This window comes from Mytilus californianus, unplaced genomic scaffold, assembly GCF_021869535.1.
Source record: "Mytilus californianus isolate M0D057914Y unplaced genomic scaffold, xbMytCali1.0.p SCAF_6, whole genome shotgun sequence".
NCBI lineage: Eukaryota > Metazoa > Mollusca > Bivalvia > Mytilida > Mytilidae > Mytilus > Mytilus californianus.
This window is the reverse complement of record NW_026262712.1, coordinates 70,669,559-70,741,647: the sequence shown is the minus strand read 5'-3', so window position 1 is coordinate 70,741,647 and position 72,089 is coordinate 70,669,559. Positions and strand designations below refer to the sequence as shown.

General features: G+C 32.2%; 4 protein-coding genes across 5 annotated transcripts; 2 read left to right on the top strand and 2 right to left on the bottom strand.

The window, feature by feature from the left end:
* Positions 1 to 12,494: 12,494 nt before the first annotated feature.
* Positions 12,495 to 14,004, top strand: LOC127705897 (serpin B6-like). The gene has a single exon (XM_052210260.1). The coding sequence runs from the start codon at positions 12,687 to 12,689 to the stop codon at positions 13,818 to 13,820; it is 1,134 nt and encodes a 377-aa protein (XP_052066220.1). The 5' UTR covers positions 12,495 to 12,686; the 3' UTR covers positions 13,821 to 14,004.
* An 8,646-nt stretch (positions 14,005 to 22,650) lies between these two features.
* On the top strand, positions 22,651 to 50,133 carry LOC127705898 (inactive hydroxysteroid dehydrogenase-like protein 1). Of its 2 annotated transcripts, none has more exons than XM_052210261.1 (9): positions 22,651 to 22,875; positions 30,401 to 30,523; positions 31,658 to 31,768; positions 32,752 to 32,810; positions 34,419 to 34,463; positions 37,004 to 37,038; positions 39,940 to 40,021; positions 42,667 to 42,894; positions 45,165 to 50,133. In XM_052210261.1, the coding sequence occupies exons 1-9, from the start codon at positions 22,665 to 22,667 to the stop codon at positions 45,315 to 45,317; spliced, it is 1,047 nt and encodes a 348-aa protein (XP_052066221.1). In that variant the 5' UTR covers positions 22,651 to 22,664; the 3' UTR covers positions 45,318 to 50,133. The 2 variants fall into 2 exon arrangements, with proteins under 2 accessions (XP_052066221.1, XP_052066222.1); XM_052210262.1 differs by lacking the exon at positions 39,940 to 40,021 and adding an exon at positions 38,773 to 38,854.
* Positions 50,134 to 50,612: 479 nt separating this feature from the next.
* On the bottom strand, positions 50,613 to 53,944 carry LOC127705892 (toll-like receptor 4). Its single transcript, XM_052210255.1, has one exon. It carries the CDS (start codon positions 53,942 to 53,944, stop codon positions 51,407 to 51,409), a length of 2,538 nt encoding a protein of 845 aa, XP_052066215.1. The 3' UTR covers positions 50,613 to 51,406.
* Positions 53,945 to 58,522: 4,578 nt separating this feature from the next.
* On the bottom strand, positions 58,523 to 61,037 carry LOC127705905 (uncharacterized). The gene is made up of 3 exons (XM_052210269.1): positions 60,881 to 61,037; positions 59,726 to 60,095; positions 58,523 to 58,937 (listed from the first exon to the last, which is right to left on the bottom strand). Exons 1-2 carry the CDS (start codon positions 61,034 to 61,036, stop codon positions 59,772 to 59,774), a joined length of 480 nt encoding a protein of 159 aa, XP_052066229.1. The 5' UTR covers position 61,037; the 3' UTR covers positions 58,523 to 58,937; positions 59,726 to 59,771.
* Positions 61,038 to 72,089: the final 11,052 nt, after the last annotated feature.

Sequence of the window (72,089 nt, the reverse complement as noted above, 5' to 3'; positions counted from 1 at the left end):
GCGCAGCGTTCAGGTCGCAGTCTGGTTCTCCAGGCGTGGGTTCGAATCCCACTTCTGACAAATTGTATATTTTTATTGGCACCTATACATGTTATAGACATCTCAGGAACAGTTTAACCATTGAAAAAGATGTTTGACACAATACCGCCAATTCTTAGATGCGCAAACCCTGTTTTTAATGAAAAGAACCTCTTTAAATCTCGTTTCTGAACGAGGATATTCTCTTAATTGACATGCAAGAAGTGTTTTATCGAAGCAATTACTTATAATTCTATCTATAAAAGCTTGATCTGATCCAGGACTCTAACTAGGCTTGAATTGAAGCATTTATTTGGGTGCTGAGATATAAAGGGACAAATTAGTGTCAATTTTGATGTCTTGTCAGGATGGCCGAGTGGTCTAAGGCGCTGCGTTTAGGTCGCAGTCTGGTTCTCCCACATTTATATAGAGATTGTCCAGAATTTAAATGTTTTAAATGCTGTCAACAGGGACATATAAGTAAAAACTGTTCAGAGAATAAATGTAGGAGTTGCCTACGCCGGACAAAAAATGATTGTGATTGTCTCACATGAAAGCGGTATTTTGGAGAAGGATTCGGTGAAATACCCGCAGGAAAAAGAAAAACACCCTGGGGTAGTGTTTCTGACAATAAAAGAAAATATCAAGAAATTAACACCAGTTTTGAAGAAAACAATGCAGAATTAAAAGAAAGTGAACATGAAAATGATCTGGTTAGTGTAGATACGTCAGATATTAATTCCTCAGTCATTTGTTCGGAACAGGGAACCAGTGATCATGTGATAAAGTCAAAGGTCATAAAAGTTGTGGCAGATATACACACAAGTAGTAACATGTGTGATATGTGGAATCTAATGGTGAGGATGGTAATAGGGAAGACGCTGATGATTATAGAGGTAATGGTAATGGAGACGTTGATGATGGTAATGGAGAAATTGGTGATGGTAATGAAGGTGATGGTATTGGTAATGGAGATGAAGATAATGAGGATGAATTTACCGACGCTGATGAATCAATGGAGGATGATGTTACAGAAACCGTTGATAACGCGTCCGACAATGGTGAAAAGACAAAGATCGCGACAGACAATGATGAAAAGTCAAAGATCGCGACCGACAATGGTGAAAAGACAAAGATCGCGACTGAGATGACAGATAAAGACAGTGAGCAGATTTCAGATGGACATGTTTTTTAACTGTTAGCAATATTAGTAAATGTAATTTATTGTTAAGTACAAATGAACTAACAAATGAAAATGTTTCATGTGAAACTACTGTTAATGATGAAAAAATGAGTATCATTCCCTTTCTGGAACAAACATGCAGCCAGGGTGGAGATGATGGTGTTTGTGGTGAATTAGACGAAATTACTATGGACACTGACCCATTGACTGAAGAAAGTCAGTGGGCTAGTGTAGATGAAAAATGCAAAAATGTGTTTTAAAAAAAGAAAGACGAAAAACATTGAAAGTTAAGGTTAATGTAAAGGCAGATGTTAATGTTGGCTCATCAGAAAAAAAATAAAAACAAATAAAAATGGATTGTAAATATTATATAATACTCAATATATTTTATATAGTGATGGCTATGTTTAATGTTATAAGTCTTAATTGTAACGGACTTTGTGATTATAATAAAAAGGAATTGTATTTTTTCATTGTGATTTTATGATATTATATGTTTACAAGAAACATTCTGGAATGGTTTGTTTGTAGAAAGAATTAAAAGAGATAAAACTATTTGGGATGGAGATGTTTTTTTTTAGTAATAGTGGTAATAACAGACAAGGTGTTGCTATTCTTGTTAGTAAGAAATTAAAAAATATTTTTTTAGAAGTGGAAAATGATAATGGAAGATTTATTCATATAAAAGGGACAATTAATGATAAATTAATTGACATTTATAATATATATGCACCAAATAATGTAAATGAAAGATATGAGTTTTTCTTAAAGTGTAAAAATAAAATTAGTAAATGAAAATATGTATTAGTTGCTGGAGATTTTAATACTACTTTATCCAGTTTAGACAAGAGTGGGAAAACCCTACATTGTAATGATAAGGCTGTAAAATCCTTATGTAATTTTATGCAAGAAAAAGATTTATATGATATATGGAGAAATAGAAATATTAATACAAAAGTTTTTTCTAGAAAACAGGTTGTAAAAGGGTTTTTAACCCAAAGCAGAATAGACTATTTTCTTGTTTCAATAGATTTAAAATCAAGTATTAAGAATATTCATTATAAAGATACTAGTTTTAGTGATCATAATATTGTCAGCATGAAAGTAGATTTTTGTAATGTAGAAAGAGGTCCAGGTGTGTGGAATTTTTAATAATTCATTTTTACAAGATGAATTATTTACTGATAAAATAAAGAGACTATTTGCAGAGGAAATTGGGTCAGATCTTTATATGTCAAATCCTTTAATTTGGTGGGATAATTTAAAATTTACGATTAAAAGATTATGCCAAATCTATGGCAAAGAAAAGCAAAAAGATTTAAACAGGGAATATTATAAATTGCAGAATAAAATTCAAGAATTAACAGTAAAATCTGCAAATGGTATTCAGATAAATAGTGAACAATTTTTAGAATTGAAAACACAATTAGAAGATATTGAAACATACAAATGTAAAGGTGCAATTTTGAGATACAAGTCAGTGGGCTCTAGAAAGTGATAGAAATACTGCATATTTTTTTGAAATTAGAAAAGTATTAACAGAATAAGAATGTGATAAGTGAAATAAAAGATTGTGATGGGAAAATTGTCACAGAAAAAAATGATCTACTAGATGTTATACATGATTATTATAAACATTTGTTTTCTTGTGTTAGTATTGATATGCATTCAGTTGATGAATTATTGAATAATGTTAATGTCAAAATTGATGATGAGGATGTAGAAATGTGTGATGATGAAATTAATATTGAGGAAATTGAAAAATCCTTAAAAGGTATGAAAAAAGGGAAAACACCTGGACCAGATGGTATAACTGCAGAATTTTTTTTTTTTTTTTTAATGAATTAAAACACGTATTACTCTATATTTATCAAAGTATTGTGGAAAATGAGGAATTATCTAGAGCTATGAGATATGGGAATATAAATATAATATTAAAAAACAAAGGTGATAAATCAGATTTGAAAAACTTTAGGTCAATTAGCTTGTTGAATGTTGATTACAAAATACTTGCAAGAGTTATGGCAAATAGATTTAATTATGTACTTCCAAAAGTTATTTCACCAAATCAAAGCTGTTGTATCTTAGGAAAAGATATCTCTGATACAGTTGCTAGTGTGAGGGATATTATGGATTTAGTAGAAATGGATGATATAGAATGTTATTTATTAAAATTAGATCAAAGAAAAAGTATTTGACAGAGCTGGACACGAGTATCTGTTTGCAGTTTTAGACAAATTTGGATTTGGTAATAAATTCAAAAACTGGATAAAAATATTTTACACAAACATTTTTAGTTCAGTTAAATGTAATGGATTTTTGACTTCATACTTTAGATTGAATCAAAGCGCGAAAGCGCTGTAAAGGCAGTTAATTTCAGGTTGTGTGTAATTTTAGTCCAGTTATATCATTATCTTGCATAGTACAGTGTACTTATGAGAGGTGGCTTCCAGTATTTAAGATTTAGAGTTCTCTAATGATATTGAACAAGTTTCATGAATGTCATATTCTGAGCATTATATGAAGGTGATTGTTCTAACTTGTTTATGAACTAGTGCATTATGTCCAGTTTGTACCCTGTTTATAGTCAAATACGGTTTAATATAGTTGGGCATTTTCTTTTTAGGAATAAATACCAGGTATCAACTGTATTTTATTCAACTTTGCAAATGTGGTTTGTTACTAGTAATCATGGATGATAGTCGTTTAATTGGCAATCATACCATATCTCCTTATTTGTATAATGATCTATATTCAATGACCTCAGGTACAAAAAAAATGTATGTAACTAAACTATGATGGGAAACCTTTGACTTCTTTCTTTTATATAAACTTTTGATTTGGAAGCATAAAACTATGTAGAATACTCCTGTTGAACTTATCGTGCATAGATGAATGCTGGTGTTAAATCTCAGTACATTTTGACGGTTAAGGGCAATTTGTATGACTGTTACTTTGATATAATTAACTTGCACATAGTATATGTGTGTATCTGTGAAATTACATATTGGATATACCAAGCATATATTTTGGCATGGTTGATGATAATAGATATTGTGGCATAATTATAAAACGCACTTTATATGGATAATATGATATATTAATTTTATTTGTAAACTATGGTAACATACAGTCAATCTCAAGATATCTGTTTTAATCTGAAATGCAATGTAAATTTAACAATGGGGTACACATTGTCTTCCTTTACTTCAGAAAATAAATTTCAACCTTGGTGATAATCACCGTATATATATATATATTTTCTGTACCTCACCATGGTAAGCACTTTTCATGTAATACCTTTCCTTATAAATATAAATGGACTATTCTTTATTATTGATTATATCAGCATATTCAATGACTTCCATCCTATGAAAAGTAGTTCATAATGATTGCTTAGTCACTGTATTGTGTGTATTGCAAGAACATCAAGTCAGGAGCCTCTGTCCTTTGTTAGTCTTGTATGTTTTTAATTTTAGTTCATTTATATGTTTTGGAGTTTAGTGTCACGTCAATTTCCACTGAACTAGTACATATTTTAATTAGGGGCCAGCTGAGGACCACCTCCGGGTGCGGGATTTTCTCGCTGCGTTGAAGACCCATTGATGGCCTTCGGCTGTTGTCTGCTCTTTGGTCTAGTTGTTGTCTCTTTGACATATTCCCCATTTCCATTCTCAATTTTATCAAGTAACATAATGTTAAATGTACATTGCAACATGTCAACTCTTTCGATGACAATACTTTTTCTAGAAACTATAACAGTTCCTCCAAACAAAATTATTTCCAAGTAGAAAGTAATTTATGAACGAAATAAGCGCAGCTGGATACGCTCGCAGAGGTCCAACTCTATACAGTTAGGGCAAAAATGGACACAATATTCAAGCTTGATACCGGTCTGAATTTGGATTGTAATTAAATATTTGACATATTAAAATTTCTTAAAAAATATTTAGATCCTGAATGTCAGTCAATTTGGAAAGGTGCGTTTGATTACTTCATCACTAAAATCGATAATATGGATTTAAAACAAGATATTGTTTATACGCATCTGAATTCAAAACTTACCGCTTTATTATCAAGAAATGATAAACGCGTATTATAAAATAAAATCCAATTTGAAATTCGATTTTCAAGTACAACATGTATATAATAATCCACTTTTTTGTAATCCAAACATAACATACAACGGTAAAATGCTACTGTTTGAAAAATTCATTCAAACAGGCTTGATACGGATAAGAGACGTTTGCTATGAATTTATGCCGGGTTTCTTCACATCGAATTCAATAGTCGAAATAATTAAACAAAAATTTCCTGATGAAAAAACGGCTTTCGAAAAAATCATTCGATGTATTCCTGACGAGTGAAAAGAACTATTAAAATCCGAAAATCCTCTTAATGTTGAGATTACTCCGATTGTTAAAATTTGTTTAGATAACGACAAAGGCTGTGTTTGGATATACGCCAGAGGTGGCCTATGGTTATCCATAGGTACCTTTCGTTTGATATTCTATATATCAAAATATCAAACCATTGGTACCCAAAGATACCTATGGGTAACCATAGGCTGCCTTAGGCGTATATCCAAACACAGCCAAAGAAATTCACCTTAGAAGTGCTGTGACGAATTTATTTTACAGCCTTCTGTCAAAATTTTTTGAAACGCCCTCTGCTGAAAAGCATTGGGCGGAGCGATATCCGTCTCTCAATTTCAAAAGTCTTTATTCAGTTGTCAATCAAAGTGGTTTACCCCCTGATTGTCATTGCTTAAACTATAGGATTGTCCATCGAGCAATTTTGCACTCGAAAAACTGGTCAGAATAGGTTAGACAGATACTGGCACATGCAAAACGTGCGGCCAGGGTACAGAAAATCTTAGTCACCTGTTTGTACTTTGTCAAAAGCTCAAACAATTCATGATTACCTGAAGGACATATTACTAGTACTCAACATTTTTATTAATTACCCACCTGACATGGTTAATTCTAATGATTATGAACAGTTCTTTTTTACTTAGGTTTTTGAAACGTACACTAGTTATTAATACTTATTTTCTTATTTTTTTCCTCAGTGTAGCCCGACTATGCATATTCAAAACACGGAATTTAAAAGTTTTTCATGACAAAGATATTGATGCACTTCGTTTATTCAAGTACACAATTAAAAAATACATTGAATACGCATACACGTATTATAAAATGACACAACAAAGACAATTATTCTATAAATATTTTTTACACAATAACACTTTATTAGATATTCAAAATGACTACATAGTTTTTTGTCTAGACAGTTACTTTCATTTGATTGGTTGATAGAACAAAGGATCGCATTCCAATGTAAAATTATCGATCGCATTTAGGTGTGTTCGATTTTTGTAAAAATAAAAAAGAGTTGTCTCGCTTTCAATATATATCTTATATTGAATTTGTCCTGTTACAATTCATATATAGATATAAGAAGATGTGGTATGAGTGCCAATGAGACAACTCTCCATCCAAGTCAAAATTTATAAAAGTAAACCATTATAGGTCACAGTACGGTCTTCAACACGGAGCCTTGGCTCAAACCGAAAAGTAAGCTATAAAGGGCATATACACTTTTTGAAAAATGAATCATTATAAAATAAATTGGGACAAATATGTTATAATTTCCTTTTAAAGTTTTTAACGTGTATCATCTAGATGTATTTTATTTTTTTAATAATGTAGGAGGATAACTACTAACAACTCTGTAAATAGAAAAATTCTCACCAAAGAGGAATGTCTCATGGTGACAGTATGTAAATATGTAATAAACATTTTATTAATGATAAAAATAAGGCGCTGCGTTCAGGTCGCAGTCTGGTTCTCCAGGCGTGGGTTCGAATCCCACTTCTGACAAATTGAAGAAGCTACGATGATATGAATTGTAAACCAACTAATGTCGTCTACGGATCAGAGTCTAACCTTTGCGGATTGGTATATATCGGTGAAACGAAAGGAAGGCTAAATAAACAACAATTCAAGCGACATTATTTACCAGCATTTTAACCAGCATGATCATTCAGTCCTTACTATGCAAGCTCGCATCATCGAAAAAATATACCACAGGACTAACAATCCTCATCTTGCAACACCTCTCGGTAGACAAAAAGGAAACAACTGGATTCGCCAATTGGGAACTGTGACACCATATGGTTGCAATGACAAAATTGATGGTATAGGTATTCTATCTAGTCCTTCCTGTAGCTCGATGAATATGATGAACATTTTTAACTCTACTCCTCGACGTAGACGCAGTCATGGTCATCGTCATTATACATCACATACTCTCCATGATCTGCCAGTTATACAAAAGCCGTTAGATATTCATCACATTCGCACGAAGTTTTATTCATTACCCCTTTCAACACTTCATTCTATGTACAACTTATGTTTGGAAACCACTGTTACAAACCCCTATTCAAACCAATACAAACTTACAGCTTTCATCTCGGATATTGCAAGTCACAGACTTCAAACCAGCTCGCATTGGAAAAGATGAAAAGGAAAAAAAAGATCCTTTCTAAAACTTTCCTTTGCCAACAAAAGTCTCGATGCCATCAACTTGGGCAATATACTTCATCATAAATCAGTTTACTCAAAAACACCTCCCCATTTAAAAGATCAGTCTGTACCCATCATTTCCAGATATCTATACCAAACCAATTGCAACTAAAATTTTCAATTACAAACACGTGTTGCAGGATCTCAATATTGATGACTTCTAGTCTAAACCTCCTGATTGCACATGTGCTAGTTCCCCATTCATATATTAGGCAGGTCACGTTATTACTGGTGACCTAAATACTGATGGATTCAGTCGAGGATTATGCGAGGCAATGGATTAAACGCGAGAAAGAAGACGCGTACGTAGATACTCTTTCCAAATAGATTAAGGCTGAAAGGTCGTTGATACAAACCAGAATTAAAAAAACTGAATGGGTCTATGAATATCCATGCTAAACCAATCTTTAAAGACCCAAAAATGTTGCAAAACACCTGTTCTACCTCCATGACAAATATGTTGTCCCCGCAGATAAATCCCCAAACAACTTTGGATTTTGTGTGTAAATCACATTACGTAAACTGCTTGATAAATGAATGAGACATTGACAATTCACTTGAAAACTCAACATGTACCCGAACGACACTTACCAATGAGGAAATCCTGGATAATCATAGGTCTGTTCTATGTTCCTTTGGAATTTCAACCAAAGATGAAGAACTGGATCTTCCATCCCTGTATTGGATACCTAAACTACACAAATGTCCTTTCAAAAAACGTTATATTGCTGGGTCTTCCAAGTGCTCCACGAAACCTCTCTAAATTATTAACATCAATGTTATCAGCAATTAAGGCCGGCCTTCAAAGCTATTGTGAAACTACCTATTCTAGAGGTGGCGTGAATCAGTCTAAAAAAATCCAAAGATCTTTTGGAGTACATACAATCTAAGCTCTTTCATCTTGCAATAGTATTACAACATTTGACTTTTCTACACTTTACAGTATCCTTTAATTTCACTTTCCGCTATATAGATGATGTTCTATCACTAAATAGTTCAAAAGTTGGTGACTATGTTGAACGCATCTATCCCATCGAACTTGAGATAAAGGATACGACTGGTACACTTCAGTCTGCCTCATATCTTGACTTACATCTAGAAATTGACAATGAGGGTCGGTTAAAATCAAAACTTTACGACAAAAGAGATGATTTCAGCTTCTCAATTGTGAACTTCCCATTTCTATGTAGCAACATTCCAGCAGCTCCTGCATATGGAGTATTTATCTCCCAGTTAATACGATATTCCATGGCTTGTATCTCCTATCATGATTTCCTTGATAGAGGGTTGATGCTCCCAAAAATGCTATTAAACCAAGAGTTCCAAGTGGTGAAGTTAAAATCATCCCTTCGTAACTTTTACGGACGCCATCACGAGTTGGTTGATCGTTATGGAATATCTGTTTCACTGATTACAACGGATATGTTCCAATTGTCTTAACTACAATCCCGTCCCCTTTCCCCGAATGTGACCTACCGAATTAGACTTATCACCGGTTTGTACTAACATAGGCAACACGACGGGTGCCACATGTGGAGCAGAATCTGATTACTCTTCCGGAGCACCTGAGATCACCCCCAGTTTTTGGTGGGGTACGTGTTGCTCAGTCTTTAGTTGTATATGTTGTGTTTTGCGTACTCAGCGGCTTAACCGAAGAACTAGAACAAAGGAAAATTCACTCTTCTTTTGAAAAAGTCGAGAAAATCGATAGTAAAACAATGACGGTTACGATACTGATCAAAAGTTATTTCTAAACAACAATCGTACATTTTAAAGAAATTAATTGTTAAACTGTGTTATTAGAAATATACATACAAAGACACGATGTTGTATGATCATTATTTACAGAGATAATTGCATTGAAAGCTTGTGAAACTGAAATTTAAAAAATCTTTGCTGTATAATGATTAAAAAAAATGGAAAAATCATGTATATACAAAATCTAAAGACCTTTCAGGTCAAAACATTTCGGAGTGTTCCACAAAGTCCTTAACCTGTTACAATTTCCCAAAATATACCTATTTGTCACATCTTAAGTTTTCGAGTACACCGATCTGCTCTTGTCACGTGAATTTTCAATATAGAAATATTGTCTTTTCGTGAATATAACAATTTAAAAGTCATGTCTTTGCAGGTTAAAAAATTAAATAGAGAATATCATATGGCTTTTTCAATATCACATCCGTATCAACCAGAGACAGCAATATAATCCCAAGAGCTCTGCTCGAGGGATTATATTGGTTGAGGGTTGATACGGTGTGTGATATTGAAAAAGCTATATCATATACACTTTATTATATACATATACCTCACGTAGATGTGTTTAATGTGACATGACGTCATACAGATAAGGGGGGTTGAAATGACGTCATACAGATTAGAGGTTTGACATGACGTCATACAGATTAGGGGTTTGATTAAGCCTTTGCAACAGTGACTACAATAGATGACGTGACGTCATATAGATTAAAGGTGTGATAAAGGCTGTGGCTGTGTTTGGATATACGCCAGAGGTGGCCTATGGTTATCCATAGGTACCTTTCGTTTGATATTCTATATATCAAAATATCAAACCATTGGTACCCAAAGATACCTATGGGTAACCATAGGCTGCCTTAGGCGTATATCCAAACACAGCCTGTGTTTGGATATACGCCAGAGGTGGCCTATGGTTATCCATAGGTACCTTTCGTTTGATATTCTATATATCAAAATATCAAACCATTGGTACCCAAAGATACCTATGGGTAACCATAGGCTGCCTTAGGCGTATATCCAAACACAGCCAAAGCCTTTGCAACCGTGCTGATATCGATATCATCACGGGTGGCTGATACAGCACGCTTGCCAATGATTGTATTACACATACAATTTATCTGTATTTACTACTAAGTATATAATAAATATAATTATTTTTATAAAGTAGGTTAACTGTTCAAAGATTTTTACTATTCTTTTATACAATTTTAAGAAAAGATCGGCTGTGTTTGGATATACGCCTAAGGCAGCCTATGGTTACCCATAGGTATCTTTGGGTACCAATGGTTTGATATTTTGATATATAGAATATCAAACCAAAGGTACCTATGGATAACCATAGGCCACCTCTAGCGTATATCCAAACACAGCCGTAGTCTCGATTTCTGTACATGTATTTGCGGTCTTCTCGATCTATTCGCATTCATTGTTTAAATCGGGATAAGGTCCGTCTGAATTTGCTTGGTAACTTAATTTCAAAAATGTTAATCTTTGCTGCATATTAATCGATTCCAGTGAACTTTTTTCCCAGAACTTCTCTGATCTAGGTGCATACATATAATTGGGGTGTTCCAGAGAGCTATAAAGCCAGTAGAAAAATAAATTGAAGTTGGTAATCCAGGAATTTATTCTCATGTCTTGCTGTTCGGGGTGAGCTAAGGCTCAGTGTTGAAGGCCTTACTTTGACCTATAATGGTTTACTTTTACAACTTGTGACTTGGATGGAGAGTTGTCTCATTGGCACTCATACCACATTTTCTTATATCTATCATAGCAACATTTTAAACCAATTTTACATAAAGCTCTTATAGCCTGCTATACTGAGTCTCGTCGTTTGCTATATATATTTAGGAGGGAAATGATAACATTATATGAAAATTTTGATTTTATTTCAATTTGATTTAATTGTTACTATATTTACCAGAACCTTTTTATCAATAAGTAAATCTATTGTTGATAGCGTCATTGCGAAAACTTGACAAACATTGAAAAGATCAAGATTTCTGTGTATATAGTGCAGGTAATATTTTGTCACCAGATTTCCCACTGTACTGTTGTTTGTCTGTTGGTCTTTTTCATTTTTAGTCACGACGTTGTCAGTTTATTTTCAATTTTAGTTATGGCATTGTCTGTTTATTTTCGACTTATGAGTTTGAATGTCCCTTTGATATCGTTCGCCTCTCTTTTACACTTGTTATGATAAATCAAAATAATTGAAGAATCTTGGCGTAAAATGCATCGACACTAATGCACACTGAAATAAAAATTACATCTTAACGAAAACGTCTTTAAATCGAATAAATGTTTATCTTTCAGCATTATTGCCTTCTTTGTAAATATGTCAAAACTGCAAGGTCGTGAGAAATCAAATATAATACACTCGAAGCATTTAACAATCGCCTACGATACAGTCATAAACTAATAAATTTCATTCAAATTAATGGCTATTATGAGAAAGACAATATTTTCTCCTACAATAAAGGACGTCATGTTTCACATCACTCAAAAAGGATTAGAAAAGTTAATATGCATACATCATTAAAAAAAAATTTGTTCTGTATGTGTAACACATGTAATATGTAATTCAGATATTTATTATTTATTGTCACTAAATTTGTTTCATGTAAATTAATAAGCGTTATTTTATTTTAAAACTACAGGTACTTTTGTTTCATGGAATCGTGTAGGGAAAAGGTTGGGGATGGGGTGATCAGATGCAGGGTTACAATTTCTAATCAGTCTCTACAACAACGCAGCTAAGTATACAAGACAAAAGCGGAGATAGAAAATTACTTTTAAAATATCAATGAACATACATATATATATGTGTGTATGTATGTATTGTATGTATACCTATATATCTGAACCCCGGGCTAAATTACCTTCAGTTCTTATCATGCATGTGAAGGTCACACTATACATGTATTAACATATATGATCATTATCATACACACAAGTACAAAGTGGTAAATATCGATCACATTCACTTTAATTTGTGTTTCCTTAAAGCTACTTTCCGCATCGTAGAACACTTATAAATTATACTAAATTAAACACGCCTACCCAGGAAGGATTTGTAATAAAACTGACTACTTTGCTGTTGTAAAAAAGATTAGTCTCAGCAACACGAACTGTCGAAAATGAGTAGTGCATTCGAGAAATCGGTTCTTGAATTCTCATTACCACTATATCAAGCACTAGAAAAAGAAGGAAATGTGTTTATGTCACCGTACAGTGTATCTGCCGCGTTGATGTTACTTCTTTTGGGAACAGATGGTGATACTAAAACAGAATTAGAAACGGCATTAAAACTTCAGGGACAAACAGGTTCTTCTGCCCATGAAGGATACAATTCACTGCAGAATAAACTGTGTTCTAAATCAGGAAACGGTGTATTAGTGGCAATAGCCAATAGATTATTTTCGAAATTAGGAGTAGATTTGAAGACAAATTTCACCGATGCTGCCCTGAAATATTATGGCAGTGAAGTACAACTGATGGACTTTGAAAACAAAGCTGAAGAAGCAAGAATTCAGATTAACTCTTGGATAGAAAAACAAACCAGGGATAAGATAAAGGATCTTCTAACTCCGAATCTTCTGACTAAGGATACAATGATGGTTTTAACAAATGCTATATATTTTAAGGGTGATTGGGAGCTCAAGTTTGATGAAGGAAATACTTCCAGGCAACCCTTTCACGTCAGCGACGAAAATGTGATCGCAGTAGATATGATGTTTGGTAAAAAGAAAGTTATGTCCGGTGAATTTGACGAGTTGGATTGTAAGTGTTTGCAACTGCCGTACAAAGGGGACACACTTTCTATGATGATTATTCTACCAAACAAAAAGATGGGTTTGACTGTATTAGAAAGTAATCTGACCGTTTCGACATTACAAAAAGCCATTGACAGTACTTATAAACAAGAAACTAATATTTCCATACCGAAATTTAAAATAGAGGCTACATTTGATCTGACTAAAGTTTTACCAAAGCTTGGCATCACAAAAATATTCGATACTAAAGCTGACTTTGGTGGGATATATCAAGATGGTGGGAAAGATGTGTATGTGAGCGACGCCATACACAAGGCTTTTGTTGAAGTGAACGAGGAAGGAACAGAAGCAGCTGCTGCCACCGCTCTTGTAATGACCCGGATGATGATGCCACTTCCGCCATTTGAGTTTAAAGCAGACCACCCGTTCTTGTTTTTAATCCGTGAAAATGAATCTGGAACTATACTTTTCATTGGCCGATATTCAAAGCCGACTTAAAGATTTGTTTATGCATGTATTGACAACATTCAAACAGTGAAGTTTCATATGCATTGGAACAATTAAGAGTATCATGTAAATTTTCTTTTTAATTTAACTAGATTATAATTATACTTGTAAAAGTCTGCTTTACTGAAAATTGCAAAACTAAATAATACATATACAAATAAATATAGTTTATGGATCTTTTCGTGAATATGTTTTACCAGGTATATCTCTGCTAGGGTCATATATGGAAAACTCATCACTAGACATTTACAGTACACATCACCCTGAGAAAAACGTTATGACGCGTAATAGAATATAGAATGGGAACGGGGAATGTGTCAAAGAGACAACGACTAGACCTAGGAGCAGAACACATCCAAAGGCAACCAATGGGTCTTCAACGCAGCGAGAAAATCCCGCACCCGGAGGCGGGTTTCAGCTGGGCACTTTACAATAATGTAAACAATTTCATCGAAATTAACGCCACACTAAACTCCGAAACATACAAATCTACTTTACTAAGTAAAAGTTACAATTAAACTGGCTGCTTATTATGTAAAAAAAAGAATAGTCAAAATGGGTCTACATCATAAAACTATTGCAGATTTCCTTCAAGCAAATTCCTATATCTTCACCTTTTGATGCAGCCGTTTGTCATCCAACCCCTGTTTTGTAGAAAATTATTTCTACATTCGTATTTGTATTCATGAGGATGTTATTACATACAACATGTGTAGTTTTACATTTAACTGTGTTTACAGTGTTGTTTATCGTAATACTGATATTATTGGGTTATGAGCTTTCTCGAAATCAGGTTTTGTTTGTGTGATTTTCTTTGAGCCATTTGTTATTCCACTAATCTAGATAGTAGCAGGCTACACGATTGAGTGATAGCTGAACGTCCAGTGGCAAATATGTCATGCATATTCAAAAAGGTTGATCGGGATAAGGGTTGGACAACTTTGGCACTTGTAGCACCTTGAAAATGATAGGATATTTAAAAGAAGCGGATATGTTGCATGCAACAGGCCCGGACACATTAGAAAAATGTTGTGAAGATTAGTTAACTAACGTGCAGAGATCGCACTCATCCTACTGAAGACATCGTATAAAAAAAATGATAAGTCCCCATTCCGACTGGACGTGGTTGCTTATTTTTACATTCTGCACAGCCAAACGGACACCGGTACCCCACTTTAGCAAGATATCCAGATATGACTTTATTGTTTTTCCCCAGTCAACCCTTGGGGTCATACTATATGAAAACAGAGGACTTATTTTCCCGTGGATTTGTTTCACACCAGGGCAACTTTCAAAACGTGCCCCAATCTTTACTTAAATTCACACTCATCACAACTGACTGTGTCTACTTTAAGGTTTTAATAATATAATGGCACATTATAAACAAATCAGAACACCTAATTATTACCGCCAGATAATTGTTCAAAACCGAAATTTTGACAGATTTAAAAAAAAAATTAGAATATTTATCCAAAAAGTATATAGGCAGGATTTCGTTGACTCAATCCAAATTCCTGTCGGTAGTAAAGCTATGTCTTGTTTTTGGGATACACATTAATTAATTTTAGTTAGTGATGTCATAGGGTGCATCATTTGAATAAAACATGTAATTTTAAAATTTGCAATTTGTATCAAAATGCCTACATCAGCAACATGTACTGCTGAATAGAGTTTTGGTTTATAATGCAAATTTATAAAATCGTTGCCAAATAGTTAAAGTACATGTATATGATATAAAGTTCAATATTCTGTTTCTAGAAGAATTTTAGATTTCCTAGCTGTGAGTGAAACAAATACTTAGATTTCCACCCTGTGAGTGAAACAAATACTTCAGATTTCCACCCTGTGAGTGAAGCAAATACTTCAGATTTCCACCCTGTGAGTGAAACAAATACCTCAGATTTCCACCCTGTGAGTGAAACAAATACTTCAGATTTCCACCCTGTGAGTGAAAGAAATAGCCTGCAAACAATTACATGGAAAATCGGCCTTATCTCTTTATCAGACCGAGTGCCAACCAAACACTTTCTATAAGAGCTTTTCTTAAACCTTACTATGTAAGTCGAGTAAATGTTTTGAAATTCGGCAGTTTATTTGTTTCAACAAATATTCGGGTATTGAAAAATTTGTGTAAATTAATCAGAATTATCAATATAGAAGTATGTTCTCCAGGTTGATCATCGATCACTCATCTTTTTATGCTCGTTTTGTACAAACTTGTCATGCGCAGAATCTGTATGCAATTATATGTAAAAATGTCTTTCTTTGTACCATTAAATTAACTTGGTTTTATAAGAAATAAAGAATCTGAATCTATATAAGAAGCCTGCATTATTTCTGAAAGTTGACGCACATTTCGTGTTATTAGTTGAAATTATTCCCATTTTAACTGATTCAGACTTGATATTAAACTTTAATATAGCCTGTAGTTTTATATAGTTTAACCATTATTGAATCATAAAATGTAGGTCACACGATCTTTTTGTTAGTACTTATGAATTAAAATTCACAATGAATCATAACAAGTGTACTTCCAGAAACTTCCATTTACCTGAACTATAATCAAAGTATAAAGGTGATCATTGCAGCACAATGAGATAAAACCATTTTTAAACACCATCGTGTCGGTTCCATTTTCAACGTACACCAAATTGATAACGGCGATGACGTATTAAATAGACAACAGAAAAGCAATCTGATTAAATATAGATGCTGTGTCCACGCTTTGCTTGTACATGCTGTTAATCACACATCATCACATGACCTGTATTTTAATTAGATTAACAGAAAACATATAAAAATAAGAAAATGTGGTATGATTGCCAATGAGACAACTCTCCACAAGAGCCCAAATGACACAGAAATTAACAACTATCATATATATAGTACATTTATACCGATTTTATAGTCTGATCATTGATCTCAGCATCTTATGAGTTATTTTTATCGTTAACAATGTATCTCATACTATTATATAAATAACACATAGCTGAGAGGGTGATAGAGCAGATTGTTACCCCGAGAAAACATTGTCATCCGCGGCGAAGCCAAGGTTGACAATGGTTTTTCGAGGGGTACCAATCTGCTCTATCACCCTCTCAGCTATGTGTTATTTAATTTATTATACTGAATGTTCTATAATTATTGTCTTTTACAGATTAATTTTATTTTAAAAGTATTTTCTATGACGTCACGTACATAACAACGTTACGGGTATTAGAAAAATCAACAGAAGTGAAGCAAGATGTTTTATTTTTTTTATTTTGACAGTCAAATAAAAGAATCTGAGCCAAAACGTAGATCTTAAGCATTGCCTTTAATAACTTGATGTAAATTCAATTCATTGTCCTTTAAATTATTGATTTTTGATTGGTCTGGACGAGAAGGTGACATTCAAAAAAATTGTCACCCGCTCAGCCATGTGATAGTATATAAATAACACATAACTGAGAGGGTGATAGAGCAGATTGTTACCCCGAGAAAACATTGTCAACCGCGGCGAAGCCATTTTGTTTTTGTTTTAATAGTTCAACCTTATAGCACCTAAATCTTTGCAATATGGTGCGATTTTGTAAATCCTATTTGACAACAATATCGGTTTCGTTTACACAAATTCAGGATTAAATGACAATGGCAAACGACTTGAGGTAGTTAGTTTGACATCAGAATTCAACTTGCATTATATTTGAGCCTAGAATAAATATGCGTGATTATGAGTTCGCATGCTTTCCATATACTATTTCTTGCACACAAAAAAACACATGCATGCATTTATTTCACTCACGGAAAGTGAATTTTCTTTTCATAAAGAAAGCAACTTGTTTTCAATACTTGATGGTATTGATTTCCCTGAAGCAAAGTAACACAGTCATCTGCTAATAGTCTGATATCAGATGAAATATTTACAGACTGAGATGTAAATTAATAATTAATATGGGTCCCAAGACGGTATACCTTGCGGGACTCATTAAAACACTGGTGTTGTTCTTGAATTGCAAATATTTACTACCACACATTGTGTTAAGAATGTGTGTATCCACTTTGATATGTTTGTTTGTACTCCATATCCACCAAGCTTACATTTTAAAAGTTTGCGAGGTACCGTAATAATTAACCTTTTTAGAATCAAGTATAAAGATGTCAATCTGTTTCCTGATGTCGATGGAAGTTCCCAAGTCGTGTGTTACACCATAGATGTATAAACCCATATACATCTATGGTTACATATTAATTAGTTAGAAATATATTCTATGGAGGAATATTCAGAACCCTAATTATTGTTCATTCGGAACATTTATATTTCTTATCTGTATTAGCTTCCTGCAATTAAGAACACCTCCATACGGATCATTTAAGATATCTAAAACTTGGCAATAAAGAACTTTAGTTACACAGATCGCTTAACCCGACTTATATGCTATATGGTAATAAAAGATATAGTTGATAATCTATATAGAAAAAAATAATGATTCAAAACATTTCGGTTTGATAAGCCTTTTGGTTTTGCTCTTTACCAAAAAATGTCAGGTTTGATAGCTGGGACCAAACCCTCAACCACTTTGTACAGAAATACCAGTCTTTGGCCTGTTCTTCTAGACTGCAGGTTTTCTAGTTCCAGTACGGTAAGCATTTTGGTGACCAATCCTTCTTCTCTAGATTTGTAATCCCCTGTGATGAATCGCGCTGCTCTTCGCTGGATCCTTTCTAATTGGTTGATGTTGTTTGTTGTATATGGGTCCCATACAATTGCCCCATATTCCATCGTAGATCTTACCAATGAGATGTATGCTGTTTTCTTGCAGTCTTTTGGGCAGAATCTTCGGTTGCGTCTTAGAAAGCCTAGTGTCGAATTTGCTTTCTTGGCTACATTTGAAACGTGGGTGGTCCATTTTAGATCTTCTGATATATATCGGTATCCCCAAGTATGGATTGTGTTGGACTTGTTGGAGTATGTGTCCATCGAGGGCATAGCATTTCTGGCTTTTGTTCTTAATGCTCAGGATGTAACATTTCTTTGCGTTAAAGCGCATACCCCAGTCTTTGGCCCATTTTTCTAGGCTCACCAGATCTTGTTGTAATAGAGTGTGGTCATGTTGTGTTTTTATATTTCTGAATAGCAGACAATCATCAGCAAAAAGTCTAACGGTTGATTTTACTGCATCTGGTAGGTCGTTGATATGACAGAGGAAAAGAAGGGGTCCGAGTACGGTTCCTGAGTCCACTGTAGCTTCTTCAGATTCCTCTCCACCAATGACAACCTTCATATTTCTCTGAGTGAGAAACATTTCGAGCCATTTATTCAGTGGTCCTCTCACACCATATTCATCAGGTTTGTGTAATAATTTGTTATGTGGCACGGTGTCAAATACTTTTGAAAAGTCCAGGCCGGATAGCAACATCAACTTGGTTACCAGCATCGTGTGATTTCATGAAGTCGTGCAGTGTGACTAGTAGCTGTGTTTCACACGAGTACCCGGATCTGAATCCATGGTTAAGTAATGTTAGTACCCTAGCTGTGCTTGTCTAGGTGGTTTAGCATGTGCTTACAGATGATGTGTTCTAGTATTTTACACGGCACAGATGTTAGTGATACCGGTCTGTAATTTTCTGTGCTAGTTGTTTAGAGCCTTCCTTGAGGATTCTGTTTGGTATACCGTCTGGTCCTGATGCTTTTAATGGATTAAGTTGTCTGAGCAGTTTTTCGACACCTTTATGTTTTATTTCGAGGATTGGGATTGAGTTCTTTATGTGTTTTGATGTTTTAGGCAGTGTTTGTCGTTGTCTCTTGTGAATACTGATTTGAATGTTGTATCAGTAGTTCTGCCTTCCCTTTACTGCCATTCACTAAATGGCCATTGCTTTTCAACGGTGATACTCCTATGTTGTCTTGTTTTCTCGATTTTATGTATTTCCAAAAAGGCTTTGGATTGTTGTATTCCAGGATAGCGTTTTCCAGTCTTTCCATTATGGTGTTGTTGATGTATTCCCATTCAGCCTTTCGGACTTGTCTTTTGCATTCTTTTTGGAAATGCTTGTAGTTTGACCAGTTTATAAAAACTGGATTATATAAGATATATGAAGTTAGAATAAAGATTAAAACGGCTTGCCATAGTGCTGTCTGTTGTTGATTATGTTTTGGTCTTCAAAGTGTTGCACAAGGTTTGAACAAATGATGTGTTCTTAGACTATTAATTTACATGTTATACAGGATACTGATACTGGTCGATGATTACTTGATATATGTACTTTTCGTTATTATTTAATAGAAGTCAGATATTTACCTGACGTTTCCATTCTTCGATTGTTGAAGGAATTTAGCTAAGATGTTTACAGTTGCTCTGTTGATATTAAAGTCAATACACGGGGATGAATGCAGTTTTTGGAGAAGACGTTACTAAGTTGAAAAACTTGTGTCTAATCCATTTGTCATTTTTGAACAATAAAATATGTTTAAACTAATGCAGTTAGGTCTTATTGCTTTGGTCAATATTGGTGGCTATATATTCTTTATCATCTTTTCTCCTATGTAGGTTACTAGTATATTGAAGTTCCTTACTTTGTTAGCAATTCGTGCTATTGGTCTACTACTAGGCAAACTTTGTTTCTGTGAAAACTCGTGGAAACCATTATAGGCGGATCCGGGTGGGTGGGTGGGTGGGTGGGTGGGGGGGGGGGGGGGGGGGGGGGGAGTTGCTTGGGTACCCTTGCCCCCCTTTTGTGGGAAAAATTTGGTTGATTATATAGGGAATCACTGAAGCATGACTAGAGCCCCCCCCCCTTTTAGGTCAGTCAGGGCCCCCTCCCCCTTATAAAAAGTTCTGGATCCGCCACTGGAAACTGTTGGTTTAAAGCTAAAGCATCCTCGCTGTCGGTTTTGGCTATTTTCATGTTTTATCTGATGAGGTGGTATCCATTGTTTGTCTATTTTCAGGCTATTGATTTATTTACATAATGCATTAGTATTTTGTTTTATCAATTTCAAATTTCCTGCTCTGGTCGATTGTGTGTCAATTTAAGAAATAATATGTAGAAAAATGTGTTGTGTCTTCTTTCATCTGCATGGTTATAATCTCCCTTTGTGTACATGTAAATAAAAAAGTTCTCTTCGGTCTAGATTTAGTATGTCTATCAATGACTGATCCTCGCTATCAGCAGCTGTGTGTTCTTAGTCTTGCAATTCTTAGTTAGCCATATTATTATAGGCGTCCATCGTCATGCATTTAAACATGTACAGTTGTTGAGCTCAGAAAATGTAAAAGACATATGACATTGTATGTATCCTCGTCTCATGGATTTTCGTGCTATTGATCAGAATTGACAGAATTCATTTTGACCTCACAATTTCCTTTGGAAAAGCATGTATAGTACGAAAACATATGATCTGACCATAACCTTTGTAAATTTCTTTTCTGTGTTTTCAAACGTAGAACAGACTTTTTATAGTATCCAATACTTAATATAGGTCATTATTCTTCTCGGATGCATTCATTTATCATTTTACATGTTATATATGCATTATATATATGTATTTATTTATCAGTTATTGTATTTGCATATATAAATTTATAAGTTATTGTATTTGCATATATTTATTTAATATCAGTTATTGTATTTGCATATATTTATTTAATATCAGTTATTGTATTTGCATATATTTATTTAATATCAGTTATTGTATTTGCATATATTTATTACATGTTTAAAACATTTAATGTCATTGTGCTGATGAGCAATATTTACTTAAAGTATTAAAAGAATTGAATTAGTATCTTTGGAAATCTCCCAGAAAATAGTTTTGATGATTACAATTATATCAACCCTGTGCTTTTATCTAGTCTAATTTTTCTTTCAGTACATTTATCTAATTAGCTGGTACATGCATCTGGTGGCATGTACCAACTACCTGTGAAATGAGGTTTGCCTATGACATAAGGTGATCTGTAGTTGTTAAATAACTTCTACGTCACTTGGTCTCTGGTGGAGAGTTGTCTCATTGGCAATCATACCACATCTTCTTATTTTTATATTTCCTTGTGATTTTGCATCAGGTTGATACCGAGCCGTTTTCAAGCTTTTTCATTGGTGCTAATTCAACACAGGCACTTGTCTCAGAATTTTTTTTTATATATTTAGGTATATAGAAGAAGAAAAAATTCTGAGACAAGTGCAGCTGTGATAAAAAGTCGTACTTAATTACTATAGTACATGATAAAATATCATGTTTGCGGGTGATCTATTTGGGTCGGAAAATACCGACCCCTCTATTTTTCAAGAGCAAGGAGAGATATAAGAGATAATGTATGTTCAGTATCATATGGACGGATAAACAGAAGAGCCAAATGCAGTTTACATCTAATTACTAGCTCAGCCCCGTTTTGTTCTTTTCCCATTTATTATTATTGTGTTTGAATTTTAACATTTTTTGTTAACGATTACACTTATTTTCTCTTTGATAATTAATGTGCTCTTACTCTTAATCATGCAATGTTAAACTGAGTCATTTCTCGAGAGTCATTTACATTGTTGTCATTGTTTGTTCCGGCCTCTATTCTTGTTTTCCACGAAAATAAGTAAGTAAGTAACTAACTAAATTTGTTTAAAGTCGGCATATATCAATATGTATAAGAAAAAAGGATACAGGGACAAATACTTAAATTACTGCTATTGTAATATCGTATTGATAACATGTAATGTCTGTAATAGTAATATCAGGGAACTCATCACATGTTACAGTTCCTTTTTGTTCGCTTTCGTTTTCGGTATTATGACTATACTCTTTTATTGGAGGGTAGAAAAGTGATGGTATAGTACATTACCGGAAAGTAAGGTCGGGAAATGGCGGTAGTTGACAGCTTTGACTTTCTCCTTAAAGAGTTAGAAAGAACATGTACAAATACCAGAGATATTTTAGCATTTATTGGTGTATTTTATGCTTGTAAACGAACGCTACAATGTCTCATAGGATTGATAAAAGCAACAAACGACCATCTCCTGAGCAAACTTTCGTATATCAGCAATTACAAAAAACGTTTTGGAGCATGGGCGGGTAATTTAAATATAGAGAATTTGTTTTGTTTTGTCTGAATTGATATTTTAAAGCTTTTTTTCAAGATGAGGTAGTTATTACCTGTTAAAGATGATTGATTGATTGATATTTGCTTAGCGTCCAGTGGCAAATATTTCATGCATATTCAGAACAAGAAAGAGGACAAAGTCCGTATAAATAACTAATTAAATACTGATTTTTGCAAAATTCAAACTGCAAATAAATGATTTTGAATCTCATTACCAAGGTCTCAAGTATTTTCACATTAACAAATTATAACATTACACATGATACAAAAAACCACAACATACCCAACTATATCAGTCCTATTCAGGACTAATAACTCTGTCGATAAATATGAGCGGGTATACCATGTTGAAATGTATGCAATCACAAGTTTTTGTACACAAGTTAAAATTTCAATATCGGTTTAAATGCCTGGGCAAAAATGGACACAATATTCGCGCTTGATACAGGTCTGAATTTGGATTGTAATTAAATATTTGGAACATACTGGATTTTGCTTATATTGAATTGAAAAAAATTAATGACAAAAATCATATGCAATGAAGTCTCGTTTTCTATAAAATAATAAAAAAAACTATCAAATATAAAATTTGAATGAGAGTATTTGTTTCAAAACAATTATCGTGTAACATTAATATTTTATTTTTTTTTAAGCAAAAATCAACTTATCGAAGAATTTTTCATAATATTCATTTTTCTTAAAGTTCTTTATGGTATATATTTCTTCAGGTGTGTACACGGGAAAGAGAAAATATTTATTGGTGCACTTACAACGTTTGTATATATAACAAAATCTTAACTCTGGAAATACATGTGTATTCAAGGATATTAATGTCACCTGGTGGCTTTTGGTTTGACACGATTCCTTTGCATTACCTGACAATTTGTTGTTATGTAACATTATAACCTTAATTCGACTTCACCTGTTCGTCAAGGGATTAACTTTAAAAGGTACAGAGCATTTATCTTTTGTTGGGCATTATTTTTTTCTCTCTAGAGACGAAAACATTTTTTTCTATAAAAAAGTTATATATTTTTGAAAATAAAAATAAATTATACAGAAAAGGGGGAAAAAAACCCCAAAAAAGTGAAAAATAATTTTTTATTACAAATAAATTTGTAATTTCAGTGTTAACTATTTTCTGGAAACAATATATCTGTCAAAATATATGTTTCCTGCTGGGCAAAGTCCAAATAAATGGTTCCCTGCATATAAAGCAATATTTATCAATCATACTGATCATTTGATTGAATAAAGTAATTTCAAATAATGTGGCTTGATGTGTAGAATATTACTGCAAAATATCTTTGGAAAATCTCAAGTATTAAAAAAATGATGTTAAAAAAAGATGCCAAAATTGTCAGGAGTGCAACACTTTTTTGTGACATTTTGAAAAAATACTTTTTTTTAAAGACACAGCAAATTGTTGTATGGAGGTATGTGCCTTAAATTCTAATTTGTTTTACAACTATTATGTCTTAGTGATGAATTTAGCTTAGAATGAAGCTTTTCCATTAAACCATTTTGATACAGATGTGTTTTGAAAAAAAGTAGTGCCCTGTCATAAATTAGTACTACTGAGGAATAGAATGTTTTTTTAATAAATGAATCACACCTGAACATAAACAAAAGTCAATCCTGTAAAACAAATTTGTCCTTTCCAGAATGAATACTTCATTTACCTGATTATTGGTATAAATAATGTGTGAGAGTCAAGTAAATAAGGCCTCCCTATGAGTGTCAGGAGTGCAACTTTGAAGTTTAAAGACTCACATCTAATAAATACAAAAGCCAACATATTGTTCTGTTTTATTTTTCAAAAGATACTATACTAGATACAAGATTGCATCCAAAGAGTAGCCTGATAAACAAGGAATTTATCTTTTTGAGCCATTTCTTTGATGTCAGGAGTGCAACAGTTTTAAAATTTTATTTTATTGGACTTATATTTTAAGATAATATCAGCTCCTTATGACTTATTTGCATCTAAACATGTTTTCTAACTATTTAGGCTACATGTATGAGTTATAATAAATTTCTAAAGGTGAATTTCAAAGCAGGACTTTGATCCAAGAATTATTTTTTGTCACAAGCAAAAATATCTGAATGATGAATTTTCATATTATTTTCAAATTATGGAAGCTTATTGTCTTAAACTTTGTCTTTTGATTAGGAAATAACCATATTTCAGTTTAAAAGTTTTATAATGGTTTCATGTAATACTAATTAAATTATTATAATTGTTATAACAAACAATTAATTTTGTTGCACTCCTGACATGAATTTACCATAACATGCAGTTTTGCACATTTTGAGTTCAATTTTTATGATCCAACCTTTGAATGAATGAAAGATGGGAAAGATGGTTGTGAAACTGAACTTTAGAAGAAAATCAGACAGGCTAAGTGCATACAAACACACCATCAAAGTCAACAACAACTTCAACTTTGAGGAGTAGAAAATTGAGAAAAACACTGAAAGAAGATCCAAATCTGAAGGACAAACTAGACAAATATAAACAAAGAAAGTACAAAGAAAACAAAACAATGTAAAACTAAATTCAAAAAACATAGACCAGAATTAAAAACACATATGAGAAAATGAAAACAAAACAGAGAAAGTGGCAACAGAAAAGAAGAAGAAAATTGACACAAGCTAAAAAAGGTGCAAACCAGCAGAAAATTGTCCAGTCTAGTAGCAGAAGTACAGATGCAGTTACAATACCTAGAAAAATCAGAAAGAGAAGTCAAAGAATAAGACATTATCTTCCTGACCATCCCAAACCTTGGGCTAAAATAATTGAGCACATCATATCCATGCACAGCTACACCAAGGTGGTTGTCCGAGTTAATGAGAACTGATGGCAGCTGTGTGCACGAAATTGATGAGTCTTGAACATGTTGAGTATAAACAAAGTTGAGGAACCCCTCAAAGATCTGAAAACTGTTGAAAAGAAAATGGCATTTTCAAAGAGTCCCTTAGTTCTAAACTTTTCAGGTAGCCTTCTTATCTTTTTGAAAATGCCAGTTTCTTTTCAACAGTTTCCAGATCTTAAGGGGTCTCTCAACTTTGTTTCCACTTTGACACCCATCAATTTCTTGCACACTTCCATCAGTACTGATTAGCTCTTACAACTGCCTTGGTGTAGCTGTGAATATAAGGTATTCAATTGTTTTAGGCCAAGGTTTGGGTTGAAGAAGGAAGAATTTCCTTATACTTTGTCTTCTCTTTCTGATTTTTCTAGAAAGTGTATCTGCACCGGTACTTTTGCTTCTCGACTGGACATTTTTCTGTTGGTTTGCAACTTTTTTGGTTTGTGTCAATTTTCTTCTTCTCTTCTGTTGCCAATCTCTGTTTTGTTTTTTTTCATTTTCTCCATCTGTGTTTTTGCCTTCAGGTCTAAGTCTTTGTAATTTAATTTTACATTGTTTTGTTTTCTTTGCTTATACTTGTCTAGTGTTTTCTTTAGGTGGATCTTCTTTCAGAGTTTTCTCAATTTTCTGCTCATCAAAATTGAAGTTGTTGTTGACTTTGATGGTGTGTTTGTATGCACTTAGCCTGTCTGATTTTCTTCTAAAGTTCAGTTTCACAACCATCTTTCCCATCTTTCATTCATTCAAAGGTTGGATCATAAAAATTGAACTCAAAATGTGCAAAACTGCTTGTTATGGAAAATTCATGTCAGGAGTTCAACACAATTAATTGTTTGTTATTACAGATATAATAATTTGATTAGTATTACATGAAACCATTATAAAACTTTTAAATTGAAATATGGTTATTTTCTTATCAAAAGACACAGTTTATGACAATTAGTTTCCTAAATTCAAAAATTATATAAAAATTCATCATTCAGATATAATTGCTTGTGACAAACAATAATTTTTGGAAAAGTCCTGCTTTGAAATTCACCTTTAGGAATTTATTATAACTCATACATGTAGCCTAAGTAGCAAGAAAACATATTTGAAGGCAAATAAGTCATAAGGAGCTGATATTATCTTAAAATATAAGTCCAAGAAAATAACATTTTAAAACTGTTGCACTCCAAACATCAAAGAAATGGTGCAGAAAGATAAATTCCTTGTCTATCAGGCTACTCTTTGGGTGCAATCTTTTATCTAGTATAGTATCTTTTGAAAAATAAAACAGAACAATATGTTGGCTTTTGTATTTATTAAGTGTGAGTCTTTAAACTTCAAAGTTGCACTCCTGACCATTTATAGGGAAGCCTTTTTTACTTGACTATCACACATTATTTATATCAATAATCAGGTTAATAAAGTATTTATTCTGGAAAGGACATATCTTTTTTACAGGATTGACTTTTGTTTATGTTTAAGTGTGATTCATATATTCCAAAATCATTTATTCCTCAGTTGTACTAATTTTTGTGTTGCACTCCTGACAGGGCACTACTTTTGTATCAAAATGGTTTAATGGAAAAGCTTCATTCTGAGCTTAAATTATCACTAAGACATAATAGTTGTAAAGCAAATTAGAATTTAAGGCACATATCTTCAGACAACAATTTGCTGTGTCTTTAAAAAGTATTTTTTTCAAAATGTCACAAAAAAGTGTTGCACTCCTGACAATTTTGGCATCTTTTTTTAACGTCATTTTTTTAATACTTGAGATTTTCCAAAGATATTTTGCAGTAATATTCTACACAACAAGCCACAAAATTCAGCTCATTCTAAAACAGCAAAGACTGCCATTTAAAAAAAAATAGTAGCGTAATGTGATGAGACTTGAACTTCTGTATACAATAAGTAATAGATATGAAAAAGTTCAAAAATATTATTTAAATGAAATTAAAACGTTAAATCTGAAAGGTATATACACTTCATCTAGAAATCATGGGCTATTTTGATGATGTATAACTGTTTTGATATGATATATATTGAGTGTCAGGAGTGCAACAGAATAGGAGAAATAAAGTACCTTATATAGGTAATAATTTAAAAAGAAATTATGGTTCAGAAAAACTTTGAAGATTGCAGATCTCTTTATAATTTGTCAAACAACAATTCTGCTGAATATTTAATAGAATTTAGTTCATTGTTTGGTAACTTAACCTGATTTTAATAATAATGTGTCAGAGAAATCAATTTAAATATGAACTGAAGTGCATAAGATGCATAAGTTAAAATAGAAATAACATTCAAATAACAGATTTAGGTCTTTATAAATCAGCAATGATTACAAATTTTTAAAAATCATGAGTATTTTGTTCTAGTTTCTGTATTTTTTGTTTGGTGTATAATATGTCAGGAGTGCAACAAGTGGATGTATTTTCTTTTTGATATATCTTCTTTATTAAAAGATTTATCAATCAGTTTTTTTCCTCTGTGAATTTAAAAAAGGGTTCATTTTAATATGGAGAAGTTTTTTTATCAACTAATTAATGATTTATGTTTTAATCAAAACTTTTTCAATCAATTTTAAGTGAATTGATACAAAAAAAAAGCCAAAAACATAAAAAAAAAAGTGATAATCAAAGAGGAGATTATTAATCATTGCATCAAAAGTAATGTTTGGATCTCTGCAATCAATTGGGGTGAAAAAAATATAAATATTTGATATTGTTTGTCTGAAATCATATTCCAAAAATGTATACTTGATTTAAATTTTATTTATTGGTTTATGTCAATAAAGTTTCAGACCTTTTTTATTTTCTTTATACTTTTTTATATCCTTTTGGATTTATTAACTTAAATGTATATGTATCAAGATACAACAAAAGAAAGTGCACTGAAACAATGTTGAAATTTGGTCAAAAATTTAAAATTTGGACCATTTATTTTGACTTTGCCCTGCTATGTTTCACTTCACACTTGAAATAATTTTTTTTTATCAATAAATTTTGAAATCAAACGTATCAATATATCAACAACAACAAAAATAACAGAAACAGCACAGATTCTGCATGAAAAATACACGATGATTAAAAATACATGCAACACTCCCAAACACATCCGCCATTTTGAAAAATCCAGAAAAAATCACTTTTTTAAATCGATGTGGGACATAATTTGCCCTCGAATTAAACTATTTTAAGTAGAATACTTCGCCAGATATATGTTTTGATATACTCAATCGAGTTGCAAAGTTTTACTTTTATTTACGGAATTTGTGAATTTAAAGTACAAGTAGACGTGGGGTCACTAGATTTAGCATTGAGTCAATTGGGAAATGATGAGAAAAAGTGAGATATTTACGAATGTCCAGGGACGTAATTTAATCAATAATTAAACTGTCAGAACCAACATTGTTTGGTAGAATTATGTTGGAATACCAAGGATTAAGTTGCAAAAGTTAGAAAACGGGTCAGATTAATGAGAAGATTGAACTTTATTGAAGCACCTATGCATTTTATATGGGGCAATATAACACAAAATGGCGGCTCTCCTATGTCACCAAAGTCATGTGATGTCTTACTTAGTTGGATATGTCATTTAAAACCATCAGTAACTTTGAGAGATACTCTACATTATTGGTTTCATTAGAGATGGCTGACCAATAAATAATTTGATTTACCAAATTGCGAAAAGAAAAGAAAAAAGGACAAAAAAGTTAACAATTTTGAGTTCATTAGTATATTAATTTTTCGTTTTATTAATTTTCTCACTCATGTTACTGTTCATCCTCATATCAATTGCAGACTGGTTCAACATGTTCAATACCAGACAAAATGGGCTTCTGTCTATGTAAAGCATGATAACTTTCAAAGTGATACAGAGGCCTTTTATCCAATTTTTAGCAACCAAAAAGCAAAAAATCAATCTGATTTGAAAATTTTAACTAAAGAATGTATAAATTGCTTGTTGGTGAAATCATGATTGTCATAGGAAACTTTCTTGTACTTCCCTTTGCTTATATCCGTCGCTTAATGGCTCCATTATTCTCGTATCACAGCCTTTAGATGTGATCAAAACTTATCAGTGATGTCACAATGCTTCAGCAGAAGTTATCAGTGACGTCACAATATGTAAGGTGAGTCTGAGACATTATCAACTGGACAAGCGTAAAACTGTCTAAGGGAGGGGGAAAAAACTAGAAATAGCATGATAAACAGATTATCAGGGCTTTTGGGTATTGATATCGTAAAATATCAGCCGCTCAACATAGTGTGAAGATTTTTCGCTCGTTCACTATTCTCACTCCCCAAAAGGTTCACATTGTGGCTCACAGCTGACATTTTTCAAAATCAAGGTGTAGAATACCCTATAATCTATACATATCCGGCCATGGATGCTTGCCTACATGTATTTGACAAAAGCCAGATTAAAAAAAATATGTTTACTGTCACCAATTTTTGCCACTGACTTGAAACACTTTCTAACAAAAAACTGGTTACAAATTACATGTATTTTTCTTGCCAAAAACATTCGTGTTTGTATAAGCAAAAAGAATATAATAATGCTGTATTTTTTTTCTCTTTTGGTTTTTATTAATTCAATTGATATCAGCATGTGACATGATATATTTTTACAGTTGTAACAGGTAGTAGTGAAGGTATTGGATTAGCCTATGCCAAAGAACTAGCCAGTAGAGGATTACATGTTGTTATGATAAGTAGAGGAGAGAATAAGTTATACAGAGCAGCTAAAGATATAGGTATATATGCTAAATAGATCTACCCAAGTATTTCTAATGCTAGCCTGTTCAAGTGGTTTTGGAACATTGCCACTTTTCATTGGTTTCATAAAGTATAAGCAGATCTTAAGTTTGTATGAACAGTATAAGATTAAGAAAAAATGCCACTTTTGAAAAAGGAAGATTGGCCTTAGGACACCAGTTATGTCATTAGAATAGAGATGTGAAAGCTGAGATGAACTAAAAGTAGCCATTGACTTCAATCTAACTAAAACTGAATTTTGCAACATATCTGAAAAGGAGATTCCTATAAAGTTCTAATTTAAATTAGATAGGCATTGGTTTCATCCTAGAGACTAGTTTGTATTAGTTAATAAAAAAAAATAGAACCCATGGCTATAATTCCAATCGATATTAAGTTCATTGGGCCAAAAGTCATATAAGGTATTGCTGTCACTATTTCTTGGAATCTGAATTAAGTCCTTTCTCAATTCACATTTTAATCATTTTCTTGATAGCCCTTAAGCAGAATAAAATGAATGAAATGTCACAAGGAGTTTTTGGAATATTGTTTCTTTGCTGCTGATTCATCAACCATTATATTATCATGGCCTATTCTAGTTACTGGTTTGTCGAATTTTGAAAACTGGACTTCTAAAAATGGCTGAACCAATTCAAACCTAACTTGAGGAAGGAGTAACTCAGCCTCTGAGTTCCTTTGAGTGTCATCATGGTCATCAAATATATTTACTTTATAAAAGATCAGAATTACAAATGTGAGATTAATTATTGTGATTTCAGATTTATATTGCTAATAAAATTTTTGAAATTCAAGTTTTCATATTTTTATACAATAAATAAAACTTCGCAAAAATTTCAGAATTTACAGTAACAAACATATATTGATGAAGTGAAATTCAAACTTACCATGCATAAGTTTTCTGCTCTTTGGTCAGTTGTTGTCTCTTTGACACATTCCCCATTTCTATTCTCAATTTTATGCAGTAATCCATATTCTTACAATTAGCACCCTTTTTAGTCACTTGAATTTAGTTTAGGAAGATAACAATATTTGATATTTTTGTATACATTAAAGTTTTTAGACAAGTTCTCATTACACATTTGTTATACGATGTTATGGTTCTATTTAATTAGAAGAACAATATAAAGTGGAAACCTGTACAATAGCTGTTGATTTTGCTCATGGAAAAGAAATTTATGAGAAGATTTGGAATCAAATTAAAGACAAAGAAATTGGTATACTAGGTATGAAACTTTGTTTGTGTATAATAATAACAGATACAATATTTAACACAGTTTTTGACTTATATGTTCAAACAAAGAATATTATTGTTCATGAGAAGGCATGTGTTGAAGGAGGAAACAAATTGTAATGCAAGTTTTTATCACATGTCCCACTCAATCTGGTGCTTAAGGGACCGTCTTGAACTTGCATTGAGGTCTGATTGCAGTGGCGGATCCAGAACTTTTCATAAGGGGGGCCCGCTGACTGACCTAAGGGGGGCACGCTCCAGTCATGCTTCAGTGATTCCCTATATAATCAACCAAATTTTTCCCATGAAAGGGGGAGCCCGGGCCCCCCAGGGCCCCCCCTGGATCCGCCTATGGATTGTTTGCTCCATGTTGGAGGTCTCACATGCACTGTGAAGTGATTACCGGTATGCGTAAAAAATTAATAAGCAATATTCTTTCTTTTCTTCACTAATAATTAACTGCTTTGAATGAAACATTCGTTAAGAAAAGACTTACTGTAATAATTCATATATGGATGCTCAAGTCAGGTTGGCTGCCTCACAGCACCAATGATACTTTGATTTTTCATTGCAAATTCCTTCTCTTCCTCAATATTAATGAAATATTGGGGGGCTTTGCAACTGGACTATAAATATAATCTTTTATAGTGACTAAAGTAGGTGTTTAATGTACTAATTTCCTTACTCTTACTTGGGTATCTTAATACTAAGTTTTCGACAAATATGCAAGTTATATCAACCTCAAATCCATTCCTCACAGACTCATGCATCAATAAACAGCTTATTTTTTTAAATAATTTTGTCTATAATCTCCAATTGCCATTATGCCAAAAAGGCATTATGTTGAATAATAAAGCAATAGAGAATCTTATTAAACAGTTCCCCACTCCCCAGCCACATAGTCTATTGAATTACAAAGCTTCCTTCTCATGTTCATAATAAAGAAAATTATCTGATATTTTTTTTATATTACAGTAAACAATGTTGGTGTAATGTATGAATTTCCTCAGCTTTTCTTAGATGTTCCTGTAGAGGTATGTAGAATTAGAAGGTAATCTGAAAATTTTTCCATTTCTTATTATTGTGTCACCTGACAATGTCCAACTAGGGCAACGCACAGGGATCACTTCTGTTGTCTTAAATGGTCCGAGGTCGTCCTCATCATCTTGTTTTTCATATCACACTTTTTTGTCCTCAGCTTGAAAGCAGATTCACAGAGTATTTAGTCAAAATTGCACTGTCTCATCAATAAGCATGATAAGTAGAAAATGAAAGGATATGGAGTAAATGTACATGGAATAAAATCGTACACAATACCTAGAAAAAAATTAAAAATTATCAATGATAAGACATGATTTCAATTTTTTTATCTGTGTGATTGTCGGGGTTTCCTAAACCAAAGCAGTTTCTGTTTATATCAGTTTGTTAATATTATTAAAAAATGAAGACTATGTTTAGTTCATTTAAAAAAATGGCAAATACTGTGGATTCATTATCATTTTCAAACATGATTTTTTTCGGGTACCATTTTTTGTTGATTTTATGGGTATTGGGAAACAAAGAATTTAAAAGTTCATCAAAGTATAGATATTCTATAGGCTTGTATACAACTTTTGCAAAACCACAAAATCAAATATCCAAGATACTACATTATATTCTCAATCAATGAAAATTGGTACCGACCTAAATAAATGAATCCGCAGTAAGTGAAATGAAATGAAATTAAATTTAAGGTCAAGTAACAGTAAATGGATAATGTCCAGGCAACCAAATTTCTTTCAGTAAATTTCCAGCTGACAGTTGATTTAAATTTCCTCCTCACATTTCAAGAAAATTAATAATCCATGCAAAATATTTCATTTAGAATAAAATAGATACATAGCCACTGCATCACATTAACCTACTTTGCTGTACCTTTTAACCTGCAAAACTGTTGATTGTGTTGTAAAAAGTAATTAAGATCGGGAAATTTTAAAGATTAGAATATGAAACTGGTACTTCCTTGGGGAAATAGTGGCACTGAAAATATAGCCAAAAGCTGTAGTGTGTAACTAAATAATTAACCATAATGTTTGTCAATAAAGAAAAACATCTTTCATGTAAATATTTATTTTTTATTTGCATGTGTACAATATTTCTATAAACTCACAAATATGTGTCAGAAGGCAATTTTGTCATTTTTTTGAAAAAACATATTTATTTTATGCTATCTTAAACTGTAAAATTTTGGTGAATATTTGTAATATTTGAAAGTCCTTACGCTTTGAACTTTGCACTCGCGTACCAATTATATTTAAGCAAAAATCACCGTATTTTGAAATACTCCAAATTTAAGCCAAATAGGGCCCCTAGCGATCTTTTCAATTATTTAATATTTGACAGGTTGATGTTAATAGAGAAAGTGAGTTTGACAGCAATCATTATACAGTCATTTGATATTTGACAAAGGTGAATTGTTTGTGTGGCAGTAAACATTTTATAGTAATTTATATTTTACAAAATTTATTGTCACTAGTGAATGCGTCAGAGTGTTTTAGCAGACATTTTTTGATGATTTGATATTTTATAGAGATTGTGGCCACTAATGAATTTGAGAGTACATGTATTAGCAGATTTTTTTTATATAATTTGATATTTTACAGAGATTGTGGTCACTAGTGAATGTCAATGTAGCAGCAGCAACTATGGTATGTAAAATTCGAGAAAAACTAACATTCATTTGAATATCTATAAAAGGACATGTGAAGTAAATGTCAATTAAACAACACTACACAACACAAAAATAATCAGGCATCTTGATGTCAACAGCGATAGACAAATGTGTCTACCATATGTCTAGCTCTATCCTGCCCCAAGCACACAATATAGTTATTATGACAATCAAACAGAAACTACCAAAGATTTACCTATGAGCTAATAAAAGATCTTGATGTCAACATTTGGTCTACAATAAGAGACACATGTGCCTACCATATGTCAAGTGTATAAAACATGTAATAGTTGTGAATACAAGAATGTGTCCATAGTACATGGACGCCCCACTCGCACTATCATTTTCTATGTTCAGTTGACCGTGAAATTGGGGTCAAAACTCTAATTTGGCATTAAAATTAGAAAGATCATATCATAGGGAACATGTGTACTAAGTTTCAAGTTGATTGGACTTCAACTTTATCAAAAACTACCTTGACCAAAAACTTTAACCTGAAAGAATAAAATATTTAACCTGAAGCGGGACAGACGGACGAAAGAACGAACGGACGCACAGACCGAAAAACAATGTGCATAAATGGGGCATAAAAATTGATCCAATTTACCTAAGAGCCAATAAGACATCTCGATGTCAACATTTGGTCTACAATAAGAGACACATGTGCCTACCATATGTCAAGTGTATAATAGTTGTGAATAAAATTGAACAGATACTACCAGAGATTTACCTAAGAGCTAATCAGACATCTTGATGTCAACATTTAGGCTACAATAAAAGACACATGTGTCTCCATATGTCAAGCTCGAATCCGCCCTGAGTGTTCAATAGTTGTGAAGAAGAATTACCTATCCTAAGACACAATGTAAGAGCTCATAAGACAGCTTGATGTCAACATCTAGTCTACAATAAGAATTTCTCCTATGTCAAGCTCTAACCAGCCCATAGAGTATAATAGTTGTGAAGACAATTGGACAGATACTACTAAAGATTTACCTTAGAGCTCATAAAAGACATCTTGATGACAACATCTAGCCTACAATAAGAGACACATGTTTCTGCCATATGTCAAGCCTTAAACTGCTTCCAGTTTAAAAGAGATTGTAAAAAAAAAATAACCTTACTCAGTAGATCTTTCTTTGCTATGCTATTTATAGATATACTTTGATTAAATGTCAACCATAGTTTCTATTCATCATGTTCACAGTTTGTTGAGGGCACAACATATGATTTTTATAATGGTATGATGTTGTCAACATTGTAGTTGTTGTCCGAAGACATTTGGTTTCCAGACAATAACTTGAGTATAAGTGAATGGATCTCTATGAAATTGTACCACAAGGTTCCATATCACAAAAGAAAGGATAGGATTGATTTTGGCGGTTATTGTCCTAACTGTTTAGGAATTAGGGACCAAAAAAAAAGTATTTTTCTTGTTTCAGGATGATAACTTGTGTATAAGTGTATGGATCTTTATGAAATTGTACCACAAGGTACCATACCTGAAAAGGAAAGTTGGGATTGATTTTGGGGGTTATGGCCTAAACCTTTTCAGAATTAGGGACCAAAAAGAGTAAAAAAAAAAAGGATTTTCTGGTTTCAAGACAATAACTTGAGTATAAGTCTATGGATCTCTATGAAATTGTACCACAAGGTTCAATACCAAAAAAGGAAGGTTGGGATTTGATTTCTCTTTAATATTATGAATCTAACCGTGTATTAAGATTTTTAATTTTGGGTCCCGTTTTCAAATTGGCCCACATTAAGGTCTAAAGGGTCCTAAATTAAACTTTGTTTGATTTCAACAAAAGTTGCATTCTTGGGGTTCTTTAAATATGCTGAATCTAACGGTATATTTAGTATTTTGATTTTAGGCCCTGTTTTCAAGTTGGTCCAAGTTGGGCCCAAAATTAACTTTGTTTTGATTTCAACAAAAATGTAATATAAGGGGTTCTTTGATATGCTGAATCTAACTGTGTATTTGGATTTTGGGCCCCATTATCAAATTATTCCACATTGAGGTCCAAAGGATCCAAAATTAAACTCTGTTTGATTTCATTAAAAATTGAATTCTTGGGATTCTTGAAACTTACCATGTATTTAGATTTTGGATATTGGATCATAATCGGTAAATGTCCAATTTCAAATTTTGAAGTCCTTAGACCACATTCATTCTGTGTCAGAAACCAATGCTGTGTCAAATATTTAATCACAATCCAAATTCCGAGCTGTATCAAACTTGAATGTTGTGTCCATACTTACTCCAACTGTTAATGGTTTGACCTCTGTGGTTGTATCAAGCTGCACCCTGCATTTTAATTTATTACTGATAAATTTGTTTCATATTTGTAAGTCAACATTATACTTTTACTCTTGACAGCAGCAATTGCAGAGACCAGAGGTGATTTCTCTAAATAAAATGTCTTATTGTTTATATTAACACATTCATAGCACAGCATTGCAAAGTTTTTTATTTATATTCTGGAAAAAAATGTAATTCTAGTGTTTTATTTACAGATGACACATCTCATAATGCCACAGATGGTTCAAAGGTTAGTATGTATACAAAACACTGCCAGCAAAAATAATTTCATTTATATAAGTTTGAAACCAATATCAAAATAGAAACTTATTGCTCAGATTTCTAGTAAATGGGTGTTTCTTCCCTAAGTTATTGTTGTAATATGTTATATTCTTTCTTTACTATGATTTGTAAACTTACACGGAATGCATTGAGAAATAAGGGTTATTCAAGCATGAAGATTGTACTTTTAAATACAGAGAAAAGAACAAAACAATCTTGAAGTTCCCAGCATCATCTTCTGTAGTTCAGATAGTTATGACTTTATGGAATGATGGTTTTCACTAATAGTTTATTATACAACAGCATAAACATTTTGTGGTCGTATATTGGTATGACCTCGTCGTCGTTGTCGACGTCGTCTTCCAAAGACACATTGATTTTCGCACTCTAACTTTAGTTTAAGTGAATGGATCTCTATGAAATTTTACCATAAGGTTCAATACCACAAAAGGAAGGTTGGGATTGATTTTGGGGGTTATGGTACCAACAGTTAAGGAATTAGGGGCCAAAAAGGGGCCAAAAATAAACATTTTTGTAACTTCCAGACATAACTTGTGTGTTAGTGTATGGATCTCTCTGACATTGTACCACAAGGTTCCATATCACAAAGGATATGCTGGGATTGATTTTGGGGGTAATTGCCTCAAAATTTTAGGAATTAGGGGCCAAAAAAGGGGCAAAAAACAAGCATTTTTCTAGTTTCATGATAATAACTTGTGTGTAAGTGTATGGATCTTTCTGAAATTGTTCTACAAGGTTTCATATCACAAAGGGAAAGCTGGAATTGAGTTTGGGGGTAATTGCCCAAAACGTTTAGGAAAAAGGGGCCAAAAAGTGGCCAAAAATAAGCATTTTTCTAGTTTCCAGAGAATAACTTGTGTTCAAGTGTATGGATCTCTCTGAAATTGTACTGCAAGGTACCATACCACAAAGGGAAAGCTGGGATTGATTTTGGGGGTAATTGCCTCAAAATGTTAGGAATTAGGGGCCAAAAAGGGGAAAAAAACAAGCATTTTTCTAGTTACATGACAATAACTTGTGTGTAAGTGTATGGATCTTTATGAAATTGTACTACAAGGGTCCACATCTCAAAGGGAAAGCTGGGTTTGAGTTTGGGGGTAATTGCCCTAAACGTTTAGGAATTTGGGGCCAAAAAAGGGGCCTAAAAACAAGCATTTTTCTAGTTTCCAGACAATAACTTGTGTATGGATCTCTCTGAAATTGTACTGCAAGGTACCATACCACAAAAGGAAGGCTGGGATTGAGTTTGGGGGTGATGAATCATAAGGGGTTTCAAAAAATTTGGGGGAGGGATTTTTTTTCCCTTTTTTTCCTTTTTTTTTCTTTAAAATTTTCCGTTTTTAAAATTGGTTATTCCTGATTTATATATAAAAGCAAATAATAATGATATGGTTTGAATAGGTAAATTAAAACTTTTTAAGTTCTTAGACCACATTCACTCTGTGTCAGAAACCTATGCTGTGTCAAATATTTAATCACAATCCAAATTCAGTGCTGTATCAAGCTTGAATGTTGTGTCCATACTTGCCCCAACTGTTCAGGGTTCGACCTCTGCAGTCGTATCAAGCTGCGCCCAGCGGAGCATTTTATATTTCATTTTGATATCTTTATTTTCTTCTAAAAGGAAAGCTAAACACAAAATAGTTGAATAATTATCTGGACTAGATGTTTTCTGTTGTAGAGGGAAGGGAGCTGTTATCATGCTTGCCTCTGGGTCAAGTTCCCAAATCACACCACAAATGACTGTTTATGCAGCAACAAAGGTTAGATGATTGAATGTATTTAATGCATTCCTTTTTTTTATCGAAGGACAGTTTAAAATACCATAAAAGTACTGAAAATACCAAAATTAAATTTTTCATTGAGATGACCAAAATTTATATTTAAAAAAGAAGATGAATTGTCAATTTAAAAATAATAGAAAATTATAAATCTTTAAAACATTGTACCTGATAATCTGGGATGGCTGCCCAAATGCTTCACAGTTGAACTGATTTTATCCTACAATTTATTTTGGGGGGTAGTGGGAGGGGAGTCTATAGAAGTTATCTTGTCTGTCCATTTGTATTTCCATGTTCCTTGTAAGTGGAACTCTTCCTAGACTTCAGGATGGATATAAGTATAACACTACCTTATGATGATAAGATGTGCATAAAGGAAGTAATCCAGATCAAACATAATAAAGAGGAGATAATAGAGAATACTTACTTCAATAGACTTAAGGTGGTGTGGGATATCCTTTTGTGGGCTCTCTCACAGTTTTATTGCCTTTAAACAGTTTTTTACATCTATATTATTTTCAAGGGCAGATCAAGGATTTTTTAAAGGGAGAGGGGCATAATTCCCAATATTTGAATGCATATCACCAAGCGGAGCAAGGCCAGAATAGTTTGGTCTACTTTGAATAAAAATTTATATACATATCATGAAAAAAAAAAGATTTAAAAAAGTTTTGGCGATCAAAAGTTTGGGGCTAATGCTCTCTACTCACCCCCTGGATTGACCACCAATTTTTACCTTTAGGATGATAATGATAAGAATATTTAGATTCTTACATAAATTTGCCCTCCCTTTTTTGATTTCAGACTTTTTCAGTGAAAAGAAAATGTTCATTCAGAAAACAATTTATTTCTTTAGTGGAATACTGAAATATAGAAGTTGGTTGCTGCCTTCATTTTCAATTTTTAGGGCTAAACATATATTTTGTTGACAATTTCTATAGTCTAAGCAAAATGCACACTGGTATAGAACATAGTACTTTTATGGTATTTAAGCATATCTTTCTCACCCTATGAGCCTGATTTTGAGAGAAAATGTAAAACTTGAGTATAAAAATTGTTTGTTACAGGAAAAAAGGAGCTATAGTTATGGTGTCCTCAGGTTCATGTACAAAAATTACTCCACAAATGACAGTGTATGCTGCTACAACGGTTAGAATAGTGTTAGCGTAGTATGTCTTGTTGCTTGCTTATAATATTCTATTTGTTGTAACTTTCATTTTTTTGTCCCCTGCGTAACGTGTTGCGGGGGACATGGAAAACGGGGTGCGTCTGTCCGTGTGTCCATCTGTGTGTGCATGCGTCCGACAGTCTTGTGAGCGCTTTCACAGGTACAATTCTTGCCAGATTGTTATAAAACTTATACTATAGGTTAATATCAGCAATATCTCGGACAAGTTTTATAATGGTGGCTGATCGACTTTTTTAAAAAGAGTTATGCCCCTTGGAAATATCAAATTTATGGAAAATGGCCTTGTTAGCACTCTCACGGGTACAATTCTTGCCAGATTTTAATAAAACTTATACCATAGGTTAATATCAGCAATATCTCGGACAAGTTGTATAATAGTGGATGATCGACTTTTATTAAGAGAGTTATGCCCCTTGGAAATATTTAATTTATGGAAAATGGCCTCGTTAGCGCTCTGAAGGGTACAATTCTTGCCAGATTTTTATAAAACTTATACTATAGGTTAATATCAGCAAAATCTCAGACAAGTTTTATAATGGTGGATGATCGACTTTTTTTAAAAGAGTCTTGCCCCTTGGAAATATTTAATTTATGGAAAATGGCCTTGTTAGCACTCTGAAGGGTACAATTCTTGCCAGATTTTTATAAAACTTATGCCATATGTTAATATCAGCAATATATCGGACAAGTTTTATAATGGTGGACGATTGCCTTTTTTTAAAAGAGTTATGCCCCTTGGAAATGAAGGGTACAATTCTTGCCAGATTTTTTATAAAACTATATACTATTGGTTAATATCAGCAATATCTCGGACAAGTTCTATAATGGTGGACGATCGACTTTCTTTAAAAGAGTGATGCCCTTGGAAATATAAACATTGGAACTCTGTTCTTTTATTTAAATAATATATAATATTAATATGCTGTTTTGGATATGGAAAATGTATTATATGAATTCCATATCAAAGTAAAGCAAACATATCACTATTATTGATGCATTCCAAAATTTTTAAGTTGACCCATGAAATAAGAATGATGGAGTTAATAATAAAAAATGTCAGTTTTCGAAATCTTCAAACTAGATTGTCTCCCTTTAGGTATTTTTTATAGTGATAGATTTTCCATTATTTTGCATGCTCCATATGATGTTCAAAAAAATTATATTATTTATATTGAAATGAATTCAGTCTGAATCATAAAGAATTAATTAGCGAAAACAACATTTCAGATAGCTATTAACAAATCATTTTTACTAAAAATTGACAATTTTTTTCAGTCTCTGTTTCAAATAAGTTCTGTGATTTGGTTAAAAAATTGTAAACTTTATCCTTTCACCCCCTTTATTTTTGCCATGTTCATATAGACATACAGACTTAAGACTTTAGAATCAACTCCTGATAGTTCTGCAGCGTAAATTGTGAAAATCATGGAAAGTAGAAGCAATTGAAAACACTTACCAGAAAGTTTAGTTTTTACATTTGAACAATTATTATCACAAAAATTTATTTGCACTATATACCAATACACATTTTATAAACAAGTGGAACAAAACTTGATGGCATGCATGTGCTTTTCCTAAATTGCATTTATTTTCTTGGTAATTTTCATTGTTGCAATCATCAAATATTTTCTACATTGCAAATGCTTTCAGTCAATTGTGTAGAATTATTATCTGTATACAGAACTGTAGTTATAGATATAAATAAGAATGTATCCATTTTGTATTAGTTTTTTCAAATGACCAGTAGATGGGCTTGCCTTCCTTTTTAAAATGTATGGGTAAAGTGTATAACTCTTCAAATATTGGTCAGTGCACTTTAAGTCAAAGTTAATCAATGGAATTTATATTAATAAAACAAAAGTCCAAACGTTCTGCACTGAACTGCAACAATGCTTTATGTTTATTCATTTAACCAGGACATTCTGATGTATATAAAGTATGTATGAACAAACTGTTAAGACTTTTTTCATTGGTCCACACTACAGACAAAAAAACAATATTACCATGGTTACTATATCTGCATGAATTGACAGAATTGCCCAATGCTGGAATTTACAGATAAAATAAGATGATTTATTATATTAAAGTGTCACCATCCATTATAGTATCTATATATAGATATATACACAAAGTCATAAGAACCTAACATTTAGTAAAGGGATCTTTTCTATAGATATAAGAAGATGTGGTATGAGTGCAAATGAGACAACTCTCCATCCAAGTCAAAATTTATAAAAGTAAACCATTATAGGTCAAAGTGCGGTCTTCAACAAGGAGCCTTGGCTCACACCGAACAGCAAGCTATAAAGGGCCCCAAAAATTACTAGTGTAAAACCATTCAAATGGGAAAACCAACGGTCTAATCTATATAAAAAACGAGAAACGAGAAACACTTATGAACCACATCAACAAACGACAACTACTGAACATCAGATTCCTGACTTAGGACAGGTGCAAACAATTGCAGCGAGTTTATATATATAAGAATATACCATGGGCTTTTTCTTCAAAATTAAACAGATAATGGATCAGATATCTGAAAATCTGTTTACTTTCCAATAATTTATGTACATTGAGCTCAAAAAGATGATATTTTATGTTTCAGTATTTCCTGGACTATTTTGCCAGGGGATTACAATATGAGTACCGGAACTCAGGAGTTATTGTACAGTCTCTGATGCCATTTTATGTTGCGACTAGAATGACACGCTATAGTCAGACATTATCTAAACCAGGTTTATTTATACCATCAGCAGATAACTATGCCAAGTCAGCAATAGCTACACTAGGATATAGTAGCAGAACATCAGGATACTGGCCACATACTATACAGGTACATGTATACAGTGATATATACATTTACTTATTTTTGAAGTATTTGATACTCATAGCCATTATTTCGAAAAAAGAGAGCATGTTGTCATTTTAAGAGAGATGTTTTTTTTAATATGAAAACTACAGGATTTGATATGCAAAAATTAGTCTTAAACAATTTTTTTACTTTCAATATAGATTTTTAAGTATTACAAACTTGTTAACATCTTAGATGTGTATATAAACAAAAAAGTTAAGTTTAAGATTACAATATGCAAACACTTTGCTGGCTGTGAATTACTTTAAAGGTTGGTGTGATAATGCTCTTTGTCTAGTTTGAATTAAGTTTATCTCTTTAAATTTAGTTGTCCGTGATGAGCAACAGCAGGGTTAGGCTCATTTGCATGTAACTTTCATACTTGCATAAATTGTTTTAAATCAATAATACTAGAGAGAAAAACAACTTAATAAGTATTCAAATATATTTGTAGGTTATTGTTGGTTGTTGTTTGCGATATTTGTTTTTATGCCCCCTGTAGGCAACAGGGCATAAAGTGTTATCCTTGACCGTCCGTCTGTCAGTTCTTCTGTCTGTACCATTTTTGTTTATCACTCTTACTTAAGTTTGTGAATTTTATAAAACTCATTCACAATGCTTAGAACCTCAACATGCAGACAGAGTTCGAATTTGGGTTGTGAGTCATTTACTGTTCTAGAGTTATGCCCCTTTTTAACTTGGAAGATTGCAAAGCTTGAGTGGGGGCATTCGTGTCCTCAGACAGGTTCTTCTTTTATTTGTTGATTTTTTTTACATAAATCAGGCCATTGGTTTTCATGTTTGAAAGTTTCACATTTTGTCTATCTGGGAGCTATTATAGTTTACTATACAGTATGAAATTTGCTCATTATTGAAGGCTGCATGGTGACCTATAGTTGTGAACATTCACATCTATTGGTCTTAAGTGGATAGTTGCCTTATTTTAATATATATGCATACATGTGAACCTCCCGATGGGAGTACAACAATCCCATTTTCAGGGGTCTCCTCCTGTCCTCACATTGAAGAGATAAAAAATCCCATGTATAAAAATTATCATGAATGAAAAATTTCAGGCACCATTTTTTATTATGATGTTTACAAATGTTTGTTATTGAAGGCCTAAAAACCCAAGTGTATCGAACATATCCTGTGTAACTGACATTACCTGATTAGGCAACATGTGGAGATTTTGACCTGGCCTGTGGCTAATTAACAAGTGATAATAGTTTGATTGAACAAAAAACAGGTGATAGGATATTAAAAACTTGTTATGGCTTCTGTCTATGGCACACACCGATAAATACCGGCATTGATAGAAAAGTGGAAAGTTGTTTTCAAAACATTGATCAGAAGGTTTTGATGCCGAAAAAACATTTAATAAATTTTCAACTCAGCAAAGAAACATTGACTATGCCACACTCCAGTGCAGACATTAAGGACCTTCAGCATGCTAAAGAAGATCCAAACCTGGGACATTATATAATAGTTTCAGTTCTAACTGACATCAGATAAGCATTGATTCAAAATACAATTCACAGCCTCCTAAAAGCTACAATAAACTGTTTCAAGGATCCTGATTACTTTAGTACAGAGTCAAGTGTATTAAAGGCAGCCAAGGCAGCTTGTACTTCTTACATGACCCAGTGTTCCAAGACCAGTGCTTTAATTTTTAAATAACATTTGTCACTGTAAAATTGACAGTACTTTAGCTAATATATTTTACGGCGTTTGAAATATTGAGTACTAAGTTTTCTAGCAAAATGACGTTCTTAATGCTTAAAAACCATGCATGACTATTGTTTGTTAATTTTTCATCTATTTATCATTTTATAAATGTATAGCATATTTCATTTTTATATATCTACGCCAATGACATTCAATACAAATAAATAAGATGGAGGCATGAATAAAACACTATACTTTGATTTTCTCTTAATACTAAAAAAAAAAGGTTAAATCATACTCATAGTACTCATAGTACTTTATTTATTAGCAGTCAACAATCAAAAACAAAACAAGAATCTTCTCAATATTTCTTTCAAGTGATATCATTCAAACAGAATGGCTACATGGGTACTGTAAACACATTACATTCAGGTGGAAAATTGAAGAAAAAACACTTTAAAAAACAAATTTTACATCAGATGGTTACATTTACGACAAAGTTTAAGTCAATAAAATGCCTCCTGATCTGAGTTTCATAATCCATCCAATGTATGTATATGTAATATAACTTTATTTTATTATAGGCATGGATATCAGATAGCATTCCTGAATGGCTGTGGATGTGGGGAGCCACAAGACTGAATAATGCCTTACGTAGACAGGGACAAGAAAAGTTACACCATAAAAAAACACTTAGGAAAAGGGGAAGTGAACTATCTTTTGAATCAGATTCTTGATGTTGAAGGAAAGTAGAAACAAACTATTATGCATGTACTTATGAGAATCTTGAAAATTATACTGGAAGATTTTTTATTCTTTTCAGGTGTATCTGAAGTAATTTAACATTCATGTGAAACTGATACTGGTCTTGTTATAAGAGTTGAAAACTGTTATTTATTCATTTCCCTGCTAGAGAATGTTGTTGGCCAAGTTTGATATATTTTACATAAAAAAATAGACTTAGGTGAATGAATTTTACCAATTTCTCCAATTTTCAATATTGATTAATGGTGAATACTATAAATACAGAATTTGTGCATGCATTAAATATTGCAATTTGTAAACAATGGACAAATCTACTGCATTATTTTTTTTTGATTTCAAGACATTTTGCATACATATAAGACTATCAAAATCTAAAATACAGCTTATTATTTTTGTGAAACCTATCGTGTCACAATATTAACGATATTGATAGCATCACAAAATTTCTGAGATAGAAAAAATTGCAAAATGAATTTATGCACCATTTGCATGTTGTGAATTTTTATTTTATTGTATTTGTGTTGTAATGCAAATGCAAGGAAAGAGAGAAAGAATTTCACTTCATTCAATTGAATTGTTCTATGTTTTGTGAAATTAATTAAAACTTTTTTTATAAAAAAAAATTAAAAAAAATAAGTCTGAACAATGTTGTTAGATGCCCGGACATTTATCATTAGAAGATATTATTAAATGATGAAAACGTATTTATGAAATGATTGTTTGTAAAGTGCCTGTGTTTTACTATGAATCTATTTAGTTAAATTGTTGTGCTATATTGTAATGTCTGTGCTATATTGTAATGTCTGTGCCATAGTTTTATATAGAATTGCATTCAATGATGAGATTTATTTTTGTATCATCATAACAGACAGTTTCTGTGGCCAGGTTTAACCAAAGACCAAAATTTATTTTTGCTTTTGTGCTTATGAGCATGCTGCATTAAGAAGTAATAACATAAAGACTTACATAAAGCTCAGCATGAGAAAGATATGTCTGGATGGATTGACAATTCTCTCAGCAAACTATTACTTTGAGAGATTGCATGCTAAAGATTCATCTATCATGTCAGTTTAATGACATATATGATAAATATATAAATAAGGAGATGTGGTATGAATGCCAATGAGACAACTATCCACCAAAGTTCAAATGAAGTGGATGTAAGCAACTATAGGAGCTGTACAGTCTTCAACAATGAGAAAAACCCATACTGGATAGTCGAATATAAAAGGCCCCAACATGAAAAATATGAAACAAATCAATTGAGAAAACTAACAGCCTAATTTATAACAAAACTATTAGTCTGGCTCAGCCATTGGAGAATATACTTACATAATATCTCTATAGTTCCCCCTCTTAATGAAGTTTAAAATTGAATATTGGGATGCCCCAAGCCATCCATGTCCACATACACATCTATGGAGGGCAATTTGGTGTCAGCATCTTTGAAAGATTGTCAGATACCTGTCAGACTGTGACAATTAACATGACCCATGTAAATGATGTTGTATGGTGTTGTGGCTTTGATTAGTTTTTAAACATACATATAAGTTACCATAAACTAAATGACCTAGCATCATGTAACATGTTTCAATGATGCATTTTTTTTAGTGTGATAGCATGTAAGGTGACTAAGTTTTCTTAAGGAAGACAATACTCATTTTATTTGTTAAATGATTTACCAAAAAGTTAACTGGAGTAGGCTATTGTCTTCTGTACTTGTCCTGCTTAGCAGTAAACATGATATGCATGCAGAGAGGATGTGTATGTCCAGTCTGTATGAGGATATAAATCTTGCATGTAGGGAGAATGCAATGGTATTTGTAAGTTAGAGAATCCTTCAACAATCCTTTGAGTGGTCCATAGTTGGCTTGAAAAAGGCAAAATTTTTACTGCTATTCAACAATTACCGTAAAGGGGAAATTTTCGTCAGGGTTTTTTTTACAAAATTTTGCCATTTAAGATAAATTTGTGAAATTATTCCCTTGTTCATTTTTGTTATGCAAAGAAGATTCGAATCAGGTACAAGAAAATTGAAAGTGAGATCTTTGTGAACCGGTTTTGAACCACAACTTGCAAAATTTAAATTCCAGGAAAATAAACTACTTTACAATACTCTCTTTTTCTGTGGCAGATCAAATTTCCCACTCTTCATCTAGTGTAGCCAATTTACCAAAGCCTGCCAATGAAGCTTTATTGTTAATTTCTTCTCATTATGGACATGCATGAAATATATTCCTCTGGATGTGAAGCAAACCACAATCAATTGATCAATGTAGTTGTTGCAGGTTTTTTATTTTTGTGGGTTTGAAGAATAGTTTTTTGGCATTTCCTTGACATATTTTCAAAAATTGAAGGAACTAGCAAAAAGTGTAAATTGCAAAAATTATCATCATGACAAGCTGCACCCCTCCTGAAACTGTGGAAAATCTGTTTACCTGTTTTGGAGTAGTTGCACTTGAAATATGTATTTTTTTGTATTTTTGGGCCATTATTGTGAAAACTATAGGAGCTTTGTTAAACATGTAAAATGCAAAAATGATCAGCAATACAAGAGTAAATATAGTATGTTCATATAATAGTCCTTATCAGCAAACTGGCAGTTTTTGCACAATACAGGTTTGCTTCTGTCAACGTATATTTGTTCCGCCTAACAGAAGTTCCACTGGAAACTTTGTTATAAACAATGTCATAATATCTATTCCTGTTGGAACAAATATTCTATACCATTTATATCGTTAGGAACATATACTGTAATATTTATTCCTGTGGAAATAGTATTCCAGAATATTTTTTCCTTTTGGAACTTATATTATGAAGGAACTTCTATTCTGTGACACTTCTTGTTGATAAGGAGTTATGTCCCTTGCAAATGTAAATTCTATGGACTATTGCATTAAAAGCTCTCTCAAACCTACATTTTTGACAGATTTTTATGCAAAGGCTAAATATATGCAGTCTCATAGGAGTTCAAAAATCAGCACTGACCAATAATTTTTACAGGCGTTATGATCCTAGGAAATGTAAATTATATTCAAAATTGCATTGTAAGCACTCTACATTCCTTGTAGGAATTTAATGTAATTTATTTAAACAGTTTTTAATAAGGTCAAATATTTTTACATGAGTTATGCCTCTTGGAAATAGAAATTATATGAAAAATTGCATTGTAACCAATCTGATGACTTTATTCTTGAAGGATATTTATGAAAAAGTTTAAAAGAACAAAACATATATATTGGAGTAATTGTCCTTGAACAGATTAAATATGTTCATTGGTGGGTGGCATTGACAGGTTTTTCTTTTATCTTTATAGCACCTAATTGTTACATTCTATATAATGATACATGTCATTTTTGCTATTTCATGATAGTTTTTATAAAAAATAAGGAGATATGGTATGATTGAAAATGAGACAAATTAACTTATCATAGACACCAGGATTCAAATTTTGTATGCCAGACGTGTGTTTTGTCTACAATAGACTCATCAGTGACACTCAAATCTAAAAGTTAAATTAAGATGAAAAGCATTGTACACTTTAGATTCAATTTTTGGCCATTTAAAGTTTATTTATATTTCATTTCCTGGTTTTTATTTTCATTGTATTGGTGACTTGTTTCGACAAAACACATTTTCCAGTGTCAAAATTGTAAAGAAACAATCTTGTCCTAATATAGACTGATTACATAATGACTGTCAAACTTGATACTGATTGATATGAAATTCCTACTTACAGGTTACTCAATTTCAAAATAGCATTATCATGATCAGAAGATTTTAGAATTAGTCTGTTTAGAATTAGAAAACTACTGTGTATTGAAATACTGTAAATTCAGAAATTATTGCAATGTTTTTATTATCGCGAAAAATGTGACAGGGTTATAATCACAATAATTTAAACTCGCATTTTGAAATATTTTATATGAATTAAACAGGATTGTTCTCAATATCACAAAAATTAGAATCGCATTTTAGTCTAAAACGACAAAATCGCAATAATAAATGCACGCAATTATTTCTGAATTTACAGTAGTTAGCATTTTTCATTGTATTAGATAAATGTTTCAATGATTTATTATTTCTTGTTTTAAAATTTGCTCCTTTCAGTGCAATGGTAGATATATATTTTGTGAGTTCTCAAATAGTTTTTACATACTAAATCCATGAAATTTATTATATTTTGAAATCAATGGATCCACCGTATATGCAATGTATCTTTCTGAAGATTTCATTATTTTGTCATGTTTATAGATTTACACAATAACAAATAGCTTATATTTTTGTTATATTATTTTTACAGAAGTGCTGAATTTTGTCTGAAATAAGGATTACTCATGAGATGGAAAACATTCAGACACAATTTGTATTTGAAACTGTTTGTCATGATAAGTTAACCACAAATAAAAACTGCCACAACATTTTGTTGTTAGGAATGTAAATAGACAATTTGTGTATTTTTAAGTATTCTAAATGGTAATGTGTAAACTAAGGGGTTATTTGTATAATCTTTATTAATGAAACTTATCTTGCTGACATTTGGTAAAAGTTGTATAGTCTAGCTGCAAAATATCCCTGTTCAACACAAGATTTCTCTGTTATTATTTATGTTTTTTGTTTTGAATGTTGGTGAATAAATTTACCTTGATTGAATATGTATTAATATTTATGCAAAACTGGATTGACATTTTGTATTTTCGTTTTTTTATGACATGAATAGCTTATGTGATGCCATGTTTTTATGTGTTCATATTTCATATGATAAATATTTGAGTGATTTTAACCTCATTTCATTTTTTGTCTTCTTGAAAGATATATGTATTCATTGATAATTAAAAAAAATGATAAAAAAAATGTGTCACATTGACCATGGATGTATATTAGTTAGTTATAAATCCTTGTATTAACTGAAACTTTAATTGACTGTTCATTGGAGTAATTGTCCTTTTAGATTATTTTAAGGCGAATTGCCACTCAATCCACCATTGCTTTTAATTTCATGATAAATGCTCTCTGTGCATCAATTTTTTTTTTTCACAACAAAATCTTTTGAGCTTAGAACAATTGTTTTACAAAACTAACTTTGATTAAGGCTCAATTGATTGAAATGGTCAAATATTCGGCTTTGAGCGTTCCTAATGAAGGTAAATCCAGGTCAGTAGTTGATAGACTAACATTGTGGCCAGATTAAATTATATCAGATGATATCTTTTGAACAATACAATTAGCCTTGACCAAATTTAATTTGATAAGAAAGAACAAGACTTCTATAAATTGTTGGGCAAGAAGGTGAAAGGTCATGGTCACAGTGTCTCTCAGGAGACCATTTAATGATATGATAGTTTCAGGGCAATATTGTTGAGCAATAAATCAGATTTTACCACTTGTCGGAGTAAAAAAGGCTCAAAATTGATTTAAGGTTATGGTCACAACAGAATTTTGCGGATTAAAATTCTGATAACAAATTTTTTTTAGCATATGTATTTCAGAGAAAAATACCACCTGTCAAGAAAATGAAAAGACAGAGCATCCAGTGGCATATATTTCTGGAATACTTATTCTGAAAAAAATAGGTACCCTCAGCAGAGTGGTTAACACTTGGAATGGTAGCAAGGAAAGGATAAATAAGGTTTGGCAAATAAAAACTTGGTCTCCTTTAAACTAGCCGATGAGGAGGTGGACCTAGACAGGACAATAACAACTTTTGAGATTTGATTTAATGCACTGGTCTAAACTCTTCTAATTCTTTGCTTTTCTCATGACAAGTGGTCAATGGGTCAATGATAGTGCAATAAGAAAAATAGAATTCTTTTTATTTAACAGTAGTTAACTCTCGAAGGAAAAAAACAATTATCTTTCAAAAAATAATCTTTCATTAGTAAAAATCGTAAAAATGAACTATTGAATTATGTTTTTAAATCAGTTTAAATTAGAAAATACAATGATTCGTCTGTAACCTTCTCTTTTAGCGTCAAAATCCCACTCTTATAGCAGTATCTACATGCTAACAATTAAATTTATAGATTAATTTTCAACAAGTGTTAAAAACCTAGTACTGCGATCAACTTAATTGCAATTTCAGATCATACCACACATTCTCTGCGTTCATATCATCACCAGGCCATTCGATCATAATTACATCTTTCCATATAATACTAAATTCAATAGGAACGTCTTCTTTTGACGTCCCATCTTTCATTATGACAATAATGCGCTTTTGTTTTCTTTGCTCGAACATTTCATATTTAGCCATTTCAATCTCGAACTTTCCCCATTGCCTTTTGATGAAGCCTGGTGTAATTATGAAAATGATAAATTTACTATTTCGCATGCTGTTGATGACAGTATCTGCTCGATCTACCCCTACCGGGAAATCCCGATCTTTAACACAAACACTCAATTTCCATTCCTTTTCTAGTATTGGTAGAAGTGAACCTATTAGCCATTCGCAGCAATCGGATGCATATGCAACGAAGATGTCATACTTGAATTCAACGTCGTCCGATTCGATTAAATAGTTCACTTTTAGTTTTCGATAGAAAAAATATGCCATTCTCCATCGAAACTGATAAATAACAGCCGAAAAACAAATGATGACAAAGGACGAAACGATGCAAATGACGCCTATACGTAACCAAGCGATTGCATCGCAATCTGAAAACGTCTCATGAAATCGTTCTACAACGAATCGAGTGGTTGTTCTTGTTCCATTGGCAAATTGACAATAATAAGTTCTATTTGTATCCAATAAAACCTTTGTTTGCGTAAGCCATTTCAAAAAGTCCCGGTTTTCACAAGTGCAAGCAAATTCATTTCCTTTTAACAGTAATGATAGATTCGTTTTCTGGAAAACATTGTCAGCCCATTGTGTAACCTTTTTGTTTATGGTAAGCAACTGATTAAATCTCAAGTCCACTATTTTGAGATTATATAGTGATGTCAAAGACTTCGGAAAATGTCGGAATGAGTTAAAAGATAAATTGACGTGTTCTAAATTTGATATCACACCAAATGTCTTTGGAAGGGTTACTAGATGATTATAAGAAATATCAATATTAACTGTACTGTTTCCAAAATACTTGAAAACATTTTTCCCTTCTCTAAATGTGAGATCTAAGTTTGCGTCACGTAAGAGAATAGTTTTTACGTCTCGCATTAGTTCAATTACTCCCTTATCAACATAAAGTCTTGAATCTATTCCTGAAAAATCTACGTGTTCTAACACGTTACCTTCGGGCATAAAAATATCAGGAAATTCTTGGAAGGCAAAATGTGATAAATCTAAGTATTTCAGTGCCTTTGTATTTTTTAATATCAAACTAAACAAACTGGACCCTGACATAACATAACTGAAACGCAAAATTTCTAGTTTTGGTGGCAGTTTAAACGTCATATTGGTTGGGTGTTTTCTTTCTGTATACAGTGACGGGAAATGATTGTTTAAGATCATTGAATTTGGCGGGAGAATAAATTTCATGTCTGAAAACTGAAGCGGGACGTACGAATAATCAAAGAGACGCAGATTTTTGACGGCGTTTGATAATTTGAGAACCTCCATGTATTGGATATTATATTCCACTGAAAAACTATTCGCTGACATTATGATATTTTCAAAGCACTCTGGGTGATCATGACTAAATAATGAGTTAGGTCTGACATCAACAATTCCATTATATGACATGATAAGAGTTTTCACACATATAGTTTTTAAATATTGCATCATTTCACTTGTAATAACAATTTTAAATGGATTATCTGGACTGGTTCTAGATCCGCGACTTACACGATGGAAATTTATCATGTCCATTTTCTTATTACGGAAGGGAAATAAGAGCTTCAGAGCGTGCTTTAAGCTAAAGTACGAGTTTGATAAATCTAGACTTGTCACAGTTGAAAACGGATTGAAAATTCCAGCTTCAATAGACTTACTTATTTTATATAGTTCGCATCGACTAAGGTTCAATACAGTGACGTTGGAATTTCTAAAGTTTCCAAATGTTTTATTACTTAATTTACAAACTAAGCAATAATCAAATGAAAGCTTCTGCAAATTTTTCATATTTAAAAAACCTTCGCCAAACTCTGGATTTTCACATAAATCTATTGACAGAACTTTAAGATTGACCAACCAGCTAAACGCTTTATCGGAATATCTACAAGGTTTTCCATTGCAAAATGGCTCGAACGGAGAAGGACTCCTCATGTTTCGATTTAAGTAAAGTTCTTGTATGTTCCTGAGCGGACGGAAAACATTGTTCGGATATTTTGTATGATCTAATCGATTTCCTATTAGGGTAAGCACCTTTAGTTCGTTTAAGCCCGAAAAAGCATCACTATCCAAGGAGCTTATTTTGTTGTTTGCAATGTATAAATGTAATAGCTTACGATATCTGTTTAATGTTCTGGCTCCTATTTCGGTTATGACATTTTCCGATAAATCAAGTTCCGTTGTATTTGTAGGAAGATTCTGAGGAATGTTTGATAAATCACGCTTTGAGCAATTGGCAAATAGATCACTTATATCACAAAACTGAGCAAATGCCAATTTGTTTATCATGTAAAATGTCACTGCGACAAGTAGATAAAATCTCCGATCCATACTCCTAGAGCTATGTGATACTACAACAGCAGGAAAACTACATCCCCACTATATTTACACTGAACAATTTTATAATATTGCATGTCACTACACTTAAAATAGCCTATTTTAGAACACCGGTTTAAGTACTCCAGTTTTATCTCCGATCAATTTAGGATATTATTAGAAGCTTGCTTAGTACATATTTTATCTTGGCAATTGAACTATGTATTAAAGTTCTCAACATAACAGTTTTTTTTAAGTGGTTTAACTCTATAACATCAAAAGTTGATCAATTGAAGTAGATTATGTCCGAAACCCGTTTTCAGTTAAAATTTTACTTTCAGGTCTGAGTATAGTAATTATCAATCAGGAAATTATTAAATTTTTGTTAGATATGAAAGGCGTAAATAATGATTAAATTTAGATGATGTATGCTCCAAATGACACGAATAATCTGCCAATCAATAAGAGGGAAGACAATATACGAAAAAATTGCTCTAAAACGATTGACTTGTGCTGCCATTAATATTTATTTGTGCTTTACATTTTTTGTCTTAATTTTTTTTTTGCAGTATATTTTTTAAAATACATAAAAAAATAAGTATAAAAATTGCATGTTACCTTTCTATACCTCTCTGATGAATCTTACTTTTTTATTTTAAGCGGGATGAATACCTGTGATATCAATATATTTAGTTGGGTATTTTTTCAATTTAGAGTCACATCCAATAAAAGCATGGACAATTTCAGAATGTATATAAAATTATATTTACAGACATGATCATAAGAGGTCAAATTTATGTTTAGATTAGAGGGATAAATCATTTTACCATTCAAGAATTAATTGCTCATTTGGAAAAACATGCCAATTTGATAAAAACGTTCAAATGAAGGAAAACATGAAAAGCTGTTAAAATAACCATTTTCTTGCATTCAACCGAATATTAACGACTAAGTAATTCACATTGTAAATATGAACTTGCTTGTTAATTAGTTTGGGTTTAGGATTTGAATTTGACTTGGATTCTGCGAGTATTTTTGCACTTGTCATGTTTTCATTATCTATTATAGTTTCCATATCATTTGCCCTCAAATCCTTATTTTCTATTTCAGTCATGTCGACCGTAATTTAATTATAAAACTTAAGTCTTAATCACATAAGGATCGCTCATATTGAAATTTAAATTTATTGAGATTGGAACAGTTATTTTCAGATGTGAAGACAATCATAGGATAATAACAAATATAGAATAACAATTGTCATTTAAGGGCAATAAGCCCCATTAATAGTCAATTGACTGTCAGATAAGTATCTTAATTATAAGATTTTGTGTTGCTTATTACGTTGGTACTTTACAATTACTGTCTATCTATTATAATTTTGAACTTTGTAGGGAAAGCCGTAAGGGATGGGGTAATATATAACTAAAATAATCTGAACAATTACATAAGGATCAATCATATCAAGTTTTATTTAAACATGATTATTAGTTTTGAATGAAAAGATATTTAAAAATAAAACGTCTACGGACGACAGACCGACAGATGACGGAGCCAAAAAAAAAAACAAACCCAAAAACACCCTGTTTGGTCATATGAGATAAAAAGACATTTTTGAAAACTACCATGTGAATATTGAGTTGTGCAAGTTTTACATATAAAAATAAAGAGATGCTGTATGCTTGCCAATGAAACAATTATCCACAAGATACCAAACGACTTGGATGTAAATAACTCAAATGCGTTTGTAACTTTTGCTATAGAAACAGTTGATATAGTCTTATCCGACATTCGATTTTATTAGAAGAACGCACATTTCAATTCAAACAAATGGGAACATTTTTTATATATGTTGTAATAGATAAGCAAATGGTAATATTACCATTGTGTTCTATTCATTAGCCGTTTGACTATTATTGTTGACGTTGACATCACCTACCTGATAGACAGAGCTCCATCACTTGTCTTTATATTTTTACATGGGTACATTTTCATCAATTTTCAGCGGACATATTTGTATTTGTCAATTTCAAACAAGGATACCTATCTCTCATGCACTCTTTGCTGAAAGTTTAAGTTACATTTCATCAGGATTTATTCTAGTAAACGGGATACAGTAGGATGTTTAACTGCAGTAAAACAAATGCAATATACATCTGATACTTCAGCTAAACGAGAGGCAGAAGTTACCAAATGAATATTCAAACTTATAAGTCGAAGACAAACTGACAAGACCATGGCAAAATCATAGAACAGAAAAACGACGAAAAGAGAATTAGCCTACAAAACACAACATAAACAAAAACTCAAGACTGAGCAACGCGAACCCCACTATCAAAGTGGGCTATCTCAGGTACTCTTGAAGGGTAAGTAGATCCTGCTCCATATGTGGCACCCGATAAGTAAAAATAATGTCTAAGTTAAGTTGTCTGTTTCTTTTCTCTAATAGAACTTTTGTTCACAAATCTCCAAGACGTCATGAACTTCTACTGTACAATGCCGTATCAACGAATTTTGGTTGCAGTTACGAAACGAGTGAAAAGTATAAATATAGTAGTGCTGAAACTGTTAACCCTTCCTGAGAGCATGAAGTAGCTAGTTAAAATAGGTTATTAATGGGGTTCGTGTTGCTAAATCTTTGATTTTCTGTGTGATGTTTTGAAACTTGTTATTTATATTTCGTCTTTTTTAATTTCTATTTTGTCGTAGTTGAGTCTAGTAAGGATAATTCCATTCGGTAAGATGTGGTTAAGGGATGGTTTGAGCACTCGAAAACATGTTTAACCCCGTAACATTCTATATGTGCCTTTATCAAAGTCAGGAGCCTGTGATTCGGTTGTTGCCGTTGGTTCCTCTCTGTCGTATATGTTATTTTTTATTGATTGTTTAATTATCATTCAATAAGGCAGTAGGTTTTCTTAATTGCATTGTTTTACCTTTAATTATGACGGGGACTACTATAGCTAACTTTAAAGTAAGGGCGTTATTGAATGCTTTTACTTACACGTGCGTCATTTCTGAGGGGGTTAGATGTATCATTGGTAACAAACCACATCTCCTTATTTATATTTAATTGCACCATTAAATATATCAATTACTATTAAGAAACTGAAATCTGGTCTTTATTGCTCAAATCTTTTGACATAACTCATCATGAAGTTCAAGGTCTTAACATGATACAGCTAGAAGATTTCGACTTTTCTTAACACTCCGTAATGATTATTCTTTAAATGAATGATAAGATATCACATCTGGGTAAAAGAGCTATAACCTTCTTCATCTCTGTACTATTTATATACAACATTGTTTGGAAACAAACGAGATAAAACGATTTCCTTATTACTAACTTGATAACTGATTTAAGCAAATATAGTTTGGATACAGAACTTTTTATCGGACAAGCTATATCAAAATCCACCCACTTTATCATTTGATGAGTTAGTTGATTTATGTTTCATTATTTTGTTCTAATCAATACTAATCTAGTTTAGTAAATTGTCAATATTGACGGCAGTACTTGAGTGTTGATGCATACGTGTAGATTAACCGAATTATTTTCATAGATATCGCCTTTGATGGTATCAAATAAATAAATACGTGTAAAGATCTGACAAATCTACTACTTACATTTTCATTCAAATATCAAATAGGAATTACACCGGGTTAGAACAACTAATTTCATATATATGAAATTTAAACAAACAAAGTTAGTTCTTACAGCAAAATTTGTTGAAACCTGAGTGGGATTTTTACTCATGCTTTTGTTACATCGTGGTAACCAGCGTTTGTACGTCTTATTAAGCATGTCCTCATCGTCTTGATTTAAGGTCGTAATACACTTCAACACCGATGGCTTGTAAATGAGAAACCTTGTTGATCATCTGTTACAAAAGGAAGTATACCTACAACTCTATTATTTACCACTCAAAACAACTTTTGCAACACAACTTCTGACGGAAAATAAAGAAAAACTAAATCTTCAATTACATTTTAAGTTTTTGTATTCTTATTCTTCTATCATTTGTGAATTCAAAAGTGAAGTAGTTATTATGGTCAAATTTCCTTAACTTTGAGAGAAGGGGTTACTATTGAAAGTCACAATGTCAACAAATTTTGTACATGATCAAGTTAAAAATACATGCAATGCACAAAATTGACAAAGAGGTGAATCTGATTGTATAATTAATTACACTTGAACAGAAACTTAACATTTCCTCGCAAAAAATTGGTAGATGCACTTTTTATCCCAAATTTTGTGTCATAATTATTTAGTTTTCTTCTTTAATCAAATCTTTACACAATTCACACAGGCATGTTTTTAATTTTAAATTATTTTGAGCCTTTTCTACAAATATATGGGCACTCAAAGTTTGACCCTAATAAATCTCAATGGAAGTGTTGCAAAACGTTCTTAGAGTAGTATATTTTCATAGATATAGTGTATTACTCTGTAAACTTGTACCTTTTAGAGAATAAAATATCTATCTATCCATCTCTTTTGTCAAATTTATAGCCTTTTACCGCTTTTGCAGACCGTTACTTAGTTATTGGTGTTTGAAAAAACAACAAATCTATCAATAAACGATTTTATTTGTAAAAAAAAAAGATAAATATGCAATAGCAATAAATACATTTATAAAAACCTTGTAAACAAAATAAAGTTTGTATCAAAAAAAGGTAAGTAAATGAGTATATATTTTGTAAAATGCGTCCACATTCAGTGGATTCTACAAGCATCAGTGCAGTATGTACTTGGTGGACATTTATTCTGGTTGCATTGTAATTCACAATGTCTGTCTGCATAAGGATATCGACTTTTGAAAAGTGGTGTTGCCTGGCATGTACCAACAGTTTTTTCTGAAATTGGTAAGAAACCAAGTGGGCGTTCTTGTTGAACACCAGTATTAGAAAACTGACGATGAAATAGCTATATCTGAACAGCCATAAAACTGTTCTTGTGGTCCGCAGCCAATACAACAGTTATGGTTATTATCACAATTTTATGAGTTCCCTGAAAGAATAACAAAAAAATCAGTTAATAATAAACAAGCATAGTAAGCATTTAAGTATTATAGATACAATGAATAAGCGTTGATTCTTGAAAAAGAAACCATGAGCCCGGAGGTCGAATGGTTTGGTTGTCATGAATAAGGGCTTATCAATTGTATCTATAACTTAAACTATTGCGTTAATGTATTTTTTAAAATTAAAGCCTTTTCTTAATTAGAAGGTATTGTAAGTGGGTTTAAACAAACATGTTATCATGTTCTACGATGCATTAATAAATCTAAGTTCACAATTAATTGGTTAGAGAAATACAAATATAACATAACACGTGTTTTTAAATTATCAGACATCTGAATATTATCTGTGTTTACAAAATAAGATATATTCGAACTTATTTCTAAGTATATATAATAAGTATATTACCGAAATTTCTAGCAAACAAAGCCTAATTCTAGGCACATCGCGATTTACTCGCATAGGAGTTAATTTTGCGAATAAACATTTGTCAAATTATGTAGTAAAGCAGATGAAATCATACTGTATTTATAAAACCATAATGGACAAATGAATGTAATCATTTTCGTTTCAAATATGTAAAATAGCCAATTATAATCCAAAAATAAACGGTAAAACCCGCTATTGTTACAAAAGAATCAACAATAACATACAAAATAAGAAAAACAGAAAAACTAAAGAATATGGACAACAAGGAGAATACAGGAATCGAACATAAACCGACAAGTCCCTACCTTTAACTTGACTCTTTAACTCATTGATCTTAACAATGCTAACCTGTATTCCATTTCCATTGTAATACACACTGAGTACAGGTAAGATCTTAAGGAAGAACGAGATCAATTGTATATGTTCCAATTGCTCCTGGTTCATAGAACTTAGACTGACCATTTGGTTGTTTTAGTAGGTTCCTATCTAGACAGGCTTGAGTGGCTGGCTGACGTGGATTGTTAACCGGACAAAGACGGAACTCAAAGTATCCACGATGAGTAGCAGTGATCTGAACTTTAATCTGAATACATTGTCCGGTCTTAAATTTACTAACAATGGTGCCTGTTGCATATTTTCCTCCAGCCTCGTTCTCACGAGCCTCGTTCCATGAGTCACCACATAATCCACATCTTCCTCCATTAAGTTTCCATTGTTTCTGAAAAAATATTATACATGCAAGTTCATCTTTTCTCAAAAGTTAATGAGTACTGCGCAGTATTAGTATCACAAACTACGTCAACATGAAGCAATCATTGTTGGTCGGGTTTGGAATACCCATACTGTATCATTTGTTAGTCAGTAAATAAAACAGATATTCTAGTATATCAAAGAGGCATATTTGTTATCTTTTTGTAATGTAAATGACAGTTCTCAGTTTCTAAGATCAAGTCGTACAAGACATCATTATGTTTTTATCAATTCTTCATGAAACCTTGTTTTATTTCTTTGTTAAAACGATTAACTATTAGGTCCGAGTACACAGTTATCGTCCTTTGATTTTCGTTGTCCACAAATATAGCCAGTAGTGTGGACAGTGTGTTACTTGCCATTTTTTTTTTTATACCCCTTCCAAATTTATTTCTCCATGTTTTATGCCTCAAATAGCAAGTAGGGGGATGAAATTACACTATAAACAAATTTGGGTCATGAATTTTAAAGTAAAGTAGTGATTTGGTCCAGCTGAAAAAGGTTAAAAATAAGCACTTCGGAAGCTGTCAAAAGATTTCAAGACCCCCTTAATATAAAATTGTCCATATTTAGAGTTAGAGCCGATGAAGTTTTCTATAATTTTGATATAATTTGTCCCAAAAGTAGTACAACACACTGTAAAAATATTATTGAGAAAGCGCAAGTGGGATTTTTTTAATTTTCATTTATTGTGTAAAAGAAATGCACTACGAAATAACTGTGTACTCGGACCATAAGAGTATAAAGACTTACATAAAATCCTCCACAAGATAACTGGTTATCGTTGTAATTCTTAGGTGTGTTGTGCCCATTGCGCCACATTGTCGATCTGCCAGGAGGAGATATTAGTCTGCCGTGCCCGTAGACGACAGCAATAAATGTAGATAATGTATAAATCTGTGTCAACATATTTTTTTCCTGTGAATTAGAAATAACGTATTAAAAAGAAGGGTTTATTAATTAATTAATGAATACACGTGTATAGTATAATATCAATATTTGATGTTTCAAGCAATTGAGAATTAAGCAGCACTGATGTATAAGATGAAAAATCTTATGAAAAATATTATACAGGTGTCTATACAATATTTAAAGATCTATATATCACCGAGTCTAAACAAATAATGTAAATGAATTTTACAGAGACAACCAAAGGTCTCAAAGCAATGACAAATTTGTCAAATAACGCAATTATATTAGATTTCACAACCAAAACATGGTACTCAAATATAATATTTGCATGTGATTGATGCCGACAAAATCTTACAAGAATTTACATAAAAATATTGAAATCGTATATAAAGTCACCAAATATTATGACAAGAAATGTATATGTCTATATATTAAGCTACAATGAAAATAAACTTGTTATTTCTCACCTATTTTAAAGTTGTTTCTCCACGTGCTTTTGTTTGTATACAATTTTACATGTGCTTCCATATTTATAGGAGAAGTGACGGATATTGCAATGAATTCCCTAGGATAAACAAGTTTACATTTAGATAACACATTCTATAATCTCTTCGCAACATACGCATGATTCGTATGTAATCATTCGAATGTTCATTGAATTATGATAAGTGGCCAAGGCCTGTAAATCTTATAATCCTCCTATGTTTAAAAAAGGAAGTCCCATCCGATGACCAACACGTTTATGACGTTTATTCGCCTTCATAGTTTTCACTTTCATTGTATTCCGTTTGAAGAAATACGCAAAAGGTTACAGACATTTACGTTGTTCACATAACGTACGTTGTTATAAATGTTGAGTTAATCATTTACATTGATTCAGTTTCTTTAATTACAGTTTGAATAGTAAACTCATGATGGGTACCGGGAATAAGATTTGCATCACTAGACGCGCTTTTCGTCTACAAAATATTAAATAGTGATGCTCATTTAAAAAAGATAGAAAGACCGAATTAAGTATGAAGTTGAAGAGCATTGAGGCCCCGAAATTCCGAAAGGTTGTGCCAAAAAAGCTTAGGTGATCTATTCCTGGGGTACAAATCCTTAGTATTTTGAAAAATTCCAAGTTATAATAAGATTGTAGAGGTTTCCCGTTGTTCGATTAATCAATATAAATCTATTAAACATATAAACAAATATGGCCGACAATCAGCATAAAGTAATGAATCAATATTTAATAGAATAAACTATAAAAATGCTATTCCATCTTGCAAAGTTGATCCTAAATGGATTTTGTTGTTCTCTCTATGTCGTTATGTGTTTTATCCTCTCTTCCTCTAAACTTCAAATTCTTTGGCTTCACAAAACTTTGATTTTCAGCGAATGGTGAAGGAAATTCAATCAAGTGTTGAAGGCACAGAATTGGTATCATACTTTTCTTAACTACCACCAGGTTGATTCTATCCTTCTCTGAAAATACCATTTACCATACACTTAATTCAAATACAGGACTGGCACTATCATTCCTGCAGCATCGCATGCTACCACTAGGTTGGTACTTTTTCTCCATGAGGATACCATCTATCATGCACCCAGTGCCCCAGTATATTAGCAATGATTTAAATGATGCATTTTATCTGAAAATGTACAGTTAAAACAATTTCTACCACTGATCCAAAACAGTTGCTGGTGGACTATTATAACCCAATGATACCATCCAATCGGTACTCAGTGTTGAAGTACTGATATTTCATATTAATTTTGTCTATAAATCAATTTCTTTATTAGGTAAAGAAACTCATCATAGATACCAGGATTAAAATTTTGTACGTCAGACGCGACTCACCAGCGACGCTCGAATCAAAAAAGTTAAAAAGGCTAAATAAAGTTTGAAGTTCAAGAGCATGGAAGACCCAATGTTGTTGTATGCTAAGCATGGTTTCAACTCTCTTTGCGTTGGCAAAGATAATATTAGACTGATTCTGATTATCTGTAAAAGCCAAATGTTCGGTACCACTGCTGGTGGATATTCAGATTGGCATACCATGTGGCACCGCCTCTGATGGCCATTTAATTCGGTAAATCAAAGGGTCAGTATCGTTGCTGATAGACTAGCCGTTCGGTACATATCATCTTAAAGGTACACTACTAATGAACTATCAGTTCAGTATACCATTGGATCGGTCCTTCTGATAGTCAATTAGGACTATTACTTCGGTATACCAATTGGTCGGTACCACTGCTGATGGACTGTCAGTTTGGTACTTGTATGATAAAAATGATAATTTCTAGTACAAACCTTATATCATCATACTAAAACTTTCGATTGAACTTTCTGATGAAAGTTGCCAATAAACGATTTTGGCTGTTTTAGTTAGACCATTTCGTTATTTCATTTTCCTTTTTTATCTAGAATTTTACTGATGACGGTTACATTTGTGGTTCTAAAAAAGTTGTGTGCCAAAATACTGTTAAGTTTTCCGATCAAAATATACTAATAAAAATAGACAACCACAATTATAATCAAGAAAAAACCCAACTTTTTAGAATAAGAAGACAGTCTAGACCAGTTACACCAGTAACACATATTTGTAACAAACCGAACAAATCATTGACATTTTAATCTGCTGTTATTTGGTGAAAAGTTATGAATAAGCAACAGCAGTAGTTTACCGATCTTCAAATCTCATAAATCCGTCAAGGTAAACTGAGGGAATTGAACGAACCTAAAACTGAGTGCTTGACAGACTAAGCGTCTCCTGCTATGCATGTTTTACTGGCCATGTGAAATCACACTCAATCACAATGTCAAATAAGGAATTAAAAACGTTAAACTTGCAAATCAGACGACTATTCTGGGATCTAAATATCTAAGACCGCGAAAACATATCGCTAGTGAGTTGAGACACGGACACATCTTCTCGATCAACCAGTTAGTGATGATGGCCGTAAAACTTATGGAATGTCGATCAAGCGTCTCCTTCGTAAAATGTAATCACCTTACTGGTGAATTCACATTCATTCAAAATATCACAATCGCATAATATGACCTAGGAAGGTATGCAGAAAAGCTATCTTTTATTCTATCTTTTTTGCATTACTTATATTGGATGTTTTGATACGCATACCTAGGTACACCTTCAACTGCACTGAAAGTGGATTGTTTGTTTATGATTAAGAGTAACGTACATATATTATAGGATACTGGATAACTTTTCCCTTTTGTTGTCTAACTTCCAAATCCGGGTAGCATCAAAGCAAAGGAATGTGTCCTCTGTTTCCCAGATAAAACAATATTTGCAAGTACTAGTCATCAATTGGAAGGTTACATCGTTGAACTTCCTGTTTATGTTCTTATATATAAAGTGAAATTATTTGTTTTTCAAGAGGTCAGTGTGGTAATTTGTTGTTTTCTTGTTTTATGTCCTGTTTAGTCAATTAAGTTTATTTCTAGCTGTGTTAATCGTTATGTATGTCTTTTGTCTTGCGCCTTTGCATTTAACATTATCTGTATTTGGGATAATATTAACGGCACCAACTTAATTCCACCAGAATTGAAGATTAATTTAACTTACGCAGTGTTGAGTTCTATAAAAGGAATAGCAGAATAGCACCGGAATGTTTTGCTTTGTGCAGAATAATGAAGAAACAACTCCAATGCAAATTAGATGCTAATAATAAAAGAATTTGAAAGGTATTTTACATCGTTTACTTTTTTGAATTTTGCTACCGGTTAACTTTATGGCATTAAACAGAGCAGATAAAGTAGGTGTCTTAAACATAGTCTTGTCTCACATTACAATTCTCAACTTGTTGTTCTTTTCTTTTTCGCAAATCCAGAAATGTCTCAAGAGTTATTTGTTTTGCCGTGGAATACAGCAAAAAAAGACATGAAGAGAACAAATATCGTTATCTTGTCCATGGTTTGCATTTATATGATACTTCTTAATCTTAATCAGATCACTAGAATGAAAAAAATAGTTCATATTCTCCTAGATACATATGTAAAGTAATACATGTGTCTAGTAGTCTCTAATACAAGATGAAACAGTTTTCAAAGTATTCGAGTAATCATTTGGTCGTTTGGTTTGGTACGTCGGTTGGTGTTGTCAATTTCTCTTTCTTTTATTTCTTTTTGTCATCTAGTCTGTACTTAACAATGTCAATCTAAATAGAAATAGGAATGGATTGTATTCTGAAACCATTGCAGGTTTTCAACATATATTTAGAGTAATAAAATATTTGGTTAAAAAAGAGAGGCGAAAGATACCAAAGGGACATACAAACTCATAAGTCGAAAATAAACTGACAACGTCATACCAATAATTATTTTAAATGCTTTATATCTAGTATTATAACAAAATAATGAGAGTACATTTTTCTATGGTGGTTCAGAGATAGAATTACTCCAATATAAAGTTGCTTTTAATCATTTTTTTTTGTATCGCGGACTAGACATACTTTTTGTTTATTTCCAATCTGATTAATTATATCCTGGTTCTTCTATTTTTGCAAGTTTTAAGATATAGCCTTGATTATATTTGTTTTTTGTACTTCATTTTGTATTTTGTTTAAGATGCGCATATTATCAATGAAGGTAAAAATCTTCGACACTCATTTAATATGGGTTATTAAATTAGTGTTGAATTTTCCCCCTCATTGCTTATGTTTACTTTTGCTCTGTAATGTAAGTCATTCTTGTCTGGTGTTAAATGAGACAAAGAACGGAATTAATTCAATTTCACATTAACCATGCAACGTCACATACGTTATCGATTTGACTGGAGATCAATCTCTCAAGCAAGCAGACGTAATATAAGTCCAGTTGACTAGCGAAGTTCAATCAATTGTTTATTCTAAAATACGTATGTTTCGAAGAGATTAAGTTATGAATAATCTAACAGCAATCTTCCCATTTTATCTGCAATATCCGTTACTTTACTTTTACAAAATGTAACACAAAAGGACATGGCACAAACAGACACACGTTGATATATTCATTAACTAAGCTTATAAACTTTTTTTACAAGCAATGATGCACAAAAGTAGTTGCAAATTTTACAGTTTTCTATAATAACATTTGATAGTGATTTGACACAACATCCGACTTTTAAAACGAGAAAAGTAGCCAATTTGCAAGACCTGTATACATACTTAAAAACAAAAGAGTATTGTGCAAATGTTTATATCTTGATTACAAAACAGGGGGAAGAATTGCAGATATGTGAAAAATGAAATTCATTGATATTACTTTTTTGCAGACAAAAATAATATGCTTCTGCAAATCACAATACTCAAAGCATAAATTGCGTCTGTTTGCGACACAGACGATCTACGAGTTAGCGGTCTGGATACAGCATCCCTTAGAATTACAACTACAATCAATTATTCTATTGTAACTTCTATGTTACTAATTTTTCAAATTCAATTTTAAGTATTATACAGTATTCACAAATAAGTACAAGAGGGGTAGACCGGGTTCAAATTAGTAATGTGTTTGTGATAGGTAGTTCATCAATGTTGTTTAATAGTTTAGATGAGACATAATAATGATACATTTCTGAAAAAGGTCGACACAAAATACCAGTTTTCTAAAAGAAGAAAGTCTCTTATTTCAGTTTTATTTTAAAGTAAGCGCAAACAACGGGCAACTTAAGTTCTGAGTAATGTTGTGCCAAATATTTTGTTATACTTTCTAAGAAATTACTAAACAGAAAGACTTCATATTTTGTCAGTAGATTGGTAGTGATGAATTGAATTCGGATCTGTCAGACACATATTTCCTGTTTGCCAATACTTTGAATAACGAATGGGGTGTTCTAAGCAGTACAATGCATGCATCATTGTTTGAATGAATGTACATCTAGGTAAACTTTTAATTTTCAGAAACAATGGACGTTGAATGGTGAAAAATGCGAAGTTTGTGGAGATTTATTGAACAAAACTCAATTGCAGGGAAATATGCAATGGCATTGTGACTGTAGTGTATAAAGTCGAGCAGACAATCCAAGTAAAAGTTTATGTCACTGCTTCTCATCTTGGATACTTTGTGTTCCTTTGATGCCAGTCAATATTTCACGTCAACAAGCTACACGAGCATGTCTGGAAAGATATCTACTCCGACAACCGAGCGGTCAGACTATGTTTGATGAGTCAGGTACAATTAGTACATATATAGTTCATTTGGGTACTTCCCCAATGATTGTCATGCAAGTAAGTTACGATCCAAATGAAATATATGTAAGGCATTTGTGTTTAAATCCTTTTAGAAATAAGTAAATTTCTTTAAAAATAATTAATATTCTTTAATTAATAAAATCACTTACATGGAAGACATGATGTGACATTACTGTTATAGGTATCCAGGTCATTTTGGTCATTATTGCAAATAAATATGTTTGCTATACTGAAAACATTTTTTTTGTAATGAAAATAAGGAGATGTTGTAAGATTGCTAACGCAACAACTATTTAACAAGCAGCAAAAGCCTTCAACGATATGAGACACAAAAATCCGTATAGTAACCTATAAAAAGTTTATGCTTGAAATATTGTCTAATGTATTTGATTTCTAAAACATTTGTCCTAATTTACACGAAGATACTTATTGCAGAGAAGGGATTTTATTTCAAAATAAGTGAAACGTGTCTAAACCATGCAGGTGTTCGGTTAAAACTGTTGTTGATTTTTTAACAGGTTCAATATCTGATGCTGGTATTCAGACACTTTTAAGCAAGTCCGGTTAAGACATATTTCGGGATCAGTCAGGATTTGACATGTTTCGGGATTAGTCGGGTTTTGACATGTTTCTCTGTAGTATTAATTATTTGTGTTATATATTTTTAATTAATTCATGATTTCCATTATAACTTGCAGGAAACTCATTCAATGTGATAAAAAAAAACATAACTGTTGTATTGGCTGTAGCCCACAAGAACAGATGTATGGATGTATGGATGTGCAGATATAGCTATTTAAACGTGTGGAACCAGTAAGTTGTCTAATAATGTTTAGGCGTTACCACTGTTAAAAAGTCGCTATCCGTATGTCGAATGATTTTGTCAAAAATGTTACCAGATTGCATGACCACAAAGACATACTACAAAGATGCTTGCAGAAATGATTAATGTGTTATAGACAAAACTCTTATTATCTGTTCTAATACTATTGATTTAATGCTATTATTTACTGACAGATATTTTGTTTTTATCTACAAAATTGTTTTTATCAACAAATTTGTTTTTATCTTCAACATTGTTTTTATCTACAAAAATGTTTTTATCTACAAAATTGTTTTTTTCTACAAAATTGTTTTTATACAACGAATATAAACTTCGCTGGGTTTATTGAAAAGGAATGTTATTCGATTGATTGTTCTTTGTCTCACATGCAGAACCAAAATTAATATTGATGAAAAAAATAAAGTAAAATCTAAAATTGATTAAGAAAATTCGGACGCAGGGATAACTCAATAATTACTGTCAAATATCGTAAAATTCTGAAATAAAATTTAACGATCAAGGCAGAACATAAATGGTCTGAAGATTATATCAGATGACCTTGGAAACTGTCTACCCATATATCTAAACTTGTCTGTATTGCTATATGCAGACGATACTGTTTTACTTGCCGAGTCAAAAGATGATCTTCAAAAACAACTCAATAATTGTCACACTTGCTGTAAAATGTGGAAGCTCAAAGTAAACGTTGCTAAAACAAAAATTGTTTTCTTTTCAAAGGGACGACAATAAAGTCAATTGTAATTTAATTCTAATAACGAAGTAGTCAAAATGGTAAAAGAATTTAACTACTTCGGACTGGTTCTGAACAGGTCAGGCACCTTTGCGCAAACCAAAAAATTGTGTCGCAAAAAGCAACTAAAACTATATTCACCGCACTAAACGTCACGTGCTTTTACATGTAACGTTATTGTAAAATGTTTGATGTACAGTTGATTTAGGTAAATAATTGTCATTACATACATCATTTTCTCTAGGAATACGGAAGAAAACAATTACTATCTTTTGTTTTAGTTAATAAGTGGTTTAATTGACTTTTGAAAAACTGATATTCACTTCGGCCTCATTGAATATCAGTCTTTCAAAAGTCAATATAACCACACATTTACCTCATCAAAAGACAGTAATTGTATAGTATTGTTTTGTACCTCATACTCGTTATTTTCTTTATATCGAGTCTAAACTGTTAATTTATTACATGAAGACTGTAAAACAGGAAGGAAGCATATGGTGCTCATTAAAAAAAAATCAAACAAAACAAAAAGGTAATTTCATTCAAATGAAGACTGCAGATCCAAAAGGCTGAAAACTAAATAGTTGGTCTTTGAACTCCATTAAAACCGACAACTATACCCAGCTTTATGATTTCAAGAGGTTCCATAGTATAGTTGGAAATTACTATTGTAACGGTTTTAGTGAATGTTAATCTTTTTGGGTTATCGGAAATATATAGACATTGAAGTATTTTATTGACATGCACTTATCATAAATGTAAGAAAGTGGATACTTATAATTTCCCACGATACGATAGTGAAGTGGTAGATGAATGTAGTAACGGAACTAGTGATTACTAGTCTTGTTGGGCTATCTGCAATACACATGTTAAGCCCTAAAATAGATATTAGAGTTGATACTTTCTCACGAATCGATAGTATTAGTGAAAATTACGGTATTAATGGTAATCGTGGATACTATTTATACGATTTGTCATACAAGTACATGTATTATGATATCAGGTGATATTGATATTGAGCGGCAATACTTTACCTTTGTAGCTCACTACTAGCCAAACAAGTTCAATATTGACAAATTAACAATTATTTCATGTAATATTTTACCTATTATCTTTTGTGTTTGCATTCATTGTACCTGCATATGTATTTATGCATATATACTTATTTATACGTAAAATTATACATATTTATTTATACTGTGAAAAGCATACTAGCAGTGTTTCCTACATTCTAAATAATATTTTAAACTTTATAATTTGATGACATTTAAAGTGCAGTTTGACCTTTTTAACTCGTTTTGTTTTTGGGTTATCTTGTGTGACGAGATCATTGGTAAAATATTGCCTTATTACATATGATCATAATATTATTCTTTGAATAAGTTTTGAACAACATTCAAATTTTGAACTGCTGATTACAAATGTTGTGATGTTTTCATTTATTGTCAAATTAATAAATTCGATGTCTAGTAAGGCTATCCACAATGGATACTGATTGTAGTTTTATATCTATATGCCCAAAAAATAGTTGTTAGGAGAGTTGATTCGTGGTATTAGACATACTTTTTTTAAGTCTACACATACGGAAAACAACGACACCGACAGTTAAAATGTAAAAGAGTTCGTCTAAAAACTAGTGGTAATCGTATGTTTGCTTGGCTTATTTATTTATTCATGTTGTATATCTCTGATGTATATAAAAATAAGGAGATGTGGTATGATTGCCAATAAGGCAACTATCTACCAAAGTTCAAATGAAGTGGATGTAATCAATTATAGGCACCTGTACGGCCTTCAACAATGAGAAAAACCCCATACCGTATGGTCGGCTTTAAAAGGCCCCGACATGGAAAATATGAAACAATTCAATTGACAAAACTAACGGCCTTATTTATAACAAAACAATTTACGGAAAACAAATATGACAGACATGAACCAACGACAACTACTGAACTACAGGTTCCTGACTTGGGACAGGCACATAAAGAATGTGAAGGGGTTAAACATGTTTGTGAGCGCTAAACCCTCCTCGAAGCTGGGACAGTGGTTGCAACCGTACAACATAAGAACAAACTATAAAAATCAGTTGAAAAAGGCTTAACTCATCAGATGGATACAAATAGAAATACATCTAACAAAAACAAAGAGTGGACGTGGACAGGTACTTATACATCCTCACAACAAAAAGACACTAAATACAGATCTGAGAGTACTCGCAGTTACTTACAGCTAGTTCAAAGCCAATAACAACTAATAAAAAAAAACATGTTTCTTAGACTAAAATATCAATCAGTACACATCCAACATCCAATGAATTCAGTGTAAAAATGTCATTAACAGTCAGAGAAAAACATGACCTTGTGCAATGCCAAACTACAGGTATCAAAAGATTGTAGTACCGTGAAAGTACATATGTGTAATATTTAGTATGGTTTTAAATTACTGATAACGAAATCAATATTTATACCAATAAAAACAATTATCAAAGATTTAATTACATTGTTGAATAGATAACCTTCTAGAATAAGTTTATTTAAAGGATTGATAAGTTTTCTCGGATCTTATCTAAATTTTCGGGATCGGTCTACAACATCACCGTAAATTTTAGGATGTGCTATTCCGTTTGAAATAAGTTTTCTTAAATGGTACAGCCAAACTTGTAGACCGAATCTTTGTATCTTTGGAAGAATTTGGTAAAGGTTTTAAGTAATTTGTGGTTTCGAAATCCCTGACTTAATTATTGACTAGTAATACATAGATTACACTCTTTGAAATCCAAAACGTCACTACAGACACGAGCATAGCGAACGAGTTGGGATATATAAACACTGTAAGACGATGCCAAAGGAACATCACCGTCCAAAAAGGGAAAATTAACAATAGGAAAACAAAATTACCCCTTTTGTCGTCATTTTTTGTGTAGAGTTTTTGGTGTACTACTGAAATATCTAAATCTATGAAAGGACAGTTATTGCTGTTAAATTTGATTTATTCAAAGTTAGTTCCTTTGGGTAAATTTCAGCAGTATATTTAGAGAATTCTTGATTATTTAACGAAAAAATATCATCAAGATAACGGTAAGTGTTCTTGAATTTATCAATTAAATGAAATTTAGACAGTTCTTTACTGAGTTTGGTCATAAGTTGTGATTCATAACAGTAAAGGAACAAGTCTGTTATTAAAGGGGCACAATTGGTGCCCATAGGAATACCTACAACCTGTCGATAGACTTAAAACAGAAAATTTATTGCTTTAATCATCTCAGTAAGTATATCTAGCATATTTACATTTCTCATTAGAGA

Bases quoted from the DNA above. Each gene is read 5' to 3' on its own strand.
- LOC127705897 (XM_052210260.1), top strand. From the start codon at position 12,687: ATGAGTAGTGCATTCGAGAAATCGGTTCTTGAATTCTCATTACCACTA.
- LOC127705898 (XM_052210261.1), top strand. From the start codon at position 22,665: ATGGCGGTAGTTGACAGCTTTGACTTTCTCCTTAAAGAGTTAGAAAGA. The intron at 40,022-42,666 runs GTTAGAATAGTG...TTTATGTTTCAG, and splicing joins CAGTGTATGCTGCTACAACG to TATTTCCTGGACTATTTTGC. The intron at 42,895-45,164 runs GTACATGTATAC...ATTTTATTATAG, and splicing joins ACTGGCCACATACTATACAG to GCATGGATATCAGATAGCAT.
- LOC127705892 (XM_052210255.1), bottom strand. From the start codon at position 53,944: ATGGATCGGAGATTTTATCTACTTGTCGCAGTGACATTTTACATGATA.
- LOC127705905 (XM_052210269.1), bottom strand. From the start codon at position 61,036: ATGTTGACACAGATTTATACATTATCTACATTTATTGCTGTCGTCTAC. The intron at 60,096-60,880 runs GTAAGTCTTTAT...ATATTTTTTCAG, and splicing joins TATCTTGTGGAGGATTTTAT to AAACAATGGAAACTTAATGG.